General features: G+C 36.9%; 5 protein-coding genes and 1 long non-coding RNA gene across 7 annotated transcripts; 2 read left to right on the top strand and 4 right to left on the bottom strand.

Annotated features, from left to right (window-relative positions):
* Positions 1-1471: 1471 nt before the first annotated feature.
* On the top strand, positions 1472-10908 carry LOC141833708 (putative MO25-like protein At5g47540). The gene is made up of 11 exons (XM_074721198.1): positions 1472-1591; positions 3337-3498; positions 3655-3773; positions 4540-4614; positions 5884-5977; positions 7906-7965; positions 8349-8417; positions 8692-8790; positions 10520-10564; positions 10652-10754; positions 10847-10908. Exons 1-11 carry the CDS (start codon positions 1472-1474, stop codon positions 10906-10908), a joined length of 1008 nt encoding a protein of 335 aa, XP_074577299.1.
* Positions 10909-11454: 546 nt separating this feature from the next.
* On the bottom strand, positions 11455-17372 carry LOC141833659 (thymidine kinase-like). 2 transcript variants are annotated; one of them, XM_074721141.1, is made up of 5 exons: positions 17150-17372; positions 13774-14180; positions 13390-13534; positions 12207-12328; positions 11455-12000 (listed from the first exon to the last, which is right to left on the bottom strand). In XM_074721141.1, the coding sequence occupies exons 2-5, from the start codon at positions 14100-14102 to the stop codon at positions 11754-11756; spliced, it is 843 nt and encodes a 280-aa protein (XP_074577242.1). In that variant the 5' UTR covers positions 14103-14180; positions 17150-17372; the 3' UTR covers positions 11455-11753. The 2 variants fall into 2 exon arrangements, 1 of the variants encoding a protein (XP_074577242.1); XR_012602232.1 differs by lacking the exons at positions 11455-12000; positions 12207-12328; positions 13390-13534; positions 13774-14180 and adding exons at positions 15226-15705; positions 15792-16117.
* A 520-nt stretch (positions 17373-17892) lies between these two features.
* On the bottom strand, positions 17893-20430 carry LOC141833533 (protein BZR1 homolog 1-like). The gene is made up of 2 exons (XM_074721008.1): positions 19780-20430; positions 17893-18812 (listed from the first exon to the last, which is right to left on the bottom strand). The coding sequence occupies exons 1-2, from the start codon at positions 19996-19998 to the stop codon at positions 18099-18101; spliced, it is 933 nt and encodes a 310-aa protein (XP_074577109.1). The 5' UTR covers positions 19999-20430; the 3' UTR covers positions 17893-18098.
* Positions 20431-21549: 1119 nt separating this feature from the next.
* On the bottom strand, positions 21550-25002 carry LOC141833699 (UDP-rhamnose/UDP-galactose transporter 1-like). Its single transcript, XM_074721186.1, has 5 exons — positions 24668-25002; positions 23886-24070; positions 23592-23792; positions 22715-22876; positions 21550-21957 (listed from the first exon to the last, which is right to left on the bottom strand). Exons 1-5 carry the CDS (start codon positions 24792-24794, stop codon positions 21598-21600), a joined length of 1035 nt encoding a protein of 344 aa, XP_074577287.1. The 5' UTR covers positions 24795-25002; the 3' UTR covers positions 21550-21597.
* Positions 25003-29680: 4678 nt separating this feature from the next.
* Positions 29681-31165, bottom strand: LOC141834208 (uncharacterized). Its single transcript, XR_012602271.1, has 3 exons — positions 30778-31165; positions 29924-30698; positions 29681-29856 (listed from the first exon to the last, which is right to left on the bottom strand). It is a non-coding gene; the product is annotated as an uncharacterized LOC141834208 (long non-coding RNA).
* A 12535-nt stretch (positions 31166-43700) lies between these two features.
* Positions 43701-45045, top strand: LOC141833860 (squamosa promoter-binding protein 1-like). The gene is made up of 2 exons (XM_074721373.1): positions 43701-44256; positions 44664-45045. The coding sequence occupies exons 1-2, from the start codon at positions 43937-43939 to the stop codon at positions 44890-44892; spliced, it is 549 nt and encodes a 182-aa protein (XP_074577474.1). The 5' UTR covers positions 43701-43936; the 3' UTR covers positions 44893-45045.
* Positions 45046-54221: the final 9176 nt, after the last annotated feature.

Raw genomic sequence — 54221 nt, 5'->3', positions numbered from 1 at the left:
AATTAATTCATAATTAAGATTTAGATAAGTTAATAATCATGTTTATTTATAAATTATTCATAAGATTAGTCATTAATATCAATAAACCGAGCTCACAAGTGTTTAAGCTTATTTGTTTTATATATTTTTGCTATCAAAGGGGCACAAATAATTAATGAGCTCTTATCGATCGAGACAAGTATTGAGCTTCATGAACATCATGTTCATTTTACAGCCCTAATTAGCTTCACAACAATCCGTTGATGCAAAAGGGCTAGCAGAATCATGAATTTAGGATACGATTGAATTCAAAATTTAATACGTACAGAATTATAATCTTAAAATCATTTTTTTAAATGATGAAATTTTAATCTTATTAAAATATTATATATATAAAAAGTTTTAACTATTTATTCAAAAGTAATATTAATCAATATATACACATATAAATTAAAAAAGATTTACGAAAATTTAAATAGTTAATTAGTAACACAAAGTTAGTTGAGAAGTTTAAAAATTAACTAAAATACTTAAATATTCAATTATTAATTTAAATAGTCAATTATGTTTTATTGCTTGCGCTTTAAAATTTGATAAAACACCAATTAATGTAGTAAATAATATGTATTAAGATGATGATTTAGTTATCAATTAAAAAAACATTATTAAAACTTTTCAGACAAAAAAAAGTTACTGATATTATAATTTCACATTGTATATATATGATTAATTTATTAATTTTGAGAATACATGATAAATCTATTAAAACCCATAAATATGTGATGTATTTAATATTTTGTTGCTTTTGTATTTGTATGGAATGATAAAAATATAATTTCATATTATAAAACTGTTCAAATATTTCAACATTAGCTGAGAAATAAAATAGGACATTTTAGCTGAATTCAGTAGTCCTCCTTAACCTTTTGACTCTATGGAAAAAAACACATTTTTAAAAATAATTTGTATAATTAAATGGCCAAATTTAAATACTTATTTAGGTTAAGTTTAAATACCTATATGTTGGGCAAAATTAAAAAGAGTAAATTTTGTATTAAAATTATCAAAAAAATATATTTTTTTAATCATCAAAATAGTTTGTCTACCCATCAAATTTTTTAAGACGTAGGTGCGACGAATTTTCAAATTGCTAAATATAAACAATCAAAATTTACCTAGTTATTTAAAATAGGTTTCGAAATGGATGATTCGAAACTGGGCCCCTCGACCGTTTATTTTGTGCAGTTCGGGGTTCGCTCGATGGACGTGGTATCGCGTTGCATAATTCGGCCGCGGAGGGGGAGAAGCTGCGTGTGCGCCCCATCGACGAACGCGCGCTCGGACCCCGGGGCATCCGCTCCACCCTCCAGCGCCCGCGAGCCCTGACCCCAACCCTAGCCGAACACTCAGCGGCGGCGTCCTGTCCCCGACGTGCATCGGGATCCGTCGGCCCTGCTTCGTTCGGCGGCAGCTGCCGCTGCCGGGGATCATCATGAAGGGCCTTTTCAAGTCGAAGCCGCGGACCCCCGCCGAGTTGGTGCGGCAGACAAGGGACCTCCTCGCCTACGTCGACGCCAACCCCAATCCCCGCAATGGCAAGCGGGATGAGAAGGTGAGCCGCCTTCGTTTCTTTGACGGACTGATGGTTGAGTATGGTTCGGTTTTGCCTCTTTCTTGTTTTGGAAGGCATGGGTTTGGCTTTTTCTTCCTGTTAGGCGTACGTATATATTTTTTTCTTTAATGAAAGATGATAGATTGTTTTAGTCACTGTGAACCTGATGGAATAATTGCATTTTAAGCTGTCCGAGTATTTTGAAATTTGGATTTCTTTCTTAATGCCGGCTTACACCCTTGTACTCGATTCAGGTGATGTTAATCTTTGGTCATATGCTTAATCTGCTAACGGATTACAAAATCTTCCCTCTCTATTTTGTTTCCTGTTCGCTCTACATTAGGGTTCTTGCTGTTTTATCTTATCCTTTTGCAAACTTCATACATTTCCCCCATTTTGGGCTCCTGTCTTTCTTGTTCATATATATAAATGATGCCTCCTCTTAATTAAATGAAACCTTGATCTATCTAAGCTTTAATTGCGGGAGAAGCAGGTATACAAGCTCCTTTGATTTTATTTTGCGATCATCAATTGCATGTATGCGTACCTTACTTCCAATATAGACTCAGTTGAACAACCTGAGGAATGACTGTAGATTAACAGAAACTTGACTATGCTATTAGATCCAATATTCCAGTTCAAAGAATTGAAAAAAATCCCTTTAAATTGATCAGTACATTTATGTCTCTGATTCTCCTATTCGCAAAGAGACTTGCCCATAGCAAATCATTCACTTAGCAAAATGTAGAGGTAATGATGTTACTTTGGGACTTTTGGAGTGACACACAAGAAGTACAGCAGTATGAATTCCTACTCCAAACCTGACCTAACTATGAAAGATAATACTTAGCAAAATCAATATAGCTTTTTGAACATTTTTTAACTTGGTTGCTGGGAATTAACTTCACAAAGCATTTGCCTCTTGGAACCTTGACCTGAAATATTTAATTAAAATGTTGTCCCTCATGTTTCAAGGGATCTTTGATTTTATGATGGAAATGAAGTGAAAAGGCTTACTAGTGATTGTACCTTCTAGAAAGGAACTTGAGCACATGTATCTCAACTATGTAGATTAAAAAAAATAGTGCTGACTGCAGTAGATTGAAGTTGGGTCAGGAGAGATTGACGGAAGCAATTAAATGTTTTTGCACTAACCTAGTAAATACCAACCAACTTATTTGTTCAATTTTATAGATAGGTCGGCTTTTTTTCTTTAGGATTCATAAAAGTAAGGTTTAGGTTAACGACATTTTTGTTTAGACTCGTCAAATCTAGATCAGGTCTGATCCACACATCATCTTTTATGTTTTGTCCATTTAAACATTGATTACTTTAATGTACTATAGCTCCATGAACTTAGTCAAAGATCAAACATGCGCCTCCTCCGTCTTGAAATAATGGATATATTGGACATATGGACTATCTAAATGATAACTCAATCTTAATTGATTATACTCAGAGGTGTTCTCATTCTTCTCTAAATATTAGCAACACCATCGAATTTACTTAACCGTCATGCATTGGTACTTCCTAGAGATTTCCTTATCCATTATTATTCTCATGTTATGATTGGGTTGTTTTCTTTATCCACATTGTTTCAAAAAGAATGAGTTTGTATCACTTATAATTGACAAATATATCAAGTTTGCACATGGAGTCCCATTTCTGTATGACTTTCGACATTTTCTTTTACAGGGTAAATCAGGCATTTCTTACCAAATTTTCTTTCAACTCTTCTCATGTAGATGATAGAACTATGCAAAAATTTTAGGGAATTGAAGTTTATTCTTTATGGCAACAATGAAGCTGAGCCAGTTGCTGATGCTTGTGCACGACTGACTCAAGAGTTCTTTAGACAAAACACTCTACGTGTACTAATTTTTTGTCTCCCAAAGTTGAACTTAGAAGTAAGTGTTTCAATCTCTCACCAATCTAATGATCTTTGATCTTGACAAATGCCAGCAATTGAATATCCCAGATTTCTAATAAATTTTACTGCCTTCCTTTGAATTTCTCTTGATTCATTGTAAAGTTTGCTAAGTTTTCTTTTGTGAGACATTTAGGTTCAAAAGGATGCAACTCAAGTTGTAGCAAATTTGCAAAGACAACAAGTCAATTCACGATTAATTGCAGCAGATTATTTGGAAGCTAACAAGGATCTTTTGGACCTTCTAATTTCTGGGTAAGATTCAAATTGAATATGTAACTCGTTATTTTATGGCTTTTACCTTCTTCTATTCCTGCCAGAACATGCTCTGATTTACTGACAACAATTTGCTTCTATTTTTTTTTTGCTTTGTTTGCTTTTAAGTTTTAATATCTCTGTCTTTAGACTTGGTTTTGTCAACATTACTTCTCGGAGAAACTCTAGTTCTTTATGACAATGATTTAGGTATCAGCTAAAATTATGATTCAATGCCATAAACTTATCTTTCTCAGTAGCTATTATGAGTTTGTGGAATTATCTTGTAAATCGCAGCAATATTTGAAGCCATTCCAGGAAACTTGGGTCAAAGTTTAGAGTTAGACCAATCTCAACTGTATAGCAAACAGTAACAACCTAATTCCACTGATACTGAGATATCATAGTAATGATGATTATATGATGCTATTAACTTGAAAATTTTAAAAAATTCCTTGTGATTTTTTTTCTTTTTGTATTGTTTTTTAGATTGGTAGATTTACTAATAATAAGTTTATTTGTTACACTATTATACCTGTTTTGAAGATTTTGTGTTACATGACACATACTTATGCATATTGCACATGCAAATCGTTTTAAAATGTGCATCTCACTTCCTAGGTGCAACATAGCCCTTATTTCTTAGTGCCTACTGGCGTAGTGCCTTTTGAAGCATTGGTTTCATCATGTACTTATGACAATTTGAATTCTGGTGTTTCTCTCTAGGTTTTCTTCAAATGTGTCTGTTTTGTTTATGCTTATATAGGTATGAGGACATGGATAATGCTTTACACTATGGATTGATGCTTAGAGAATGCATCCGACATCAGTGTGTAGCAAGGTACATGTTTTAATGGTTTGAACTCTGTCTTTATCTTTTGCGAAAAAAGATTCTATCAATATTGAAGTGTGGATCAAGTCTTTTTCTAATAACTTGTATAACTAGTCACTAAATCAAATTTAACATAGTATTACAATAGGAGACATGCTTTTCAATCATTGTGTCAAGTAAATAAATATTCCTCAGTAAAGTAACTTATCTGACAATTGAATTTGGTCTAGTCTACTTAACTACATTTTTTTTTGGGAGGGGGAGGGTATGTATTTTGAGTATTTGCGTTAACTTCTGTGTCCATCTTAAATTTCCATTTATAATGTTGGATCTAGTATTTTCTTCATGAAGTAATATATCTTGATAAAAAACCTGAGTCTTCAGTAATACTAACTTCCTAGATGTTTATTCTTTGCCATTATATCTAGTGTCCTTGGATCAAGATTATATGTTTGCAAAACTATAATTGTAACAAAAGACAAAGAAATTGGATTTGCATAGTTTGGCATTCTAAAACTGTATTAGAAGAAAGTGTCTAACTTGGGTAAATATAGCAAAGTAGTTTAGTGGTCGACACATGTAGTTTTTTGTAAAAGTAATTGTTTGAAATATTGGCCAGTATTTTTTGATGAAAAAGTGGAGCCTACTATGCTATCTACATTCCACCTCATTAATTGGAACACACTTATGCTTTCCCTGGTAATATAGGAGAAATTCGTTTTCAACTTCAGGTCCTTAAGTAAATCATACTCGATAATTCCATGCAAAGTCATGGAGAGCTCTCCCTGTTTTTATTCCAATCATCGCAAATAGTAAGGTCATCTAGTTATCATTTTTCTTTTTTCAATTGACCATTAATAAAAGAGATTTGTAGCTACTTGAAGATTTCTTAAATTGAAAAATCTTTCTTGCTCGTTCTACCTTTTGTTATCGATCTAAATTCCAGCAAAAGAATTGACCTGAGACTTTGCTGTTTGAGTAATATTTCTGAAGCACTGTTTTCCATTTTTACCATTTTGTAGTCAGATCTGCTTGATGAAAAATCATTATGGTAGGGTTGATTACTTTCGATTGCCAAATGAAGTATGAATAGTTAGAGCAAATCTTCCTAGCAAAGATTGCAGTCATTGTTTGGAGTTCAAACATTGTCTGTCCATGTATGATTTATCCTAATATGCAAATATAATGAGATCAAGCTTTTCTCTGAAATTCCAAACTGATTTATTGGAAATTGTTTTTTCTGAAAGCTATTTTATTGTCCAATATATTCTGGTGCAGGTATATTCTAGAGTCTGATCAAGTGAATAAGTTCTTTGATTATATTCAAATTCCAAATTTTGACATAGCAGCAGATGCCATTAAAACTTTTAAGGTGAAATTGATGCCCAGCCACCTTTTCTTTTAAATTTTGTTTTTAATTTTCAGTCGATTATTCAAGAATATACCTATTTAGATTCTCCTACTAGTTTTTTATGATAGTATGTAACATCACAATATTACAAAGACTTGGTCATCTGGGACCTTTAGGTACCTAATGTTCTTGTGTTTCTGCTTTAATAACTAAAACTGGTGGAATTTTGGGAAGAAGCAAAAGGAATTCACGTAGTATAAAGTTTGGATATATATATATATCTATGTCTGCGTGCATGCGTGCGTGGGTGGAAAATTATAGGTTTCAGAAACTTGAATTCTCATATTACCCCTTGGGTTCAGATTTTGTTCAGGTCAACCATTATGAAGCTTAAAGATCACAAATGACCTGGAGCCTATAGCAATGGGAGTGGTTCCACAATTTTCTCAATTAGATTCCCATAATATGACAGATCTGAGGATCAACTCAAATGCCTAAACCGATGTGATTATTATTTTCTCAATTACAAGCAAAGGTTGCCTGAGTGGCAGTTTCTCATGCAAACAATCTACCTCCTAAGAAATTCATATACTTGTTCACTGCTTGCTCATCATATTAGAAGTTAAGGATGAAACCTATCGACCTATTGATATAATGGAAGTTGTGGAAAACTTGATTGATTTTATGAACATTGCATTTTGTTACTCCAACATGACACAATTGGATAAGGGTCTGCTTCTTCCTCCTTACCTCTACTAATCATTGATGCTAAATTTATCCGGATGGAAAGATAGGAGGGGGAAGGAGAGAGGAAGGAGGAAAAAAAAACACAAATGCATAAATTTAGAGTGATCCATGATCCTATCACAATTTTGTGACATTTTGACCTATCCCTTCCCCTTCTCTTGTATCTTCAATCCAAGAAATCCAAAATTGATGTTTAACCGGTGAGGAAATGGTAGAGGAATGCTAGGGAACTGTGGCGAACCTTTCTTTACTACTACATACTGCGAAAGTTTGTTTCTGGCAAAGATGAATCAAGTAGAAGGAGCTGGTGAAAATGAACCTGATGGTTAAGGATAGAGTTATGCCATGGACTTTACTGGCTCTGATATGATTGGAGTGGAAATAATACATAGATTCAATGCATGTGGTTGTGGGTGTAGTCACTGTTTTAAATATAGAGCAACTCATAATCAAAAGAATCAAATAGTTTTATCTTTATGTATGGTGTTGATTTCTCCCCTTACCCTATGAGCTTATATTCAACATACTGCTAAGGAAGGAGTGCAAGGTTTACAATCTGTTTCCATAGGGGTTTTGGTGCATAGTAAAAATGAGATGGGTTTAGTGGTGATCGACCTTTACCATTTATTGGTACAAGGTGGCGTTGGTCAGCATCAACCAGTAGGAGGGGGAGGAGGTGGAAACATCAAAAAAGTAAGAGGAGGTTCTTATGAAGAAGAGGAAGGGGCATTACATCCAGTAGAAGTTGTTGTTAGTCCTAGTTGCTGCAACAAGAATTTCGTCCTTGTTTTCAAGGTGAAGACGTCACTTCATATAAGGTTTTGATATATGAATTCTTAATCTTCAGTCTTTGCCTCTCCAACTGGTTATTCATTGACTTTTAAGTTCTCATTTTTAATAACGTGGGCTTTTGTTTCTAAAATTTGTGAGATCTTATAACTAAACTGGATTAGAATTGTAAAATATATTCATGGCCACGTTAGGTTTTTTAGTTTTTACTTGAAATTTTCTTTGTCATGTCTTCATTAGGATGGTGAGTATTTACCTCTTGTAGTGAGGTAACTTTATATTGCCTTTTAGCTATAAGTTGTCCCATGCATTTCAAATATCTTTGTGAAAATTAATTTTGGCTTTACATTGAATGCTTTCTTTTTCTTTGTGGCATTTAGCACAATGATGATGCTAGTGTTCTTTCAATACAGGAGCTAATGACAAGACATAAATCAACTGTTGCGGAGTATCTTTCCAAAAATTTTGACTCTGTACGTGATCCTTGACTCTTATCCTGAATGCATGTTGATCAGCTTTTGTTACCCGTCTTCAAAAATTCAGTATTCCCCACTGGTGGCCATATTTTTCTCATTCATTCACTTAACTGTTATTGTCCTTTCTTAGTGAGAAGTAAGTTTAATATGTCCTTTGGTTATCTTGGCCTAGAGTTCTACCCAAATTTATCCCTTAAAGGCTCTGTTTAATTTGATAATTATTTATCTGTTTCTTGTTTCATTTTTTATAGAAAATTTAACTCCAGATTGCTGTCGTCTCCAAATTATCTCACCAAAAGCTCTGTTTCTTCTTTTACTCAAATTTACCCCCTAAAGGCTCTGTTTAACTTGATAATTATTTTATCTGCTTCTTGTTTCAGTTTTTTACAGAATTTAACTCAAGATTGCTGTCATCTCCTAATTATCTCACTAAAAGGGCATCTGTCAAGGTACTAATGATTTTTCAGAGTGTTTTTTTCCCACATATTACTTTGAGAATTGCAGATACATTTTTTTCATTCGGTCAGTTCAAAAATAGATATCTTTCACAGTTCATGTATAGGTTGTGTTCATCTTGAAAGGCTGTGAAGCACGGAAGTCCTTAATTTCTTTGTTCATTTTTTTTTCAGTTATATTTTTCTTGATGCATCTTGATTATCTAATTGTGAAACACTTTCTGCTTAATATTATTTTAACACTTTCTGCTAAATGTTATTTTCCCAGCTTTTAGGTGACATGCTACTGGACCGATCGAATTCTCGGACAATGGTGCACTATGTTAGTTCAAAGGACAATCTTATAATTCTGATGAATCTTCTCAGGGTATGCTTGAATTGATCTTCTCTAGACAATATATATGCTTCAAAATATTTTACTTAAGAATCCTTTTTCGAATTTTTGGCAGAAAAGTTTCTTTATGCAAAAATTCAATCTTCCTTAATTCTGAAGTTAGGAAAAATTATCACAGGCCAAAAACGATATGAGGAATTGGGGTACCTAAATACAATTGAGATGGACAAAGTAAGTCACATTTGTCTAACCAAATAAAAAACTAAGATGCATATAAGTTTAAACTTAAACAAGTAAATTTCATTTCCATTATTAATCAACTTCTAAAACATTATTACCTATAACCGTCAGTTAAATTGAGCCCAATTTATTGTAGTTCACCCTCACCAAGTTGTTTCTCGATCTTCCAAGACCACCAATAGAATGGTGATGCAGGAAGGCAATGCATCTTCTCCTTGTTGTTATCATCCTTTAATTGATACTAGATTTGGTTGAATCATGATTAAACTTTTTTTTAGAAAAGTAAATGACATTGAAAATTAGTAGATACTCAAACTTCTCAGAAGAATGTTTGACAAATTAAAGTCAACTTTTATTGGCTTAGCAGTGACTCCCACGCCCCATTCATGGTCTTAAAACTGCACGGCATCATATGCAGTTGCAGAGGAGGATTGTGAAATGGGCAATATAGACCGTATCTTACTACATACGGCATATAAACTTAACCAAAGTGATTTAGAAACTAAGCTAATATATCTAGTAGCTTGTAACTTGTAGCTGTTGATTTAACAATTGTTTTGAGCTTGGATCCCAAAAGAGACCTGAAGTATTCATTACCCAGAGATAGTGCAAAGTTAGAAAAAGCCCTTGAGTAAAACAATGCTTGAGTTGAAGTGATTGTGTTTAAACGTAATAAAGATAAGATACGCTGAATGTGAAACAAATTTGCCAAATGAATCTTGGTATCATGTCTGATCCTTATGGACCAATGATGTATCAAAGGATGGATGTTGTAGCAGATGGTTCATGTGTTTCATTGTTGTTTAGTTTGGGAAGCATTACAAAAATACACTGTATAATTGCTTTTCCAAAAAGCTCATCAATTTGTAGGTTGTAGATTTTCAATTAGACGTGCCATCTTGAATCTTAACCCAAATTACATATTCTGAGCCTTACTGCAAAACCTCTAATGGTTTGCCTACAACTACAATCGTTGATGCAAAAGGTTACACTAGAACTTAGCTGCTTGCCTGCTACTTTCTGACTATTGACTTTTTACGCAATCCTCCATGCTGCTCAGAACATCATCGTCATGTTTAGTCTTTGAATTATGAAAAACCTTTCTGACTTAACCAAATTGGTGGGAAAGACATGCAAGAAGGTGCTGCATAGAACCTTGTAAAAGAACGTGAAGTGTTTGTGCACATCTCAAGGTGCAACGAATTAATTTTTATAAGAACACGAGATCATATTGTATATTTATTCTATTATGATTCTGCAACATTGATATGCTGTCAAGCCACTACATAGCATGACATATATGCATCATGCAGATGGGAATGGAGGCCCATACGTTATGCTTGTTAAAAATTATTTGAAATTTAATTTAATTTTAAAAAATTCACATCTATATGCAAAACATATTTATGAATATACATAATGATACAAGGCACATAGTAAAGATATATGGTTCATATATATACATAGAAGACATGTACTGTACATACGAATATTCTAGTCATGCATATTTCCCTATTTACAGGAATCAAGCAAAAATATTCAGAATGAAGCCTTTCATGTATTCAAGGTATAACTTCTCTCCTTATTGTGACACTAATGCTGCTCTTCATTTGTATCTTTTTTATTTGTGATTTTTTTTGTTCTGAAATTTCAGTTATTTGTTGCTAATCAAAATAAGCCACCTGAAATTGTAACCATACTGATTGCAAACAAAAGAAAGCTTCTTCTCTTACTTGACAATTTGAAGTTAGACAAAGGTATGCTTGAGCTCTTCAGTCTGAATGTCTGAACATAAAAACAGTGGAATGCTTCCTCATGGATTCTGTATCTTTTTTCTTTTGTTCTGCAGAAGATGAGCAATTTGAAGCTGACAAAGCACAAGTCATTGGAGAGATAGCAACTCTTAACTAAAGAGAATTCTTCATATAATTCAATAATATCAGGCTTTTCCATGTGATACTATAATTTATGTTAATGCATTGCTTCAATCTCCTTGTGAACAAATGCTATATATATAGCAGATGCCAAGGCCGGAACGTGAGTTTACTCTCTAGTTCATCGTGCTTCGGTTTGACTCACCTTTTTCACTTTGCTGGTTCACTTGAAAAAGGCATCTAATTGCAGACATCATTTCTTGGCCCTGTGATTTTTTGGCTGGTAAATCAATGCCCATTTTAGGCACTTCAGCTAATTAGATTTGCCAAAGAACTATATGCGTTCTTGCCTCATTGAATTCAGGCAAGTTTTACTTCATTCTCGGACTGGAATGTATTGCATTTAGGCATTTGCTATTGATTAGAATATGATTCTACTTTGAATTAGCACTATTGAGGCTGAAGCTTGCATGTCTAATCAAGTGGCAGAAAATACATCTGATCAAATGTTGCAATCAGGAAGATCAAAGAAAATTTATATTCATATTATATAAATAATCAATACTCAAAGTTGTTTCCTCGATGATAATTTGTTTTCTTTGTGTTAGAAGTACCAAACAAACGACAGTAAGAAAATGTATTATACTGGTACCCCTTACAATGCAATCAAATCCATCTTCCAATTCTGTACTTTGGAAGCAATATCCATTACAACCAAGAATAGTTTTGGTTTAGGACTTTACGGTTTAGGATTTAGTAAGTCGACTTACAACAGATACCGAAATGATGGCAACGTTTAGAGCCTAAAAACAAAACTGGCTGTTAGATGGCTTATGCAATAGTTGTGGCTTCCGTGGAATCGAGGTAGAATGAATCATATATTCAAACTACAACAGCACGTTCAATGTCCAACATAGTTCTTGTGGCTTCTTTCACAATCTGCCCGCCTACATAATGCTGTCTACAGACAGGCATGTAAATATCAGAGCCACCGATAACTTCAGTTTGTTTTTCGCCGGTTTTCCGTAGAGTGAAGAGTGCACGCTGGCCGCACAACTCACACCTTGCTGTAAGCTTTGTGACTGAATCAGCTAGCGGAATGATATCAAGCACTGAACCAAATCTCCGTCTGTTAAAAGACATGGTTTTGTTGAGGCTAAAAAGATTACTAATGGCGTGTTGAGTGTGAGCAGTGAGCACCCAGAGTATTGCAGAATACAAAGCTCAACCGTTTGAGAATCATAATATCAATTCAGAACTATGAATTCCACTTCAGTAGTTGAAGCTTAACGATGATTCTTAAATGTCATTCTCTAAAGAAAGAGGCTGATTTACCTAAGGTAGTCCCCATCCAAGCCGGCAACAATAACTGTTTTCCGATCACGATCAGCAGCATTGCAGCAAAAATTGTAAAGATCCACAAAGAATTGAGCTTCATCAATCCCTATCACATCAAGCTGCCAGTGCATGTTTTTAAATATTAGCTAGCAAAATCAGCTAAACATGTGAGCATTCTTCTATGTGAAATAGAGCAAAATGCAAAACAATTTATTGGAAAGTTCAATTAGATCACCAATCTATCATTCCTTCAAGAAAAAGAGATTTATCACCTTACAAAACACCACCGAATACTAAAATAAGTATTACCGACGACAAATTCATGTGTTTGATCATTGGATAACATAAATATATCCCTGATAAGCAATCTTATTTCTTACACACTAAATAAATATAATCGGTTGGAATGAGAAACAATATGAAAGGGCACACAAATTAGACAACAAGATTATAAAGAATAATATTTGTTAATCAGAAATGAATCAACATACAAGTGTCAATGATGAAGTCATCACATTCATATTACTAAACAGAAGCTCCTCTTAGATGGGTAGTGTTTGTGTGAAGCATACAACACATCTAAGCATCATTTGAATGAGGTGATACTTAAAGAAGGAAGAATCAGAAAATAACTAAACTCTCATGTAGATGGCAACTGTTCAAGGACAAGGCCAAGTCCAGGTAGACTTCTCAATCAAGGTACGAAAATATTATGCAGATAAAATGAAAACCTACTTAAATAATATTATATAAATGGAGAGAACATATTAATGAAAATTGAAACTTGATCGAAGTCATTGTAATCCAAGGGTACAAGTGCTAGGAAATCACCATAACATTTCCATGATTGCAAAAGTGAAATTGAGCCTGTTGGAAGACAAATGCTAGGGCAAAGAAGAGTTGGATGGAATGGCCAAAAGCCAAAAAAAAAGGGGGAATGGCTCCCAACTTCTGGATATAACAATCAAAATTTTCCCTAAAACAGAAGCATTTCAGAATTAGTAGAACTACAGGAAATGAAAGTTTATGCTTATGAAACTTAGAAAGAGTAAAAAGGATGATTGAGACAGATTTTGCTACTCTAATTATGTGAAATATTTATATCTCAAGTATGACAATTAATCCTAGTAAAAAATCAAGCTGTCATAGATTACATTTGCTTTTGTTTAGCATTAGTTACCTTGTTATAGGCTTCTGCTCCAAGTCGGTCTCGGAATAGTGAAAGCTCCGGAAGAGCAATACAAGGCATTTTTGCACCGTCATGAGTTACGATTGCATCCAATCCATATCTCGTATCTTTGTCAGATTTAATTACAGCCACATTTCTGTTTACGAAGTTTCATTTTTGTTAGATCAACTTGGCTGAAATCCCTAAGACAAATTGAAGGCTCACAAAATCTTGAAAAATGTACATAGAGCGTAATCAAATAAGCTTGCTCTGTGTCTGACAAAGACGAAAAGTAATACAAAAAAACAATTTTGAAACACAATATGGCATCTTTATTGCAGACAAGCCTTGTAAATCTAATTTAGGGTTCGAAGAGAGCGATGGGGAGCATTTGACCTTCCAGTATTCTTCTCGGCTAGAACTCGACGGAGAAGAGTGGTGGTCTTCCCGGCGAACATCGGGCCGGTGATCACATGAATCTCACCGAAAGCAACGCGCGTCTGCGCAGGCGAATCCACGTCGACGATGGGAACTTTACAGTGACGCCTAAAGGAGAAGATGGATGAGGAAGAGTAGGCGGGGAGGCCGGTCGGAGATTTGGAAAAGGAGGTAGGAGGGGCGATGAGGAAGGGCTTCGGAAGGAGGCGGTGGCATGGAGGAGGAGGAGCAGAGAAGTGGAGATGGAGGAGAGACCTCATCGTCATGGGCATGTTGACGCCGGCCATAGAGCGGAAGAGGCGCAGATTAAATGGGTTTAGGGTTCATCAACGGACTCCCGCCTTCTCTACATTGACTTGACTTCTCTGACAATTAAAAAAAACATAATTAATAAAGTAGATATATATATATTTAATATTTAATATATATGTATAATTAATGTAGTCGATTATAATTAAGGTAATACAACGATGAAAAAGATATTAAATTTTAAGTAGCCACTAAAAAAAGAGAAAATGGGAATTTCTTGATTAAAATTAGGCTTAAGTTCATAGCTTTATGAACTTAAGCCTATTTATAACTAAAACCAAATAATCATAGATGCATACTAAATAATTTTACCAGTAACAATTGTAGTAAAAAGGTGATTGCGTTCACCTCACAGTCCGTCCTCAGATTATATAAAGGGAGATAATTCACGGACTCAACTTATAACCGATTGCCAATTGATTAAGGGATAGGAGAGATTTTTTTCTCCGAGAGCATGTGCCCCTAGTGAATTGATTTCTTACCCCATTATAACAAATCTACCACTCTTTGGCCAATTGGACATTCTCATGGGAATAATTTTACAAGTAACAATGAAAGAAGCCTTAGTGGTTTAAGAATCCGAAATGGGAAGTTTAAAATTTTGACCTTATCATCCGGGTTTAATTAATTATTAAATCATTAATAATTTATAAACAACTCCCACATATCTAATTTGAAGAAAAAATCATCTAAAGTGACAAATAATTTTAGATAAAATTATCCAAAATCACAACTATTTCATTTCATTTCATTTCATTCCATCAACTAAGCGCCATAATTTGCATGGATTGTTGTAGCTCATGAGTGAATCTTTTGTCTGGCCTACATAGATAGATATTGTGGCAATACATAGATAGATATTGTTCTTTATAACAACATGCCAAATGGCAAATATAAATCAAAAGAAATTTCTCATGATATGCACATGGCGTTGAGCATTCCAGTTGGAGGTCGATCATTGCAAGTACAAATTGGAGATGACTCTATTCCACTCAGCATTGAATTTAGGACCATGAATTGAGGTGCGACTGTGAATTGAAGGTCTTATCATGGCAGTGCGCATTCATTCACTCAACACCATCTCATTCTCACTAGCTACAAAACAAAACAATGAAGACACCATTCCATCAACGCCCTAACTTATGCTTTTCCAAACACTAACACTCCATTTTATGTAAATATATATAAACAATTAACTCATGATGACATAGAAGACAATTAAACAGCAATCTTTGTGTAGATGTTAGATGATGTCAAGAAAACAACTCTTCATCATTATTTTTTGTTTTTATTTTAAATTGCTTCTTCAGATTGGCACGCAATTCTAGGAATATTTTAAATTGTTGCTATTGTCTCCATGATTGTTGCATAATAAAATTTATTTCAGCCTTGAATCTTTTGACTAAAAACCACTTGATAATATTCCCCATGAAGCATTCATCCAAATGCTAAACTCCAGGACTACTACTACTCGCCTCTTCATCCCCTCCTTTTTTATCTGCTTACCAAACTCCATGGATGGACCCAGAAACCTTTCCTCCTTGGATTGTGCGTCCCCCCTCCCTCAATGATTCTCCCATTCTGCAATAAATATTAGTGATGATGAATTGCTACCTGCTAATGCTATAAATAATTGATCTCTTCACTACTCAAACCAGAGAACTAACATTGGAAGCGAGCAGCAGTCGCATAGGCATCAGAGAATCAACTTAAGCATCAGCTAGCTAGCCTTGCCGTTGATGGGGAGCAAAGAACCATCTGTGTTCCAGCACTCTTCGTCCTCCATTGCTCTACTGCAGGAGAGGTTCAAGAAGCTGGAGAGGGTGAGGGAGTTGAGGCAGCAGGCGGAGCTGCGAAGGCTGTTGCGGAGACCAGACGGCGAAGATGACGGTGGCTTGATCTGGCCCGAGCCAGCTGCAGATTTCCAAATCCAATTCCATGCAGCAAAGGGCTCAGGTGAAACAGATGTTGATACGTCTCTTCACCTCTAGATCTGTTGATTAGTATTAGTGTAGTGTTCTAATAAAGATTTCCTGCCTTAATTACTTACTCTGGGTTTAGTCTGGCCATATATGACAGATTGATTTAAGTAGAATTTTTGGTTTTAAAAACTTTATAATTGTTTAACTATTATTGTTTATACTTCATATGCTATGCCAGAAATATAATTACACAATCTTAATCGTAAGTTCTAAGCACCTAATCTATTTTAGTCGAAATATAATTACGTGCTTAAAATACACACCATGAGAATTATATCTAACTAACATTCATTTCTCATTTGCTGCCAATTGTGACCAGAAACATTGTGTTAAACTAAAGTTAAATTCTTTAGTTTTAAATTCTATTCAACAATGATTGTGATAATGAATATTATAGTTTAAGGTATTTTTTTTATGCACAGTGATAGATTTAAGCACTCGATCAAATATTAACTAAAACAAAATTGTTGTCAACATTATCTAGCAATAATCCAGCTATCTCTAGCAACTAGCCGATCAATAGAGGAAAATTAAGTAATCAGCTAATGAGTTTTTGCAAATAAATAAATAAATAAATAAGGAAACTTAAGATTTTGACAAAGATCACTTTTCCTTATCGATTTCATCCAAAGTAAAAAAAAATGAAATAAAGTACAATGAAACTAAGCAAAAAGGAGGCATCAGATAAAAAGCGGAGTTTTTGGTCCACACCGTGCTTCAGTGTGTAGGAAAAGATTTCGAATTCAGAAAAATAAAACAAAATTTAGGAGCCATGAAATCGGGAAAGGATTTTGATTGAACTATTTGACCCCAAAGCAACCAAATCGCATGCGATGGGCTGGAACGACAACCATTTAGATTTTTGCACCGATTCTATTCCCTCAGCCAAAACAAAATCAAAGCTTGAGAGGCGAGTAACTGATGCAAATTTTCAATATGAAAAAGAGGAGATTTTAAAATCAAAACGCGCAGATCGTAGACCAAGAAATAGATCTCATGTGACCAAAAAGAAAGAAAGAAAACAATAGTATAAAATAAATCACCGATAAGATTGCAATCGAAGTCAGAATCCGAAACCGTGGATCCAAGGAGGAAATGTCTCTCCGAGGCTGATAAGGTCGCAGACATTCAACTGCATCAGGTTCCGACCGCCCTCTGCTATGTTCTCGTCATCGGCTCAGCGACACAAACGGAGTTCGAGAGAAAGAGAGAGGAGGAAGGGGACAGAGTTTGGATCGGAAGGAGCATGACAAAGCGGAACCTCAGATCGCTCTGCGTTTGTGAAATTAAAAAGATAAAACTTGAACGCAGTATTAGGGTTTCACAGGATTTTGACGTCGATGGGCCTAAACTAGCCCATATGTTAGGGCCCATTAACATTAAAAAAAATCTTCATATTACACGTCCTAATCATCTTCGCCTTATCAATCTAATCCTTTTCTTCTGTAAAAAAAAATAAAATTTATCATCTTAACGGTCTCACACGATCGACCTCACAATCATTTGTGAGGAGATTATGAATGGTTCCACACGATCGACCTCACGATCATTTGTGAGGAGATTATCAATCTTATTCTGCATTAGCATAACAGGAGCCCATATCCCCATTATTTCAGATAGAGATCTAACGAACACCCCCATGCCTGTTACCTCAGATCACGTGGATGCTCATTAATGAATGTCGTGAATGACTGCCAGTCCTTTTCTTGAGGCATCCTACAAACATAGCCTGAGCTGGAGACAGCGGTCGGATAAGAAGATCCATAGCTCTCAGACAATTAATACATTCTGAAACGCTAAGGCTAAGCAATTCCTTCCATTAATTCTGGAGCTAAAGCTACTCTTCGGCAAATTACGACAATTCAAAATACTAATTTAAAAGAAACAGGACATGTATGTATGTCGTACAACAATTCACCAGCAAATAATTGCATGAAGATAATTTCGGAATTACAAAACGAAAGGGCGCAGCAGGAAAAGCTCTGAGATCTTTCACTTCGATGCCACACTCCCCACTCCCAGAGTGAGCTCGAGGTCATCCACTCCGACGTCATGAATTCTCTCCCCCTCCCAAGGCTTAACCGTACCACTCTCGAACTCGAACTCCATCGCAACTCTCCCTCTCTCCAACACCTCTCCTCCTGGCGAACACTCTGCGTTCTTCGTGGAAGTGGTGGCGCCCGAGTTGACGAGATTGTAGGTTGGTGAAGCTGGGGCCGTCATCTGGAAGTTGATCCAGCGACCAGAACCAACAGTCGAGGCATCAGATTCATCACATTCAGGTATGGTCGCAGGCTGCCAGTGATGGCGGCCGCGCGTAGGACTGGCAGGGGCAGAGGCAGCGAACAGAGAATGAGGGAATGCATTGCTGTCCCAGTCGAGTCTTCGAGTTTTCGGTGGGCGGGATGCAGTTGGGGAGGACAGAGGCGGAGTGACCGGTGCGCTGTTTGAGATGCGAAGCGGTGGAAGGGCGGATAAATTGCGGAGGAAAGGGAGAAGGCAAGCAGGATTAACACTCTGGTTTTTAGAGCTTTCGATGCGGTTGGGACTCGGGAAGGAGGAAGACGAAGGACTGGCATGGTAAGAAGGGACAGGACTCGGGAATGAAGACGATAGAGGACTCAGAAGGTGCGAGGAGCATGGGCTTATGTTCGCCGACGGCCCTCCTGAAGCAGCCTCCGTTGGTGGTGCAGGTGGCCTGCAACCCTGTTACAAAAAAAAAAAAAAATGGTGCACAAATAAGATTCAGAGAACTCAATACTTAGATGCAAAAAGCCTACCACAAGTGATCTTTATGAAGGATTATCACAGCAAATGCTTCTGATTCAAAGATCTTCAATATGGATGTTCTTTCTGCTCTCGAGCTTCACTTTCATGGCATACTTTGTAGTTTCTGTCCTCTTCAAAACTGGATTCTCAGGATCAGAATGAACAAACGGAAAGAAACAAAAGGGAGAAAGTTTGACAGTGTGGAGACACAAATTTCAAGGATCAAAGTAAAGCAATGCCATCATCTTGGGTTCGCTGAGAAATCCTATCCACGAGACTAGCATTAACAAAGTGATCCAGTCAAAAGAAGAATAAGGAAAAAAGAGATGCCAGAGTAAATTTTAAATAGCTAATGATCAGTACTTTCAGAAAGAAAACAAAAAAATATATAGAAAGAAGTGAAAAAAATACCATCAGAGCAACTGGATTACAAGTTGCTCCAACATCATACTGTACAAAGTACTGGAAAGAAACAGACTGATGAGAGTGGATATAAATCGACTAAAACTGAGTAAAAGTAAAAGAATGGGAAGGGGGAAACTTGGTAATCATTGATCGAGCACAGAAAGTCTACTGTAAATATAGTATCTTTTCTGAAGTACCCTTATAATTGATCCATATGAAGCTAGAAACAGGGAGCAAAAGATCAGAAATATATACTCAAGTGAACCATGAAAGAATAAAAAGGAAATCGCCTGGATTACAAAGCAGAACCATGTAAAATAAATAAACAAAAAAAATTGTTAATTGAAAGTGGAAGATGAACAGATCTGAATGGATATGCAACGAGGAGCTTGATCCATGGTGCATCAAGATCAAATATTGGTTGGTAACTACCGAAAAAAAAAAAACTCAAACAGATGAGCTCCATAACCTAGAGCTTGATAAAGAGAAGAGAGGTGACCTTGCGGTATGTGGTGCCGTCGTCTTCGACGATCCAGCCGGCCTCGCGGCAAAGCGCCTTGAGTACCTCGTTGTTGTCGCAGTGCTTGGGGAGCTTGTAGTTGCCGAGCGCCCGCAGGCCGGTGAAGATCTTGGCGGCGATCGCCCTCCGCCTCCGTTCCCGGCGCTTGTTGTTCTCCCTTTCCTTCCAGGTGGGCAGCCGCCCTCCGCCCGACGTCATCCCTCCCCCCTCGTCAAGGCCTTACCTCTCACTCGTCCTCCGTCCCTCTGCCACCGTTTCAGATCTAAAAAACCTTCCCTTTCGCCTCGGCCGCGGAAGGGCGAAGGAGGGCCAAGCCTGAGCCTGGCGTCGCCCTCGGTGGTGAGGTGGAGGGAAGAAAAGAAGTGCGAGTGAGTGATTGAGTCGGTGGTTTTTGCTCCTTTTTCTTATCCTCTCTCTCTCTCTCTCTCTCTGTTGCTTTTGCGCAGAGGAATCTGCAAGATCGCTCACGAGGAGAGTGCCGGTTGCCCTGTTTTTAATACAAAGCGATTGGACAGGTTCGGTTTGATGATCTCTATCTTCTCTCTGTTTGACTAATTATACTCTGCTACAATTACATGGTTCTCCCAAAGACCCCTCTCCCTCTCTCTCCTTCGGTCTGCAGTGTGCTCTGCTTGGCTTGGCAGAGGATAAAGTGCTCTTTAATTTGTTGACCCACGTTGTTGAAAGGAAGCCAAGTTTCTTATTGAAACATAATAAAAGATATTTCAAGTACTTTATCTTGATTTATTTTTTAGGATAATATCTATATTTAATTTTTTTTTCAAAAAAAAATATCTACATTTAATATCGACTCTTTCCAGAACTGCTAAAAAAAAATTGCATATTAATTGCAGTAATTTATTGAACTATGTAGCCAAATCTTTAAGTCCTTTAATTATGCAATTCGCACTGTTTCTGAGAATACTTTCCCTTGCCTTCCGGAGGTCCTTTACACAATTGGCCAACGACCGGTCAAATGAGCGGCAGATGTGGCTGAATTGCTATCGAGTGATCCAAAAACACTGCGGCCTGGTCGGTTATTTTTCAGCCTGAAGGAAGGCACTTGGCTCTGGATAGGTACATTGTTCTATCGAATGGTGAACTCCCACTCTTCGTACGTGAGCTGTTGGAGCAAATGTTTTTTTTTTTGTGTGTGTCTCTCTCTCTCCACATTGTCATTGCAATCTTGGTTCTTGTGAGGAATAAAACAACTCAGGCCGTGTATTAAATTGAGTGGTAGAATTTTGGTTGTAATGAGTATAATATTTGAGTTTAGTTTATTAATATTCACGGATAAAGCGTGAGTAGTTTTATCTTTAACTCATCTGGAGTTCAATTATATTCAAATACATAGTTTATGTTTTTTATGTGTTTCACAGTTGCGAATTATATATGATATGATAAAACATAATAATAATGAGTTTTTTTATTGGATAAATAATTTAGCTAACTTTTAAGGATAGTTATGTTGCTAATTGAGCTTTGTAAAAGTTAGAAATTAGTTTGAGCTAAATTAGCTTTTAAATAAAGAAGTTCAATAAGCAATACAATATTCTCATCAGCAACGGGAAACAAAATGTGAATGACTTAACTTCACAATGAAACATGAGTTATTCATTCTCTTTGGCTCCATTTTTAATCGATATAACATCCAGGAAAAAGTGTAAAAACTGCTTGCTTTTTTTTTTTTTTTTGATTCACTTGATACAAAAAGCTATCAGCATAGAGGCACAAACAAGATAGTAGATATTCAATAACCAAAAAATAACTAGAAATGTGAATGGCAGAGAAAACTAATCAGCTCTTAGTCTGCCCAAATTCAATGTTAGATTCGGGGAGTCCATTTACTTTCTCCTTCAGGAGCATCACATCTTCCCCTTCTGATTTGCTATCAGCGTTTTTGTGTGTTGGTAACTTACCCTGTTTTTCAGACTCAACGGCCCAGCTGTAAACCACCATGCCAACCACAGCGAGTAGCATTCCTAGTATGTTCTTTAAAGTGAGGGCAGAATCAAAAAGTATCCATCCCAGTATTAGCACGCAGACAGTTTTCATATGCCCCAATACTTGGAAGGATGTTGCAGAGAATCTACCAATGCAAAGATATTGACTCATGTTGCAGAAGACGGCCAGGGAACAAGAGAGAAGAATGAAAAACTGCAAACAGAAAAGATCATACGAGGAAGCAGTATTAGGCATCTACAAGAGATTACAATGTTATGCTGTATATATCATATTTGTGTTCTAAACTACCAGCAACAAGTACAATTCCAAGAGATAAGCGCTCAAACCAAAATCAATAATGGGGTGCGTAGATATTGGTTATTTCCTTGTGCAAGCAAAAGGTAGCTACTACATTGAGCTAGTCTTACAATTCGTATTATATTTGTGAATTTTGTAGCAACTATGCAAAGGTTTGTCCAAGAGTTTGAGTGATCACAAACCGGCACAATAAGTACTTTGATCAGTTTGACCAGTTTTGAACTGAAAAAAAAATTGCAAGAAAGTGCAAACCAAATAAATAGACCTTGTGCAAATAAAGTCCATTATGAGGAACTTATCAATGACAAGTTACAGGAAAACAATAACTAAATTTCTCAAAATGTTAGTGTAAGCCTATAAAGCATGTTAAGATTTTACTAAATGAGTGCAAACAGTTCGAATAAGAAGCCATCCTAATAACACATGTCACATGCAGATGCATAGTAAAATTCAGAAAGGCAACAACAAATGCACATTTATCATTCATGCTACATAAAAATTGAAACATTCATTATGCCTGTTGTTTTATGGTCAACTATTTGCGACAGAATAGATGCATTGAATTAAACAAGTATTAACCACTAATGCAAAATAAGTTGAGGCAGAATCTGGGTCAACCAGAAACCATATACACAAGGATACTAGAACTTACGATTACTCCTGAAGAATAGTGGTATTCCCTAAGCGAGCGGTGATTGAGGTAGTAGTCAGCAAATGGACCAACCATTACAAGAGAGATTGCCTGAACTGGTGCTGTTTTGCTTAGAAGCTCGAAGGAACCAATATTGTATTTTTTTTGGAAAGACCCGATTGTCTGAAACAATGATAATGACATGGCTACGTGAGGGGAATAAATAATTATAAACAAAATCCGTCAATATTTAAAACTACTAAAGACATTACTGGAAGCAAATGTAAAAACTACAAAAACAAGATTAAGCTGAAAAGGTATCAGAATATACACATTCAACAAAATAAATTAGCCAACTGCAAGTACTCAATAATTTAAATTTAGAGATGAAAGACTAAAATCCACTTGGATTAGCTTCCAGCTATCAAATGAACACAGAACAATAATCAGAAAATTTGGATTTGCTTGATGAATTCGTGCAGGAAATCATAATTGAAGAAGAATAATGTGCAATATACTATTATATAGCATCAGCAGGACTCTAGAATGTTTCTATCTTGTTGCTAGATTAGGACAGAACTCTAAGATATCTGATAAATATACCTATGGAAAAAGAATAGCCACGTGACACAGCATAAAGGATATCGATATAAAACATATGGAAACTCAAGCAATAATATTGCTTACTATCGAGCAAGATGATAGTTTTATATTTTAGCTAACATAAGTTTTTGCACCAGTACACAATTTTTTAAAAGAAACATTTAAAAAAAAAAAAGTCTGGTTCAGAATGCAATTCTCCAAAAAAATGTAAATAGAGTAGAGCAAGACGAAATATAAAGCAGAAAGAAGAAAAGCTCCATAATGGCTATGCTTAGTTTTAAAAGTTGGTTCTCACAATCTGCTGCAGTGACGTACAAAAAACAGCTACACATGCACTTAGCAGGCCCTTCGCATTAATATCCACGTCTGTTACTGTGCAAATACCTACTCCCACAGCAACAACAGCTACGGCTAGTATCACCCGAGATGAGTAGTGTTTATTGTGCAATAGAAATTCCATAAAGCAAACCACAGGTATTATGCTCAGTTTTGAAATCTGCATATTTTAGAAAAAAAAAACGCAGGTTAACACATTGAATAAAACCATGTCTCTGTGATATTGGCAACTGAAATTCGTAAACTAGCACACCTGATAGAATCCAACCGAGTTCAGCATGAGACTAAGATTCATTCCAGTAATTGACAGATTTGCAACAATGGAGAACCAAAAGAGCTCCCAGAACGGAACATACTTGGACACAGAGAGACCAGCAGCGTTTGAGATCCAACCAACAAGAGCAGTGGCACAAAAATGAAAGCCCGTCAGAGTGGTTGCTGCAAACATAAATTGCAATTAGTGAAACTCAGTGAAATTGAACCCCCAAACAAGAATATTTTTTATCTTAAAATATATAAAACAAATTCAGCAGGACTCAAGGGGAAAAAGCCTGAACGCGACATCAGTAATCGCATCGATAGCTACAAAAAATGATAAGGCTACTAAAACCATCAACCTTACGGTCCAAATTAGCTTCAGCGGACTGCAATGTTCCCTAAGCCTAGATCCAAGGAACAAATTCAAAAATATGACCAGAAAATTCTTCAAGTCAGTTATTTGTGCGAAAAGCCGACCGGAACGCCGCAGCAGCATACAAACATACATACGTTTTAAGCATACATCTATAGCCATAACGTGGATGGCAACTTAATTTCAGATCTGTAACACCAAACTTATCTTTCTCTAAGAAAACAATTCATGTTTGAGGCAATTGTTTTTTCCTTGGAAAAAAAATGTATCAATCTTTATCTTCGGTTGCCAGCAGAGAGATCAAATCTTTACGCGGTTAGCCCGATTCCAACACCATGACCGAGACCAAAGGAGAAAAAAAAAAAAGAGATCAAACTAGAGAAGGCGAGAGAGAGAGCAGGTACCGAAGCAGAAAGCGTAGCCGTTGGGCGACATGAGTTGCTTGTTGGCCATAATAATGCCGACGGAGCTGATTACGTTCATCGCCCAGGCGCCGAAATCCGATACGACGGGTTTCTTCTCCAGATCCATGACTCCTCCTCCTCCTCTGCCTCTTCCCCGGTAACCTAACTCCCAATACCCCAGATAAGCGTGGAAGGGAAGGGAGAGGAGGCGAGGAGAATCTGCAGAACGCAGCCCTACGAATTTATTTATACAATACGACGATCCGAGGAAACAAAGGGGAAAGGGAGGAGACTTGATGACGAAGGCGAAAAAGGCTAGACCAGAGACACGCACAAAAATATTCCAATATTTGAAACCGCTTTGCTGGGCGTCGAAGACGATGCCCATTCGGTGTCGTTTCGTCAACCCTGCCGATTCGTCAATATCTCGCCGACGATACGGAAAATAACGGAAGTTTTAAGGCGTTTGAAGATGCGACCGACCCAATTTCGAAACGCCGTACCTAGTCGTGTCGGGACCCACATGGAATGGATTTTTCGAGCCACTCGCGATGTTGGTATAAAAGTTCGTAGGCTTTGAGATATAAGAAATAAATTTTAACGCGGAAGTTTTAGTGCCGGCGGGGTCCACTTTCCCGTGATTTATATGAGGGCGCCTGCCATTAGTTTGGAAGAAATGTAGAATTGGGTATACGTTTTTCCCGGATATAAGTTTTTCCTGGGTCCCGCGAACGGGCCATCTGATTCCCAATCAAAAGGAGCGTAGTAAACCGGGTACTAAGCACAAGTTATTCGACAAAAATGTCATTAGGAATAATAATACCTGGTCAATATTAGATTTATAAACAAATAAAGTCGAATTGAATTTTTTGTACTGTTAAATAAGGTAATAAAATCAAACAAAATTGAGTTTAAAATTAACAAGCTGTTAAAATAGCTATTTAATTTTTTTTTTTACTTCAGCTTAATTTGAAGCTGGCTTGCCTTGAGTTTAGTCTCTTTAGCTGTTAGTGAACTATTAGCTTGTGCTTGTTTTATTATTTTAAGTTTTTATTATTTTATCACCTTTTTAAAACTCTGATTTAATTTACAATATTTTATTAAGAATGTGTTTTTATGACAAAAAATTTTATGATATCTTTCTAAATACAAAAGTTAGACATGCCTTTTTAATGGCGTCAATAAGCTCAAAGTATAAAAACATGATTTTAAACATATCTTTTATCAAATTAATTTTAAAGCAAATTTAAAATATTATTTGGAAAAAATAAAAAAAGTTGTTCTATCTTTATTGTATTTCTATTAAATACAGATTTATGATGTTTTTAAAAAAATAATATTTTAGTTATTTGTTTTAAATATTACTTTTTCTAAATTAACTTCAAATATGAGTATTTAAGTATTATTTACGCCTTTCAAATATTATTTGTTTTATCAAATTGAAAAACTTCAAAATCAAACTTTAATTTATAATCAGTTTCTGTCGTTTTGAGGACTTTGAGCTGTCCATTGAAAAACTTCCCCGATAATAATTCTCACCGTCACAGAGTTCTTTAGATATTGGCACATTAATTAGGATTCTAAACATTATTTTAATTAGCAATTATAAATAATTAATCTCCACGCTTCATTTATTTAAAATTGAAACCGACTTTTGAAATATCAAGTACAAGATTTATATAGCGAGTTTGGATTTTTAGAAAAAAAAACAAGAAAATAAATGAACTCCACTTTGAATTTCAACTCCGGCAATAAATTTGCACTCTAAAATATTATCCTCGACTTTCTTAATTCCATTTTTTTAATTTAATTTAATTTAATTTTAGTGGCAAGCATTTGACACGTCCATGTGCAATGATAAATACAGTTCTTCGGTTCCTTTGCTTGACAGTAGGGACAAGGCAATAGCTTTTTTCTTTTGCCTTTTGCCTTCTTTAGACGAACAAAGCAGCAAGCAGGTTCTCACCTCCAAAAGTCTTGGCAATGCACATGGTTTCTCCATTGACCTGCCTATTGTTAAGTTCCTTGCTTGTGATTAAGTTAATGGATCACATGGGTGGATTTGACTTGTTTAGTTGTTGCACATGTTCTTGCTTTTTGTTTTTTTTTTCTGAAGAGAAAAAAGAGTTTCTAGCGGATAGTTTATGAATTAGATTTTTCAGAAATAGCACAGTTTGAGCAATCAGAAATCTCATCGGTCTCTATCATATTTTATCTCAAGAAATAATTAAGAAAATTAGAATTTTATATAAATTGTATTCTAAATTTATCCGATAGATGAATGAATAAAAAATCATCTATCTATCATCGAAATAAGTAAAATAATGCATGACTTTAAGTCTTTCACCTATTAACAACTTTTACTAATTATCAAGCTTTGTTCATTGCCAATTGAATGGAATTTGGGTGACACTAAACAGGGTTGCCAATTAGCCCACCAATTGAAGATGGATCTTCGAGACGGAGATATGGGCCCATGTCCGCAATAGTGGACCTAATTAAGTAAGGGCTGATGCCCCACCACGCCATGACCCACCTCTCTAAGTTGCATTGTTTATGTAGATTTTTCATACATGTTGTAGCGTGATTCCGATTGAGATTGCTTGGCTGGGATTGCTCGCGTCTGAGAAACAATCACGGACGAAATGCTCCTCGGATTCCACAAAGCAAATCCTCCGATCTGGTGTTCTTCCTCTTCTCCGGCGCAGCCTCTGGAACGAATTCATAGCGCTGCCTCTAATCTTGGACGTACACACCACTAAGGTATGAACTCTCGCACCTCTCACGCATCGCTTGAGCGCAAATCGCTTACCCTCCTCAGGAGAGGCCACATCCTCCACGGAGTGCATGCAAAACGTGCACGTCGTGGGGTGCGTGGTGAGCGTGCAGGCGTGTGGGTGAGTGCGGTGGCGGTTATAGAAACTGCCAACAATTTAACCAATAGCTAACCCCAAATTTAAGTAGCACGTAGGGACGACGTTTAAATATTAATAAAATTGGGTGCCACATCGGAGTCTTTTTAAATTTATTCGATAAAAAAATTATGAGATTGGACTGTTAATTTCAAAATTAGTCAGTATAAGTTAGACATCTAATATAAAAAAATTAATCAATAATTTTCTGACACGTGTGATGGTTAGAGATATGATTTTTTACTTAAACATTAGAGTTCAAAACTCACTCAACGCATACATTTGACGTTTAAATAACTAGTGACGTTGGAATGCTATGTTAAGAGTTACTTACTTCCTAAATTTACTTGGTAGGGAAAATGTGATATCAGATCGTCTATTTCAAAATTAATTAATCATACTTAGTATGTATATAAAAAAAGTCAAAAGTAAAATAACGTCATCCGTTTTTTTGTTGAATCATCAACAATATATCCTATGTTAGTTTTTTTATTAAAAAGACGCTCTACTCCTATAAAATAATATAATTGTCCTTCAATATTATTTATCTTCCGTTTAAACCCTGAATTGATCGAGCGCGTTGTAGCAGCTACGATCTTAACGTTATATCAATTGCCACGATTTGTACTAACCTCTCACATTATGAGGATATTCTGTAGAATTTTGAAAAATGACATGGATCTGAAGTCTTGGTTAACGTTATATCAATTGCCACGATTTATACTATTTCTGTCATTGTTGATTTCTTTAAAATTCCAGAGTTTCTGAAGGCTAAATGTCTGATGAATTGTGAAGTTGCTCGAATTCTCGATCACAAATATGATCAACTTCATCATTGTGCATGAAAGAACGTTCGTTCAATATATTCAGTATGGGCATCTAGGTCTGTAGCTTATTTTCTTGTGTTCATTCCTAATTTTCTTCCTACAAGTTTCAAAAGTTTCAACCTTAATTGATTTCATAGAGTTCTAAGCAGATACAAATTAGCTGAGTTTGAGGTATGACCATTTTTCCATCTGAAATTCCAGGTGCATCTTGTAACATTTAACCATATTAATGTTCATTTGCAGCTTTGTGTACAGGGAAATCTCTGTCCTGATACTGTTGAAGAAGCTGTTGAAGAGGCTTTGCTCTTAACAAGGATTTATAATATTTCTTACATTAAAAATACAGTTAGTATTTGCTGTTAAGTGATGATTAAGTTTGTCAATTTTGCAATATCAAAAGTTGTCATTTTAGCTCATATAACTTCTTGCACTCTGGAATGCATGATGCAGGGAACTCTCTAAGAAGGCTCAGAAGGCAAATAACATCTGGTGGAGGCTAAGTGGAATGTTGGGTGATCAGAACCGACCCATCATGTACATTTTGCTGCAAGCTGGCTTCACAGTGGCAACTATGGCCCTTGCAGTCCCAATCTTCATGTCCTACAAGATGCATGTGATTTTCCAAATCTTCAAGGTCTCTGCAGTGTGGAATGGTGGCAGCTTCATTTTAGATGTCATGGCCAGATAAGTTGCCCTCAGAGAAAAGAAGAAGTTGGAGATGAAATCGGTTGTTCAGGAGGTAGGCCAGTCATTGCCAGATCTCCCAGCTAACCATTCAAAATCTTGTAAGTCGAGTGGGACATAGAATGGTCACTTGTAGAATGGTGCCAAGGCTAAAGATCAAATGGATAGATTTCTAACACAGACAGACTTTAGGCCTGTTGATGGTTTAGAAATTTGGAGAAGATTTTGTTGTATGTTGTTCAAGTACTTAATTTGATTTTTAATGCTCGAAATACATGAGCGAATTCAGGTGAATACAATACCACTAAGGATTTCTATCAAGGAGAAGTAGGCCAAGGCAATGTCGTTGTGACACTTTTTGCAAATCTTTTTGACAACAACGATCAGAGAGACATCTTTTTGCATATTCAATACAACTTTTAATTATTAAAAATCTATGGAAGAGCAATTGTCAGTTGCTACTCTTAATCATGCATAATTTTCAGATGAAGTTTAGAAACCAGTTACAGAAGGCTCTGTATTACGATTGCATGACAAAGCTGCTATGATAAGTAGGACAGCAATCTTAATTTTGACTCTTTCTGCACAAAATGACTCTTTTAACCAAAACAAAAATAAGAAAGATCAAACTTTACAGTTTCAAAATAAGAAAGTCTCGCAGATGGAGTTGCAAAAATTGCAGCTTCAAAATAACTTGAGTAGATGTTTCTACCCACGTGTCATAAATGCCTGGTTCACGTCCAACAAAAACTACATATGTTTTTCCCTACATTAAAACAACTATCAGAATCTTATATAAATAAAATATTAAAACTTAAAAATAATTAACATACCATTTTGAAATGTCCAAGTACTGATTAACAAGTTTCCTGCAATAAAAATTGACAAATGACAAATAATAGACTCAATATAATAATTTTCACAAAATGATTGCAACATGATCTTAACTCATAGCTAAGCTTGTGATGGATTTGGATAAGAAAATTGACAAATGACAAGTTTCCTGCATCTGTGGTGTTTTATAAATCTGCTAATCAGAGCTAAGCTTGTGATGGATTTGGATCAGAAAACTTATTCACATCTAAATCTACAGTTATGCTCAGATCTATCCAACTAAAATGTAGAAGCATAAATAGGATTTTCTTACAAGTAAAATTATAATGAGCCATTGAATTGTCCATGTTTTACTAGGGTTGGTAAAGTAGAAGCATAATCATCAATTTCTTGATGAACTAGAAAATAAACCAACATCACAATTGAAAATCGATTTACAGATAAATTGGTTCTACTAAGTTTCAGCTGCAAACTAATAGTTTCAAGAACATCTTAGCCTTATGTTCATCAAAAGCAAACTAATAGTTTCAAGAACATCTTAGCCTTATGTACAAAAGCAAAGGAATAACAAGTCAAACTATAGTTAGAAAGTAAATCAAAAATGAAATATATCTGGACATGAAACAACTTAGCCTTATGTTCATCAAAGTAAACAATATCCATTAAACCCTTCTTGGTGATCCAGTTAACAGATAAACCACTATGAATCCAATATGGTGATGTTCCATTAAACCCTTCTTCCATTGAATTTCCTCTATAAATTTCTTACAGAATCTGCAAGCAAGATTAGTAGCTGCAAATATCGATTTTTTTCTATAATAGAAAAGGGCAGAGTGAACTATCTATCTGTTACCAAAGAAATGAGGCGCTTTTTAGCCCTAACTGGCACTATGAATCCAATCCTGCGAAGGATGTCACGAGAAGAGGGCTTTAGTTAGGGAAAATGAAAGAATGGAGCTCGAGCGAGGAAGACGCGTGGATGCTGGTCTTGCCGGATGCCAATCTTGAAAACCAAACGATTTACAAGAGGTGAGCAGTGCGCCGGCGGCGCAGACGTAGTCTTGCAGAGGCGTCGCGAAGGAGGCACGACGGCGAGCGACGCGATGGGCGAGCAGAGCGTCACCGTCGGACGCGCAGAAGCACGACGACGAGCAGAGCGTGAGAGCACGACGGCGAACGGCGGCGCGAGCGAGAGAGACGGGGTAGAGGCGACGGGCCGAACGCAGCGGCGCGAGCGAGAGGCGGGGTAGAGGCGAGGGGGCGAACGCAGCGGCTCGGAGATAGATCTAGGGTTTTTGTTTTCCGCTTCCAGCCACGTCGGATGGCAGACTCCGCTCCCAGCCACGTCGGCAGACTCCGCGCGATGCCAGTTCAGCGTCGCGGAAACGGTGCGCAGCGAACGGTGCGCAGGAGAACACTCCTCTATATATATATATATATATATATATATATATGCTCGAGGCGAAAATTACTAGCAATTTCTCCCAGAGTTTTGAGTTTAATTTTTTGTGAGGCAAAATCAAAAGGATTTTATTAGAATCGTGGTATATTTGCTGATTGAGTATTCATTAAAATTTAATTTAATTGAATTAATCAAAATTAAATTAAATTAAATTTTTTAAACTAACTTAATCGATTAAATTTTTAAATAAAAATTGAATAAAGATAAAATATCGATTAATTATATTTTCAATCAAATTAATTGAAATAATTAACTGAATTTTTTAAATATTATAAAAAATTTATCAATTAGTTAGGGATTCATAAATTACGCTTCTGTGCGCTCCCACTTGACCCAGCCTTGCTCCAGCCGCTGTCACATCGCCGTCCGGCCACCGTCGACCGTCGCATCACGCCCGATGGACGCGCACCCCGCCGGCGCACAGTCCGACGGCAGATTCCGGTCGGAAAGTGGCCGAAATCCGACGAATTCGGCCGAAATCGGCCGCTTGGCACTGGCGGCCGATTCCGATCGAATCGTGGTCGGAATTTGGCCGGAAATCGGCCGCGATTCTGCCGCTCGTCACTGGTAGCCGATTTTCTGACTGAATTCGTCAGATTCCGACCACTATCCGATCAGAATCCGGTGCCAGGCGGTGCGCCCGTGAGTCGCGCTTCCATCTTACCCGGGGCAGCGGTCAATATATATATATATATATATATATATAAGTGATCTGCCGCGCGACAAACGCCGCGCGACAGCATGCGCGACAGCCGACCTCCCTTCGTTCATCGTTGTCGTTCGTCGCCGTCCGATCACCGTTGGCCGCAATTTCGGACTCGTTGGAAGCGCAACTCGACGGCGCACACATTGGCATCGGATTCCGGCCGGATTGTGGCCGGAATCCGGCCAGAAACGCGACAGAGGATCTGTTCGGCGCTTTCAGCGGAAATCGGCCGGAATCCGGCCGAATCACGGCCGGAGACCGGCCGCGGTCGACGCGCCGGCGCCGGGCGCGTCAACCGCGGCCGGTCTCCGGCCGCGATTCGGCCGGATTTCGGCCGGAATCGGCCAACAGCGTCTGTTGGGCGATTCCGGCCGAAATCGGCCGGATTCCGGCCGAATCACGGTCGGAGACCGGCCGCGGTCGACGCGCCGGCGCCGGGCGCGTCGACCGCGGCCGGTCTCCGGCCGTGATTCGGCCGGAATCCGGCCGATTTCGGCCGGAATCGCCCAACAGACGCTCTGTCGCGTTTCTGGCCGGATTTCGGCCGGATTCCACAATCCGGCTGGAATCCGGGCCCGGCCGGAGCGCCGGCGAGTTGGCCTTCCAACGCATCCGGTCCGGCGGCCGTTGGTGGCCGGACGACGGTGAACAGTGGCGGAGAAGCGGCGAACGTCGGAGGAGAAGCCGGAGTCGCGGACGGGTGCGCAGGGATTTGTCGCGCGGCAGATCAAATTCCTATATATATATATATATATATATAGTCAAACTAGCAATTCTGAACCGTCGAATTATTGGTTCTCAATCAGAGTCGGGTCTATGTCGTTTCATGAAGAATGGGCAAATTAAAGCAACCATGTTTATCTGCATTGTCCCTGCTCCAACTCCCCTTCCTCAGCCACCACCATCGTTGGAGTCGCCTTCACTTCCTCTTCCTCCTCCTCCTTGGAACACTTGTCCCAAGCCCCTCCTTCAATTCCATCCACGGAAACTACCTTCGGGAGAGGAAACACAAGAGGCAGAGAACAAAGAGGAGAGTGGGGATGACTTGGTCAGTCGAGAGCATCTAAACAGGATCTAGCTATCATCAACAATAAGCAAACAAAAACTGAAAATCGAATGCAACGACAACCAAAGGATGACTTGAGTTGAGAGCCAATGCCACTGTGTCTCACTTGTCGTCAGAGATTCCTGTAATGCAGCAGAAGTCTTCTATAGGAATAGGTGACAACCAAAGTCCTTCTCAATAGGGAAGAGAGAAGGAAGAAGAAGTTCTTGATCAAGATCTCAAAATCATACACAAATGAATCAAGGCTTCCTCCTTATGGCTTGGCCCATTCTGTAGGAAACATCCACCATAAAGATCATACTTGTTTACATCCCATCAATGTTAACGAACTGAGTTATTAGATCTACACATTTAATCTACAACCATTTATATAACCCCCCTTAATACTACAAGTATTAGATCACTTAATGGGGTTTAATACCTTAATGACAATTGTTGTCGATATTAATTCAAGTATAAGCCCACCAAATGGAGATTAATCACCTAATGGGGACTTAATCCTTTCAATCTCTCATTTGAGCTATACTTGATGCCGTATACACCACACATCTTAGTTGAGCTCAACATGCCAAACTTTATGGGTTAAACAACCCCTTAAATAATTTATTCTATTAATTCAACATGACTAAAGAAGTCAGAGTTACTATAACTGTAACAAGATGCAACAGTAATCACAGTTCTAATTTAATTACTAGCATAGATCAAATGTAGATGTGTAATATAAAAATGACACAAAATGTGATCTGTATATGCCTATTTTCAAGAGTCCTCCTATGACCCAAATTGGGTTCAAATCATGTTTATTGCACCTTATGCAAAATCACAGTAGTAAACCATGATTCAATCGTATGACTTATATTTATAAAACCATATGCAAAATTACAATAGTAAATAGAGTCTCACATCATATTTACTAAATCTTATACAAAACCGTAATAATAAATCATGATGTCCTTATGTTCAAAGAGTCAAAATCATTTACATATATAAAACCTTAGTACGTACAATAAGTTAAAAATATATGTATTCATTAATATAAAGCTTTACACCAAAATATAGATTTCTACCAAATGAGCACTTCATCAAAATGAAGAACCCCCATATTCAACATATGTTGATGAACCACCTTGGATGTCAAACCCTTGGTGAGCGGATCCGCTAATATGGAATCTGTCCTTATATGCTCTATCATAATTTGACCACTCTAAACTTTTTCTTTAACCGTCAGAAATTTTATGTTGATGTGTTTAGACTTGACAAACTACGATTGTTCTTGGAATATAATTCTGTAACTTTATTATCACAGTTGATCTTAAATGGTCTGTCAATGTCCTCAATGATTATAACCCTGTGATAAGGTTTTGCATCCATATCCCATGGTTGGAAGTTTCATAGCAAACTATAAATTCTACCTCTATAGTGGAAGTAACTATTATCGTCTATTTGATGTTTTTCCATGATATAGCCCCTCTCGCCAACATGAAGACATAACCTGAGGTGGACCTCCTGCTATCTAAACATCCAGCAAAATCGGAGTCTGAATATCCGATGATCTCCAGATGATCGAATCTCCGATATGTGAGCATGTAATCCTTCGTTCTTTGCAAATACTGCATAACCCTCTTTATGACTTTCCAATGCTTTGGTCCACGGTTACCCAAATATCTACCCAACATCCCCATAATGTACGTAAGATTTGGACATGTACATACCTGAGCATACATCACACTCTCTACTACCAATGCATAAGGAAATTGCTGCATTCCCTTAATCTCAAGTTCATAGTGTGAATATTATTGCAAGCTAAATCTATCACCCTTTGACATAGGAGTATCTCTGAGAGCACAATTCTACATACTATACCGAATAAGTACCTTTTCTATATAGACCTTTTGTGAAAGTTCAAGTGTGCACCTTGAACAATCTGTATGCCTAAGACAAAGGATGCATCATCAAGATTCTTCATTTCAAATTCACTTAATAGAAATGACTTGGTTTCTAGCAACAGACCTTTATCATTGCTTGCTAACAATATATCATCTACATACAAAATAAGTTATGATAAACTTGCTTCCACTGAACTTGATATACAAGCATTGATCAACTGGATTCTTCTTGAAATTGTGTGAAGACACCACTTGATCAAACTTTCGATACCACTAACAAGATATCTACTTGAACTCACAAATGGATTTCCTTAATTTACATACTAGGTACTTTGAATTTCATGACTCAAAATTCTCCAGTTACACCATATATAAGTTTCCTCAATATTTCCATTGAGAAATACAGTCTTAATGTCCATTTGATATAGCTTTAGGCCATAATGAGCTATAAGTGTCATGATTACTCTAAGGGAGTCTTTCGTCAAAATCAGTGACAATATCTCTTTGTAATCAATGTCCTCTTTCTGAGTGAATCCCTTGCCAACAAGGCAAGATTTATACTTTTCAATATTACCATGTGAATCCCTTTTGATTTTAAATATCCATTTACAACCAACATGTTTCACCCCTTTAGGCAATTCGACAAGTTCCCAAATATCGTTGTTCGCCATAGATTTCATCTCTTCCCTCATGATTTTGATCCATTTTTTTGGATGAGGGCATTGTTTGACTTCTTGAAAAAATATAGGATCATCCCCCAATCCAATGTCAAATTCATGCTCTTGGAGATAAACATAGTCATGCGACATGGTAGATCTCCTCTCTCTAATGGATCTCCTTAATGACACTTGTCGTTGAGGTAGTTGGGAGTCGTGCTCAACTGTATGCGGAAATACCTCTATTTGAGATGACACCCACTTAGTTCATTTGAATTTGAAGGGATACAGGAATATCATGGTACATACTTCTTCATGTTGGGGGTAGCTTCAACTATATGTGGAATGGTGACAACCATTTCACTATTACCTATATCAGTAGCTACCATATTAGGATCACCAATGTTCTCCTCAAATGATATTTTCCAAATTTTATCGCTCCCATCATCCTCAATAAATTTATCATTACCCATCTCAAAAAGGATCTACTCGAGGGGTTGAAAAACTTGAAGCCTCTTGAGTTTTCAGAGTATCCTACGAAATGACGACTAATGATTCTTCAGTCCAATTTTCTTTCATTAGGCCTATAAGGCCTACCCTCAGTTGGACAACCTTAGACATGTAGATGCCTAAGACTAGGTGCTTTACCTATGTAATACCCGCAATTTTCCTTCAATAATTCCTGGATAATAATGAATGATAGCTTAAAGAAAATTTAGTAAGTTTACTAAATGGGCCTTGATGATTAAATGGGCTTTTAGCTTTAATGGGCCATTAGTAGGATTATTTTTCCTAATGGGCTTTATGGTTTAAATGTTTTCTTAATGGGCTTCTCCTATATGGGCTAGCTAATGATAAAATGGAATGAAATTGGGCCTTAAAGAATGGATAAATTAAATGGGCTTATCTCATGTGGGCTTTGCAAAAATAAAAGAAAAAAATAATGGAGGAACCAAGGATTGATCCTTGGACCTCAAGGAATGGCAAGCCTAGTAGAAGCATGGGATAACCAAATGGGATGGCAAGTTTATCTTGTGAAAAGGATAGGGGACATGTTACTTAAAGTTGAGGGCACATGAATGGACTTAAGGACAAGTGAAGAGGCATTTGCTTGCCTTTACTTCATGATTAAATGGACTTAAAGAGAGGAGTTTCAAGGGAAATGTAACCCCCAACTCCACTAAAGCCTTATAAGCCTTCCCTTGCCGAAAATGCATCTTCTTCCTCATTTTCCCTCACCGAAGCTATCTTCTCCCTCTCCTCTCCTTGTGGCCGAAAGTCCCTTGGGAGGTTGCTTCATCAACAAAGCTAAGGGAGCAAAGGAAAGGGCTCTAGGAAGGCTAGGAGGATCTAGGAGAACCAAGGAAGGGCTAAGGATTTTTCCCAAGGCTTTATCTTCTTCTCTTTAGGGTAAAATTCTCTAAGGAACCAAAGGTAAGACTCCCTCACCTTGCAACATAATAGCTTTTTGATGATTTCATGATTTCCTAATGTTTTATGTTTTTGTTGTTGAAAAAGCATGAGAAAATATGTTTTTAAAGTTTCGGCCATGAGGTTAAAGGTAGGGTTTAAAAGCATGCTTTGAGTAAGTTTGGTTTTATATGATTCATGAAGATGTTTAAGTAAAACTTGGTTGTTTTCCATGTGGTAAGAGTTTAAGGTTTCATGTTTCAAATCTTCAAGGTTTCGGCTATGATATGTTAGGGTTTCAAAGTTTGGTTTTTAAGCATGCTATGGTTTCAAAAGATACATGATAAAGTTTATATGGTTAGTTTTTCATGTGAGAAAAAAAAACTAGGTTTCATGCCTCTATAGGGGTTCGGCCATGTCAAGAATTTTAGGGTTTTCAAGTTATGCTTTAACCTAGAAATGATTGAATATGCTAGATGATGGTTTAACATGTTTTAGGATTCATTTGATTGGATCTACTCCATGTTATTTGGCTTTAAAGTATTCGGCCAAGGCATGTGTAAGAGGATTAGGTTAAGGTTCAAACTTGGTTATGGTTTCAAATGCTATGTAATGGATTCCTAGCATGATATAAGGTTTTATGTGGCTAGGTTTAAAGTTAATCAATGGTTCCATGGGAATTGTAGGGTTCGGCCAGATTAAGAATAAAAGGAATAAGTTAGGTTTCAAACCTAACTAAGGTTGTAAATGCTATGTAATAAACTCCTATTGGGGTTTAAGGTCTCATGTGGTTAGATCTAAAACTAATCAATGGGTTCATGCCAAATGTAGGTTTCGGCCAACCATGAAACAAGGGGTTAAGTGATGTTTTAACCCTAACAAATGGTTTCAAAGGTTAGAGAAACTTTAACAAGACATAGGGTATCAAGTGGTTAAGCCTAACCTAGGGTTTCAAGCCTATGAGGGTTCGGCCAAACATGTAGGGAACTCAAGTGATGGTTTAAATCTAGTTAATAGGTTTAAATATTACTTAATGTTCTCTTATGATGATAAAATGGATAGGGTTTCATGATAAGATTAAGAATCTAAAGGGGACTCTAAGATGATTCGACCAACCTTAAGAAATTAGGGTTTTGGTTGGGTCTAGGGTTTCTTATGTGATCAACTATGAAATGGATAACTATGATTAAACTTGTTTAAGTTTCATGTAGTAAGAGTTTACAAGGCCTAAGGAAAAGAAACCTATAAGTTTTGCGTAACCCTAAGGAAAGGTTAGGGTTTAGGTCAAACAAGGGTTTCAATGATGTTATCCATGATATATGTTTATCTCATGCTAATGATATGAAATGAAATCATGTTATGTTATAACATGTTGCATGAAATGATGTCTGAATGTTCACCATGTTAAATGGATGATGAAAGATGAAATGATAAGGAACATTCATGATGAAAAGGAAATGAAAGCATGTACATTATTTTACTTTAATGAATGGCTTGTACCGGAACCCGAAAGGGATCCAAGGGATGGGCACCTAATGAACGCCCCTAGGTCGAAAGACAGAAGACCTAGTAACCGAGTAGTCGAGATTTGCTACCTCGTACTTACTTGGAATGGCGCGCAAATGAATGAATGAATGGGTACAAGCAGGGGACCCCAATGAATGATGATGATTATGTTTATCTATTATGATAATAAGTTTTCAAAGACATTTTCATCATTTATATGCATATGATTTCAATGTTAAGATTAAGGAATGTTTATGTGCTTAATGCTAATGTGCTAATGTGCTAATGTGCTTTTATGCTTATGTGTTTTTCATATGATGTAAATGTTATGCTTGAATTGACGATTGGTTTTTGGTGAGTAGGAAAGGAGCTTACTAAGCCTTGTGCTTATAGTTTTCTTTCTTATGTTGCAGAGCCAAACCGAAGTCATTAAGCAATGGGAGGCAGCAGGACAAGGCTGATAAATGATGTGTGTGGTAGTGCCGTGACAGACTGAATATGAAACTTTAATATTTGCATGTTGGATGTTTGGATTATTAACTGTTAGTTTAAGACTTGTTATGCTATGATGTTTGAAGTAGAACTTAACAATCTAGACAATACATGCATATGATGTTTTTATTTATCATATATGAATTCCCTGTTGTTATCGATATTTTATGTTTTTCCGCTGCAAAATTTTGGGATTTTCGTATGTGATATTAGTATGAATGAATGAAAGCAAACTGTAGCGTCCGTCAAGGCTCTGATAAGGGCGGGCGTTACACTATGTTCATATGCTAGAATCTAAAAGAAGTAAGCTAGATGCCAAGGCACAAAAATGCATTTTTATTGGGTATGTTCTTATTTTATAAGACAAATGAATTAATATTGCTTATTGATTCTACGCCTTCAACCAACTCATCTTCATCAACTATTGACAAGCAAAGTAAAAGGGGGAGTGTAGATATTCAACAGACTAATTTACAGGAAACAGATGTTTCACATGAGGTGCTCAACTCACAAAGGCCAAAGAGAATCATTGTCAAGCCATCTCGTTATAGAGATGAAATTTTCATTAGCACACATGCTTGTTTCTTTGCAAGACCAATTAATGATGAAGAACCTTACATTTGAAGAAGCAAAAGGAAATAAGGAATGTGAGCTTGCTATGAATGCTGAAATAAATGCTCTCAAGACTAATCAAACTTGGAGTCTTGTTCCTAAGCCCCCAAATGTACAACATATTTCTTGCAAGTGAGTATACAAAATTAAGAGGAAAGTTGATGGTAGTGTTGACAGATATAAAACAAGGTTGATTGCTCAAGGGTTTTCTCAAAAATATGATGAAGATTATGATGAAACTTTTAGCCCCATGGCTAAGATAATTCCAGTTTGTATTTTGTATGGTGATACAAGTGTCTCTTGGTGTAGCAAGAAATAAAATTCTATGTCATTATCAACTACTGAGGCAAAATACAAAGTGGCTCAAGAATGCATATGGCTACAAAGACTTGCTAAAGATCTATATGTTCCTATACATAAGCCAATTATAATTTTTTGAGACAACCGTAGTGCTATCAAGCTTGCAAATAATCTTGTATGTCATGCAAGGACTAAACATATGGAACTTGAGCATCATTTCATTCAAGAAAAGGTTCTTGAAGGTACTATCAACACAATGGATATTCAACCCAATGAGAATATTGCAGACATATTCACCAAAGCCTATTCTAGAAGCCAATTCGAGTTACTTCAAAATAAGTTTGGATTAATTGCTAAAAAATCACTTTAAGGGGAGTATTGGAAACTAATTAAAGTAAACGTTGGAACCATATCCTTTGGAGTTACTTTTCGTTGGAAACCGTTGACTACTTGAAACTATATCATGTTTGGAAGAACAAGAGATCTACTTGAAACTATAATAGGATTAAATGATTTTAGTGTTGGGACAACATTGTATGAGGAATTTTGAGTAAAGTTTAAAATTAAAATCATGAGGATCTGAGTTCAAAGTGGACAATATTATACTATTATGGAGATATATGTAGATTCTATCGGACCTAACAGTGATATCAACATGATCTATGTGGAGCCACGTGGGGTCCGTTAGGATCCGGACCATGAGAATAATGATAGGGGGACTCCCAATAAAGGATCCGTTGGGACTGTTAGGGGGTTTTCAGTGGTTCTTTATTTGAGGGGTAAATTATTGGGATACAATCAAAGTCTCATATTGGAAATACATGGAAAAGATTTTGAAGTTATAAGATGAAAGATATATATTTTATTGATATGAGACTTTTTGGGTAAAATCAAAAAATAAAATCATGAGAGTTTGGGTCCAAAGTGGGCAATATCATACCGTTGTTGAGATATATGTGGATTCTATTAATTAGATTTTACAAGTGGTATCAGAGTCATTGTCTATGTGGTGCCATGTGGGGGTGGATCCATTAGGATCCGAACCAATAAGAGATCTATTAAAACCATTAAGGGGGCTCCCAGCGATCTTTTATTTGAGAGATAAATTATTAGGATCTAATCAAAATTCTAAAATTTTTTAATGGTCGACTACTTCACTAAACAAGTCTAGATTACTATATATTGAACCCTAAGCATTTGTAATTCAAGTGATTAAGTCGTCAAGTTTTCTTAGGATCGCTATTTTGTCTTGTCTTTATTTTAAAGACAATTTACTTCTTTGATCGTCTTCTTCCACATCTTTTCATTTAATGATCTTGGGTCATTAAAATAATTTATATATTTTCTTGATTCTAATTTTTACAGTCCAATATCATCGATGGTTCGAACTTTATAAATATTCAAGAATATTCAACGTGAAATTCAAATCTTTTATCATTTTTATTTTTTACCAGCACATCATGTCTCAGGAGCAATCAAAAGAATGCAATAAAATGTGGATAGTATAAACCACGGTATTAAATGATTTCTTAGGTGGGTGAGTATAAATCACAAAACAATGAATTCCATGAGAATGCTACCATCCGAGTATCATTCAGTTACGTCTATAAATACGGAGCAATTAGAAAAATTGATAAATACCAGTCAGTCTCATGGACTCAATCTCTGGGGGTGACCGGTTCGGTCCCACGAAAATTTCCCACCGACCACCAGGATAAATCGGGAAGCGCATACGACGGTCAATCCAGATGTCCAACATCATTTGATTGTGTTCCTCATTTGGAGGAAAATTCCTACAAATACGCCGTAGCTGGAGATCGAATCGCGGGTCCCTAAAGTCACAATCCGAATATCCTACCATTGCACCATTACCCCGGGGAGCAATTAGAAAAAGGAGACAGAGTTGAGAGAGATGATGGCGTTGGGGCGGCTTCAATGGTCGCATTGTGGCCCAACGCACACAGCCGCACTAGCACATGGCTAACAGGGTCCCATATCTCCAACCGGGTCTACTTGCAGGAAAAAGGCATATCTAATTTAAGCTGGTCTACAATATTTTCATAAAAAAATATTTTAAAATTTTTTAACCAACATACTTTTTTCAATATATATATTTTTAAAAATGACTTGTAGAAAAAATGTTATTTTTCTTATTCATCTGTTATTTTTTGCCTCATAAATAAATTCTCTTTCTATTTTTATTTTCTGTAAATAAGTCACTTTAATTAGAGAGAGAGTAGACGAGTCACTTAAGTCGGAGAGATCGATCGGACTTCAGTTAAATCAAGTGATCCAGTTGGTTCAAATAAGTCAGGTGAACCCAATTGACTATTGACTTAGATAATTTAATTGATGTCCCCGGGGTCATGGTACCACGGTAGGACATTCAGGTTATCACCCAAGTATCCGCGATTTGATCCCTAACTACGACGTATTTACAGAAATTTTCTTCCAAATGGGGATCACAATCAAAGGATGCTGGGCATCTGGGTTGGCCGCTGCGTGCGCTTCCCGATTTACCCTGATGACAGGTGGGAAACTTCCATGGGACCGGACCGATCACCCCAGGGATTGAGTCAATACAACTAACTGGGATTATCATTCATTTTTTTAGATAATTTAATTGATAATTTGGATGGTTCAGTTTGAAGTAATCGAACATGTTGATTCGTTTAGTTAATCCAGTCAAGCTATTTGGGGGATTGAATCTAATCAACTTAGAAAATAAATTGGTTTGATTTAATTGAGTGTTTTTGCCTGCCTGATCTAGGGGACTAGTTAGGTAGGATGTTGTTGCCATGGATATGGTAAGAAATAGAGTATTTTTTTTTCAAATAATAAGGTTCAAAATCCATGCAACATATAATGCTAGAACGCCACTTCAGGAACACATCATTTTCTGAATTTATTTGATCAATGAAATGTGTGTCGGACCGTCCATTTCAGGATTAGTTGGTGTAATTGAATATCTTAGTAAAAAAACTAATTAGGTAGGATGTTTTAAATAAGCTAATCAAGTGATCTGTTAGTCAATTTGGTTGGGTTATTTGGTATTGACAAACCAATCAGACTAGGCCAATAATCCAAGCACCTCATCTACCTCGCTTGACTAATTGGATTTAGAGAAAAGAGATATTAAAAAGAATATTTCCTAACAAATTTTAGTATCACATTCGAATAACAAAAATAATCTATTTTCCTCATTTTTTTTCAAAAACTTATTTTCTAATAAATAATGGAGTGTTAGCATTATTTAAGATAAATTGTCGTCACCAATTAACTCATTAAAAAAATAAGAGATTTTAAAAGTGAAATGATCAAACCTTCTTGAAGTGATGCATCTAGAGTTTTATGGTGAATGGAGCGATCAATATAACAGACACAAATTATTTAATGATGTAAAAGACGAGGTGACTGTGTATGTGTGCTGACAAACATAGTTAGTGTACATGTTCAGGCCCCGGAGAAGAAAGAAAACTCCGGTGGAACAGGGACAAAAAGGAGACGTGGCAAAAGCCACGACTGTGCGACGTAGACATCGAAGGAAGGAGATTCCATTCCAGTCCCGTCTCGTGATGTATCTGATGCGCTTATGATCTTAATAAATGGCGCACTCGATTCCTTATGGAGTCGTTCTCAAGCAAGCATTTGTTACAGCTTGCAACAGGCAGATTATTATTCATCTTCATAATGGAGGATGACTATGATCATGATGTTTGTTTGATCATGGGCATGAGACGTCGCTGTAGCAGAAGATTTCTTGCAAATTGACAGAGATTCCTCGACTCATTGTTCACGTTGCCTTTTCCTTCGCCTCGCATTTACAGTGGTCCTTTCGCATTCCTGTTTTCTCTCTCTCTTTCTCTTTCTCTTTCTCGCTCTCTCTCCGGCTTTCCCTCTCTGATCTCCCGCCGCCATGGACCGCCGCCGGCCGCCAACCAAGCTCCCCAAGAAGGCCGTAAAGGAGAAGGAAGCGGTCGCCTTGCAGGAGGACGGGGACGAGGAAGACGAGGAGGTGGCGGTCAGTCCGGGAGGTGAGGCAGCGGCGGGCGTGGACACCAAGCGGCGACCGGCGGCGAAGAGGGGGTCAGGGAGCTGCCAGGCCGACAAGTGCACCGCCGATCTGACGGAGGAGAAGCGGTATAACTGTCGGCACAAGGTCTGCGAGATGCACTCCAAGGCCGCGGCGGTCGTCGTCGCCGGCCGGCAGCAGAGGTTCTGTCAGCAATGCAGCAGGTGCTCCTCTGTTTCCACTTCCTCTCGGTTTTATTTATTTTATCTCTCTATTTATTGAATTGTGAGAAAAAGGAAATAACGTGATGATAAAATTAAGGGAATCTGGACAAGCTGTTTGAGCTTCTTTTCTGATCTGCTGATCAATTATTTGTTTATTAGTGAAAGATATGGTTCCATCACCAGAGTTGAATAGAATGAAAACTTGTTGAGCTTGCTACTCCATCGCACATAGATCAAGGATCTAGAAATTAAGATCCTAGCGATCTTATATTAGATTACTACTCCACTTGCACATGGATCAAAGATTATTGTAGCTATGGTTGTTACGATCCTGCAAACGTTTTAATTTATTGAGTGTTTAGTTTTAAGTTGGAGCTTAAGCTTCCTCCTTTACTTGTTCCATGCAGATTCCATGAGCTATCAGAATTTGACGAGTTCAAAAGGAGTTGCCGTCGGCGTTTGGCTGGTCACAACGAGCGTCGCCGGAAAAGTTCTTCAGAAACTGCAGAGGGAAATCAAGGCTTGAGTCGCTGTAGAGCAGCCAACCAAGAAGGGAAGACTCAAATGAGCGCAGCGACATTGTCCCTGGAAATTCCACGTTCAAGCATTCCCACATCCATCTCCCTTGAACCATGATCATGCTCTCTCTCTTCTGTCATCCTTCCTGTGTCTAATGTACAACTTTGTTAGATCACAGGCTAAGAATGAACAAAAACAATGAGTTACTCCTATGATCTCTCTCGCTTTTATACTAATTCTCCTTTAGAAGAGGATACGTTATTTGAAAAACTTTTAGGGTGCGTTTGGTTTAGGATTGTCGTTGATAACCTTCGTTATCCATCCAAGATTATCAATAAAAATTTTATTTGATTTAGGTAATTCCCTAGTTATCCTACATTCCCGCTATGTCACAAAATGTCAACAATCAAGGAATCAAATCTGGAATGCAATTACCTTTGATTTTGAAGATTTTTATGGCCAATGATGGCAGACAATGTTGTATTATTTAAATCAAGTCAAAATTAAAAGAGTATGTCCGTAGTTAATGCTTTGAATAAATAATTTGCTAAGGTTAAATCTAGATGCATAAGTTTAAGATCCATAGCATGATTTTAGGATCAGATCAGTTTTTCATACTGCTATATAAGGACATGTATAACCTATTATTATAATCAAGTTTTCATTCATCTGCAATAAGAAATACATTAATTCTGTACTATTTTGCCTCTTTTTCATTTAAGTTGTTGATATCGAGTGTTTATTTTGACTCTTTTTCGTCGGAGTACTATCAGAGTGATATTAAAGCAGGCTACATTCTAGCTTGTTATTCTTAATAGTAAATATGACAAATATTTTAATGTTGTTTGGTCTGGTCCTAAATTAGATGGGAAACTCGATTATAATTATTGGCAAATAATGATGTCTACATATTTGAAAGCTCAAAATCTTTGGAGCTCTATTGATCCAGATCTTTTAGAAAGAGCTGATATAAACTCTCAACGTCGAGATCAACTTGTGTTGGGACAAATTCATCAAGGAGTAGATTATTTAATTTTTGGCATGATAGTAAATGCTAAAACAACAAAGGAGGCGTGTGACATCTTAAAATTGTTATACAAAGAAGTTGATCGAGCACAAAAATTAAAATTGCAATAGCTACGAAGGTTATCCGATCGATGTGAGATGACCTCTACAAAAACAATTAAGTAATATTTTTCACGGCTTACTGACCTTGTCAATAAAATGAAATTATATGAAGATAAAGTTGGAGATGATATCGTAGTTGAGAAGATTCTTTGAACCATACCTTTGAAATATAAACTACATACTTAACTTGAACCTCGTGTCATCATCAAAACCAAGGTTCGATCATCTAGTGCTCCCTGCACCAACAGTAATCTTTGATTGAACTGATTCATCTAACTCCGAGAATAGCTCTTTTCTTCCATACATATGGTTACTACATCCAGTATCTAAATATCATACGTTCTCATCTGCAAGTAAACTATTATTGGCCAAAAATAAAGTTTTAGTTCATTAAAGTTCTTACCATAATTTTCATCAATATTTGCCTAGTTGTCATGATTGTTGAATTTTTTATATCTACAATTTGTAATTTTGTGCCCATATTTTTCACAATTATAGTAGTGAGCCAGAAACTTATCTTGCTTGACATTATCTTCACATTTTCCTTGATTTGAATAATTATCTTATCCTCTTCCTCTATATCCTCATCCTCTTTGATTAGAGTCAGTCGTATTAAGAGTAACCTAACTCTTTAAAGCTTCTTCATTCGTCGGTGTTTCTGTCTTTGCTTTGATCCTGCCAATATGACTTTCTATCATACCTTTTAATTCTACAATTGTCAGTAGTTCAATATCATGTGATTCTTGAATTGAGGCCACCACATGATCATACTTTAATGGTATGGTTCGAAGAATCTTCTCAACTACTGCATATATCATCTCCAACTTTATCTCCATATAATCTCATTTTATTGACAAGATCAATAAGATGTGAAAAATATTGCTCAACTGTTTCTGTAGAGATCATCTCACATCGATCGTATAACCTTCGTAGCGATTGCAACTTTGATTTTTGTGCTCAATCAACTCCTTTGTATGACAGTTTTAAGATGTCCCACGCCTCCTTGGTCATCTTGGCATTTGCTATCATGCCAAAAATTGAATAATCTACTCCTTGATGAATTTGTCCGAGCGCAAGTTGATCTCCTTGTTGAGAGTTTGCATCGGCTCCTTCTGAAAGACCTGGATCTATAAAGCTCCAAAGATTTTGAGCTTTCAAATGTGTAGACATCATTATCTGCCAATAATTATAATCGAGCTTTCCATCTAATTTGGGACCATACCAAATAATATTAAAATTGTTTGTCATATTTACTATTAAGAAAAAATGAGCTAGAAGATAACCTGCTCTGATACCACTTTGATAGCACTATGACGAAAAAGAGTCAAAAGAAAACACTCAATATCAACAACTTAAATGAAAAAGAGACAAAATAGTGAAGAATTAATGTATTTCTTCTTGCATATGAATAAAAAACTTGATTACAATCATAGACTATACATGCCTTTATATAGCAGTATGAAAAACTAATTTGATCCTAAAATCATGCTATGGATCCTAAAATTGTGCATCTGGATTTAATCTTAGCCAATCATTTATTCAAAGCATATCCATTAACTACAGATATACTTTTATCTTAATTTTTGACTTGATTTAAATAATACAACAACCGTGCATCAGAATGGTGGAAATGGACATTTAAAATTACATTTTCCGTCTAAACTAACTGTGCATTTATTTGATTCCAATGTCCTTACTTTATTAGTTAATCATTTTTAGATAACTCTAAATACCTTATGGCTATATTGCTTCCAACTACACATACACTTATGCTTATTTCATCGAAAATGTCTGCTTTTTAGCATGCCTATCATTTAGTAAATATGTCTTTCAATATGAATATGCTTTTCTGTGTTCTTTCCTACTTGTAGGTTCCTATACAAGTCACCAGACACCTTGCATACTGTGATGGGATGAGAGTTGTTGGGTCAAGCAAGTTGACAAAGAATGCTCGTTCGTCAGATGGAAAATTGCCTGTGAACCTCGATAGGTAGAACTAATATTATCTTATGTTGAAAATATGAGAGAACTGTTTTATACTAATCAAATTTGTATCCCAATACATATCATCTCGTGCAGTTGTTAGGCAAGTTAGTCTTCAGCATAGAGTTTCTTTCTGTATTTCCTTTTACTATGCAAAATCTTTTCCACCATATCACACCGATGCAAGTTTTCTCTTGTGATTATTTTTTTTTGACTTCGACTAAATTAGTTTTGTCCTTGTTCCAGATCATTGCCTCTGAATTTATTTTCTTTTCAGTTTTTTTGTTCTCAAGTTTTTGATCGTTGATCATGCGTGTTCCGGTTAATACACCATGGATGATTAAGTTACCGATTCACGAATTGCTAATATGCACACTCCTTAAAGATAGTCATTCATCTGGAGAGGTGAAGAGACCTAAAAAGTACTCTAAAAGTTAAGATTTTGCATGAAGAAAGAGTTTAATGATTTGAAAAAATTAGGATTGATGTGTGCATATCTATGTCCATGTAACCGTTTCCTAAGATTAAGCAGATTCTAAGATTGAGACTGAGATGGGTTCGGTGCATGATACCGAGTGATCATCGAGGCCTGAGCTCGAAGTCGATACTTGGGGTCCAGAAGAGGTGGACACATGGTGTCAAGTGAGTGTCGAGGTCCGAGCTCAAGGTTGAGACTTGGAGCCGGGAAGAGATCGACACATGGTGCTGAGTGAGTGCTGAGGTCCGAGCTTGAGGTCAAGACTTGGGGCCAGGAAGAGGTCGACACATGGTGTTGAGTGAGTGCCGAGGCCGGAGCTTGTTGTCAAAACTTGAGGCCGATAAGAGGTCGGCACGAGATGCCGAGGCCAGAGATCGTGGTCAGGACTTGAGGTTGGTAAGAGGTTTGCACGAGATGCCGAGTGAATGTCGAGGCCGGAGCTCATGGTCGGGACTTGAGGCCGGTAAGAGGTCGACACAAGATGCCTAGGTCAGAGCTCGTGATCGGGACTTGAGGCCAGTAAGAGGTCGACACAAGATGCCGAGTGAATGTCGAGGCCAATATGTTAAGTTGGTTGAGCGAAGAGTCAAGTATGTTAAGGTTGACTAGATACTTGAGAAGATATGGAAAGTTCAAGTGGGTCATGGGTAACTGAACGCTTGACGGTCGAAAATCCAATATGGAGTTGGCACGAGATAGAAAGTCCAAGTGATTTATGGAGGACCAGACACTTGGTGATGACGGAAGTCCTGGTAAATCAAGGTTGATCTGTTGCTAGCCAATGATGAAGTCTCGGCAGGTCAAGGTTGACCGGATGATAGGCAACGAGAAGTCTCGATATGTATGCTAAGCAAAGGAAGTCTTGGTAGGTTAGGTCAATTAGATATCAGGGTGACGATGGAAGTCCCTATAGGACCGATGGGCGTGCTAGAGAGAGGGGATGAATAGCGCATTCTTTCGTTCTTTCAACTTTATAAAAACTACCAGTGGAATTAGTAATAACAAGTAAAGGACTCATGGATTTACCTGATTTCTAACCCCCCAGGGTTAGTACGTCCAAGTCTTATGCACAGGAAAGTGTCCATCCATTAATGGTCTCCTTTCTGGACCTTTATCTGGAGGCGAAAAAATTGATCTTACAATCAAAATTGATAACAATGAAATATAAAAGTAAGACTTAAAGAAAGATTAACCAAACATTCATATAGTGGACATTCTGGAAGTCCTAAGCGCAGCGCACCCTTGCTGAAGCTTCCCCAATCGCACGATCTTGGCTTCATTCGCATTCAACAACACTATAGGATGAAGACGTATAAGAATTAATGTCATGCCTTGGTGCTAGTTGTATAGGCCATATAAAGACCTTTTCAGACGCTTGGAACCGATCTGAACCGATTCGATTCCGTCAGTCTTTATCAGGGCTGATTCCACCTGATCCGGGCGCTTGGAACATATAGGGGCGCCTGGATCAAATCCAAGTGTCTGGATCTGTCCAATCCAGGCACCTAGACCTCACTGGGCTGCCTGGACTATTCTGGTCGCTTGGATTCAATAAGGGTGACATGAATCAGTTAACCAGTTTTGCCCTGAGTTGACTTTCGAGCTTGATTTAACTGCTTCTATTTTCTCCTCTTATGCTTCCTCAGTCTTGCTTCTAGCTCTTGGTTCCTACAAGATTATTGTTGGTGCAATAGTTGCCCCAAGTGCATTGAGTTTCAATAGTTGGTTATGACAGAATAGAATTATTGAAGTGGGCAAGAGTCAAATTTCGATGAAGTTGAGGCACTGTCATCCTCCGTCATGACCAACTACAGCTTTCTGATTTACCTCCTCACAGATGATCGTGGGACCGTTGGGTGGCAGATTTCACCTTTATTGAAGTATGTGACATGTGAGTCTTGACTATATTTTTTGAAGATATGAAATATTTAATATTTGAATCAATACGAATGTTCTAATAGTTTTGATTAAAATTGATGTATAGACATAAACTTGACTAATTATTATGAAGCTCCAATCACTACAAAGATTGCATGAAATCGCTCTTTTTTCTTTTTCTTTTTTTAAATTAGATTGGTTTACATCAATGTAATAGTTTTAGCCAAACTAATGACATGTACCAAAATTATCCAAAATTCAAATATGACCCTCTCATGTTTTTTTAGAGTTCTTGAAATCATTATATGTATTGTGAGTCATAGGAGGTCATCTAGAAATTTTGTCGAAAACTACTGTATAGATTAATTTGTCCAAATTTTAAATGACCCCTCTTTTGTGTTTTTAAGAGCTCTTGGAGTCATTTTATGCTACTAGTTTTACCATTTGAGTCTAAAAAGTCGATGTAACAATTTTGGTTAAAATTTTTATACATAGCTAAACTATCCAAATCTCAAACCTAAGCCCCTCTACTATATTCCCTAGAGCCCCTAAAATTGTTCCATCCTCTAACTTTTGTTGTTTGTTTGAGTCCTCGATGATCATGTAGTAGTTTTGGTATATATGAACTAATCTATTACCTTTCTGGTATATGCTATTGATTTTGTTATTTGAGTCCTAGCTAGGATGCAATTAAAAGTTTTTGCAAAAACTACTATGAGGACCTACACTTCCCAAACTTCAAAAATAAACTCTTTGTTGTCTTCCTTCAAAGTGGTATATAACTACTATATGGATCTAGATGAAGGAAGACAGGTATTGTGTGAAGACATAGTGGGAAAATTTTAACAGTGTTCAAGGTGTACTCAACTTTGGCATATCGTCATTCCTATGGGATCTCGCAAGCGGCTTGATCAAAAAATAAATGAACAAATTATTTTGTATTGTAGGTGAACATGAATTGCATGAACAAAGCAATATGGATGTTATATGCAAATCACTAAATTCATTTCATAACATAATAGTTCAATGGTATTGGTATTAGCTAGAGTTTTAATGAAAATGGTGAATATTGGAAAAGTCCCGAATAGACCACGATTCGGAACCGACGGTTCGATGGTTAGGAACCGCCGGTTCGACGGTTCATGGCAGGTCGACCCTTAACCTTAACCGCCCAAGACGGTTACGGTTCACGGTTCGGAACCGCCGATTCACGGTTCAGTTCACGGTTCGCGACGGTTCGAGATTATTATATTAAAAAAATTAAAATTTAAAATTTATTAAATTTAAAATTTAAAATTTATTGAAAAAAGGGCTTGCACTTATTAAGTTGCCTACGTATCCCCTTAGGGTATAGGGGAATCAAAGCCCACGTAGTTCTTTTACATTTTTACCCTTTTACATCACTCATTCACTCACTTCCATTTCCTCCCGTTCCTCCCGTCGTATTCGTTCCTTCCGTATCAAATTCTTCGGCTTCGTCTTCTGAAAGTTGCATTCCTTGGATTCTCTTCTCGGCTCTGGTCCAATATATCGTCGAGTAATGCTTGGGCTTCCAATGAGTCGGGAGACATAGTTGATCGTCGTTCGTCTAATATGTTGCCGCCGGCACTGAATGTCTGCTCCACAGCAACAGTTGACACTGGACATGCTAAAATTTCTTTTGCAATTACCGAGAGAACGGGAAAACCTGAAGCCTTCTGTGACCACCACTTCAAAATATCGAAATCTTCGCTGTCTGCTTCATTAAAATCAAAAGAAGTGGTAAAATAATTCTCAAGTTCCTGTGTGGAACTTGAGGATCCTCGTGGACGTTTCGTCCGTTCTTTTAATAAAAGTTGTGCTTTTGAAAGTTTTAAATTAACATTAGTAGTTTGTTGTTGTGTTTCAGAAATATTAGTTTGTGTTCCATATTTAACATAATATTGATTATAAATATCAGATAAATAATTTCTAATAATATATATAATATTAGCGGGATTAGGAGAAGAAGAATCTTTAACAGGAATTAAAGCGTCATAATATAAAGTTAGCATTTCTTGTAAAACTTCTAATTTAAATCTAGGATCTAAAGCAAATGCAACTAAATAAATTTCAGGAATTAAATAAAAATATTTTTCCCATTTTGTTTTCATAGCTACTATACAAGAAGTTAAAGCTTCATTATTAATATGTTCATTTAAAATTAATACTATACTACAAAAATTCACTAAAACTAAATGAGCAGTAGGATAATAAACACCGGAAAGTTGTTCGGTTGCATCATTAAAAACTTTTAAAATTTCACAAATACTACTACAAATATTCCATTGTTGTGAAAATAAATATATATTAGTATTACTATTTTCTGCAAAAAATAAACATAATAAATCTTTATATTGAAATGAATCTTGTAATAATTGATATGTAGAATTCCAAATTGTTGGTACATCACGTGGAAATTTTTTAGGTCTCATTCCATTAGCTCTACAAAATCTACCCCATTGTTTCATCATAGATGGATGGGACCATAAATAAGAAATTGCAATTCTAATTAGTTTAATATAATTTTCTAAAAGTCTTAATCCATCTTGAACACATAAATTTAAAACATGACAAACACAACGAATATGAAAAAATAAACCACCAATAACAGGTTGACAAACAAATTTTAATTCATCTATAGAAGCGGTATTAGAACTAGCATTATCTAATGATATTGAAAAAATTTTATGAGTTAATCCATATTCTTCTAAAATTAAACATAATAATTGTGCAATGTTATGAGCAGTATGTGATTCATCAAAAACTCTATAAGCTATCAACCGTTTTTGGAGGATCCAAGAGTTATCAATCCAATGGCAAGTCACACCCATATAGGAATGAGTTTGCCAATGATCGCTCCAAATATCGGCACATAAAGAAACTTTATTATTTAATTTACTAAATTCATCAATTAAATTCTTTTTTCCTTGTTTTATTAATTTTTTAATTGTACGGGTAAGTGTAGTCCTAGGAACACGTTTAGCACTAGGATTAAGAGATTCTTTACAAAAATCTTCAAATGTGCATTTAGATCCAAAACTAAAAGACAAATGTTCTACGGAAACAAATTTAGCTAATGATTCTCTTAATTTATTATCAGAATATAAAAATAAACCAGAATCAGTACTACTACCGATAGAAAATCTAGATAATTGTGTTTGAGATAAGTCAAGTCTATATTCTGTCGGGTGCTTCGTTTCTACATGTCGTTTTAACGACCCATAGCCGCCGTCGGCTTGGAATTTGTAGGAAGCATTACAATGCTTGCATTTTGCACGCATTTCTCCCGATGGAAGAGTGACTTTCTCAAAATGTTTTGTAAAAATAGTAGATTTAAGAGGAGGAGGTACCCGAACCTTAGAAGTAATTGCATCATTACTTCCTTATGTTTCGGGCGTCGGAAGGTGTTGGGCCTCGATCTCATCGTCGGTGGATTGGATGATGGGATCCTCGTGCGCTATTTCTTTCCCCCTCCGAGATCGATGTGAAAAACTTCCACCGCGGCCTCCTTCCATTGTAGTCGAAAGATGGAGTCGGAGCTCGGAAACGAAAGAACGCGAACTTACAAAGTTGAGAATGAGAGTTAGAGAGTAGAGAAGTGTGTGAAAAATGATGAAATGAGCTCCCTATTTATAGAATTTGGATCATAACGGACACTAAATCATAGCCATTGATCAAAAAACGATCAAATGATCTCATCCGTTGAAAAAAAAATCAAAAAAAAGAAAAAAAGCCTCCCGCCGGTTAACCGGCGGTTCGGAGCCGTTGAACCGGCCGGTTCCAACGGCTTCTACCCTAAAAAAAAATTTAAAAACTTGAACCGGCAGTTCGAACCGCCGGTTAACCGACTGAACCGCCGGTTCAAGGCTGCTTGAACCTTAACTGGCCCGGCATCCTGTCGAGCCGGTTACGATTTGGCCCGGCTAACCGGGTCAACGGGCCAACCGGCCCGTTGACC

This window comes from Curcuma longa, chromosome 8 (assembly GCF_044706935.1).
Source record: "Curcuma longa cultivar G26 ecotype Majalengka, Jawa Barat chromosome 8, ITB_CL_G26_1.1, whole genome shotgun sequence".
Lineage (NCBI taxonomy): Eukaryota > Viridiplantae > Streptophyta > Magnoliopsida > Zingiberales > Zingiberaceae > Curcuma > Curcuma longa.
Note: the sequence above shows the minus strand (reverse complement) of the source record. Positions and strands in the feature narration are given on the sequence as shown.

Bases quoted from the DNA above. Each gene is read 5' to 3' on its own strand.
- LOC141833659 (XM_074721141.1), bottom strand. From the start codon at position 14,102: ATGGCCGGCGTCAACATGCCCATGACGATGAGGTCTCTCCTCCATCTC. The intron at 13,535-13,773 runs GTCAAATGCTCC...CTTCGTAAACAG, and splicing joins GCCGAGAAGAATACTGGAAG to AAATGTGGCTGTAATTAAAT. The intron at 12,329-13,389 runs GTAACTAATGCT...ATGCACTGGCAG, and splicing joins GAGCAGAAGCCTATAACAAG to CTTGATGTGATAGGGATTGA.
- LOC141833860 (XM_074721373.1), top strand. From the start codon at position 43,937: ATGGACCGCCGCCGGCCGCCAACCAAGCTCCCCAAGAAGGCCGTAAAG. The intron at 44,257-44,663 runs GTGCTCCTCTGT...TGTTCCATGCAG, and splicing joins TTCTGTCAGCAATGCAGCAG to ATTCCATGAGCTATCAGAAT.
- LOC141833699 (XM_074721186.1), bottom strand. From the start codon at position 24,794: ATGGATCTGGAGAAGAAACCCGTCGTATCGGATTTCGGCGCCTGGGCG. The intron at 23,793-23,885 runs GTGTGCTAGTTT...TAAAATATGCAG, and splicing joins ACTCGGTTGGATTCTATCAG to ATTTCAAAACTGAGCATAAT. The intron at 22,877-23,591 runs GTGAGAACCAAC...TCATTGTTTCAG, and splicing joins GTACGTCACTGCAGCAGATT to ACAATCGGGTCTTTCCAAAA.
- LOC141833533 (XM_074721008.1), bottom strand. From the start codon at position 19,998: ATGACGTCGGGCGGAGGGCGGCTGCCCACCTGGAAGGAAAGGGAGAAC. The intron at 18,813-19,779 runs GTCACCTCTCTT...TTTTTGTAACAG, and splicing joins ACGGCACCACATACCGCAAG to GGTTGCAGGCCACCTGCACC.
- LOC141833708 (XM_074721198.1), top strand. From the start codon at position 1,472: ATGAAGGGCCTTTTCAAGTCGAAGCCGCGGACCCCCGCCGAGTTGGTG. The intron at 1,592-3,336 runs GTGAGCCGCCTT...CTTCTCATGTAG, and splicing joins ATGGCAAGCGGGATGAGAAG to ATGATAGAACTATGCAAAAA. The intron at 10,565-10,651 runs GTATAACTTCTC...CTGAAATTTCAG, and splicing joins AAGCCTTTCATGTATTCAAG to TTATTTGTTGCTAATCAAAA.